The sequence below is a fragment of the Lathyrus oleraceus genome, chromosome 4, assembly GCF_024323335.1.
Source record: "Lathyrus oleraceus cultivar Zhongwan6 chromosome 4, CAAS_Psat_ZW6_1.0, whole genome shotgun sequence".
Classification (NCBI taxonomy): Eukaryota; Viridiplantae; Streptophyta; class Magnoliopsida; order Fabales; family Fabaceae; genus Lathyrus; species Lathyrus oleraceus.
In genome coordinates, this window is record NC_066582.1 from 24769852 (window position 1) to 24841940 (window position 72089).

Below are 72089 nucleotides of genomic sequence, written 5' to 3' on the forward strand. Positions count from 1 at the left end.
AATATGATGCTTGAAAAAAAATAGAGAAAGTTTTGTTGTTACTTGAACTTGACACCCACGACAATCCCATGACAGTGCTCCTTAGTAGAAGACAAATGGGGCACAAAAGGGTAAGAATAAGACATCTATGTAATATATTAAATTCAGTGCATCGAATATTCTAGCAACACATCATCAATTATGACTCTAAAATTGGCCACCTCAACATGTTTTGTATGTGTACAATTTTTTTAATAAAAAACAAAACAATTTAAATTAAATTTTTCATTAGCTTTCTGATTCCATCAAATAGATCATCAATCATGGCCACTTAATTATATTTGGTAGGTCAAATAATTATATTTTGTAACATCTCTTATCTATGTATAGCCGTTTCAATTTTACAAATTTGCCGACTCTAAAATTTTGAGAATATTTTAATGCATCTTATATATTATTTTGATATTATGTGAAAATACAAAAATATCACAGAAGTATATCTGAACGCATCCTGAATACATAGATTTTTTACTTAACGTTAAAATATTTTGGAGATATATTTTCAAATTTATTTTGGAGATACATCTTCAAACTTATTTTGGAGATGCATCTTCCGACGGGATTGAAGCTTAAATCTTTCTCCTTCCTCTTTTTAAAAGAAAACTCAACTTTCTCATACTCTCTCAATTTTTTTTTTCAATAATCAAGTTCAAAATCAAATAATCAAGTTCAATAGATCTTCAATCAACATCAAGTACATCAGACATCATTAAACACTGAAGTAAAGATTAAATTTGTAAGTTTTTGATGTTTTGATAAGTTTTTTGAATTTTTGTGTACATCAATGGTAGTTTATACATACTGTAAAATATTTTTGTTGGTTGAAAATAACGATCAAACCATTATTTTTGGGGTTTGTAAGTCTGAATTGCCGTCATTGACAGACCTGAACAGTTGTAGAAAATTTCAGAGATGCATTTCTTGAATTTTTCAACATTTAGTTTTCTAGTAATCGGAGATGCATCTCCAAAAATTATCTATTTTTTTCTTGCTTATACTAATTGTTTGGTTTACTTACATGTATTATGGTTGATAGACACGATAGACTGAGGCACTAAAGGGTTGTACAACATGCATTAATGCTCAGGGAGAAGAGTCAGGCTTCGGAGGCTCTTGTTCACTATAGTCATGCAGAGGCATCTACTTCTAGGACTCATGTTTCTCCATCTTTTTTCCTTAGGAGACGAGTTTCACCTACGGACGCATCACTCCCTCCATCCTCCATCCTCACAAACGTTAAAGAAAGATTAATCCATCTAGAAGAACGCTTGCATAATGCACCTCCAAAGGGAAAACAATATAGGAAATCGGTTCTAGGAGAAGCCAAACTATCGTCAACGAGTCAGCCACATCATGAAGAGATGCAGCTTTGAAATCTCAAGACCTCCAGAAAATCCGCAAACATCACACTCCTCCTCACAGTCTTGGAGGACATTGGGGTAGTTATATTCATGATGAGGAACAAATAGAGAAACTGCCAGTGAGGAATTCACCAAAGCATCCTATGTGTGTTTGTATCTTAGACAACTAAATATCAAAGTCGGTTGAAAAACCTTTCAAGATAAAATAGTACGATGGGAAGGGAGATCTCGACGAGCATGTACAACTCGTTGATGAAAGGTTGAACTACTTCCACGCTGATGAAGTAACAAAGTGCAAAATATTTACACCCACTCTAACATGATCCGTCACGCTTTGGTTCAAAGCCTTTCTAGACGAAAGCATTGAGTCGTGGACCAATCTGTGTGAGAGATTCATTGCTCATTTCACAACCTAGAAGAGATAATCAATGACAATAACTGTATTGAATGGGATAACACATGGGAAGAAAGAGAGTTTGCGGTCGTACATCGACTGTTTCATGCAAGTAGTTGTGGAAGTAAAATGAGCTAAAGAAAGCCTTAAGTGCTAGGTCTTTTAGAATATCCTCGGGCAGGGTAAATCCTCTAGGGAGAAATTAGGGGGCATGAAGGTATGTAGTGTGAAATAATTGTTAAATAGAGCGCAATCCTTCATTAATCTGGAGGAGAAACTTAACGCCTAATTAGACAACTCGAATGCATCATATGTAGGTTTCGACCGATCATTCAGGAAGGACTCCCATAGACAGAGGGAGGAATCTGACAGAGGAACCCGTGGCCGGTATAATAAGTACACCCTTTTGAACACTTTACGATAGAAAAGGAGTATGCCACCACAAAATTCAGGAAGACCAAGATTAGAACCCCATTCCCTATTAGAGAGTCTTCAAAAACTAACAAGACACAATACTATGGCCACACCACCAACGAATGCATCCATCTAAAGGACGCAATCTAAAGAGAGGTCGGTTAACAAAATATATAGGGAAGGGTCTCCGAAGAACAAGTCTCATTCCAAGGTTGTGGATGCCGAGGCTAATGGTGAGGGGGGCCAACGACAAATATAAATGAGCAAGCAAGGGAAAACACCAACATATTGCGCCCATCACTAGGGGAACACCCCGGGAGAACGTCCCGTCCAAGGGGACCATGAAAAGGAAACTTGCTAAATTAATGATCGTCCATAAGAAAGACAGAAGCTCCTTGAACAGGACACCATATAAACCAATGTTAGGTTTCCGGGATAGGGAGAAGATCAGGGGGACCCCGAATGATATTGTCATATCCAAATTATGTCCCCCATCTTCTTTATTCTTTTTCCAATTATTGGATAATTTCCCACTGCATTGCATCTTTTTAAATCAATTTTCTATAAATTTATAATTCATTTTAGCATATGCAGCTCAATCCATTTACCATCTTGATTTATTGTCTTAAGTCATTGCATTAAGGAATATTTTTTGCATTAGAAGCTTCCACATCTAGGACAAAATAAAAGTCAACAAAAAATGATTTATGATTTATGCATTTAAGTGCAAGACATCCATTTATCCATTTCCAATTTAATCTTTCATTCTAGGCATTGTTATTTTCCACCATTTAGAATTTAAAAGCCAAATTAAAAATAAATAGAAAAAAAAGTCTAATTTTATTAATTTTTTTCCACCATTATTCATCGGATACATCATGAAAGACCAAAAGTTAGTAAACTAATTTGAAACATGTGGTCTTTATCCATATTACAATCCACCAAGACTAAAATTCAATATGAACTTTATCATTTAAATTCAAGCATGGCCATAGACTCAATTTCCATTCAACATTGTCACCATATAACATGAACAAAGTGCCATTTCATCCATCCATTACAATATCATCATCATTATGTTCAAGGATCACCATCATAAGTCAAATTCAAATTCCATGGCTAAACAATTACCATAATCATCATCACTATTCAAATTTGAAAAAGCAAATGAAAAAAATAATTTAAACAGCATCACACTCTATTTTACACTTTCATACAACATCACCATTATCATCTCATTATCTCAATAATATCAACATCATCCATGATTAACAAAAAAATCAAATTCCTTTTCTCAGTTTAGGGGAAAAAACAAAAATGTGCTTATTAACTAACTAATTTTAGCATATTTCAAATATTTATACGAAAATTCATTTTAGTGAGCTTTTTAAACTAGTTTTTTACATGCTTTTGAAACTTGCATGTTCAAAAATATCAGTTTAACTTCCTCTTTGAAATTTGACTTTTTTTTAATAAAAAACACTTATACAAATTTATTTTTATTAAAAAAAACACATACTATTGACCAAATTATTATTGTAACATATAAAAATATTATAACTGTAAAAATGTTATATATATATATATATATATATATATATATATATATATATATATATATATATATATATATATATATATATATATATATATATATATATATATATATATATAATATATATATATATATATATATATATATATATATATATATATATATATATATATACACACACGCGCGCGCGCGCGGGGGGAGAGACCCGGGCCTATAGTTGCCCTTCCTAAATCCAAGTCTAATAATATTCATAAAAATTATTGTATTAAAATATTTAAAAATAGGTTTTCATTAATATTTAAAAGTAGAATTTACCCAGTCAAACTTTAACTTATGAAAAATTTAAACCGCTGTTTTCTCCGGTTAATTAATGAGCTTCATGCGAAGAATAGAAGGACAACTACAAATAATTAATAAGTTTCATGCAAGTTATTTGGCTTATCAATATCCTTTGATTTTTTCATATGGATAAGATGGTTATGGGTCTAACATTTCTCATCGAGACTTAGACATCTCCCAAGACAACAAGAGAAATAGACTTACATGCAGAGAGTGGCTTGTATTTCATATTAAAAAAAGATCACGCAAAGAAAAAATCTTGTTATCTTCTATAAGACTTTTCCAACAATTTTTGGTTGATGGATACACAATGTTGGAGTCTGAAAGATTACAATAAATTCGAGAAAACCAACCATAACTAAGGGTTTCAAAGTACAAAAGTCTAAATGAAGAGGGTGATCAAAGTAAAACACCTGGTTCTTCAACATGAAAGAAAGTTGTATTGCCTTCTACCTATGTAGGTGGCATGAGGTTTATGGATAAATTATTTTATGATGGAATGACTATTTGTAGCAAGATAGGGTTTCCTGATACTGATTTGTTTATAACATCCATTTGCAACCCTAATTGGTCTGAAATACAAAGATTACTAATACCTTTTAATCTGAAACCATAAGATCGTCCTGATGTGATATCACGGGTTTTCAAAATTAAGTTTGATCATCTACTATCAGATTTGATAAAGAAGGGTGTCTTAGACAAATTTCTTACATGTAAGTTCTTATTTCTCATCCTTAATTTTTAATTTTTTTGCTATGACTAAAAGTTACTTATTGATTTATTATAAATTTTTAGATATGTACACCATTAAGTTCCAAAAGAGAGGGTTGTCACATGCACATATATTGTTATTTTTGCATCCTTCTAACAAGTATCCAAGACTTAAATATATTGACAGAATAATTAGTGTTGAAGTTCCCTACCCAATCAAGGACCCTAAGCTATACAATTTGGTTAAAACTCATATGGTTCATGGCCCTTGTGGTTTGGAAAATCTAAGATCACCTTGCATGAAAGATGGAAAGTGCTCCAAGTATTACCCCAAAAAAATTTAGCCAACAACTATAGTTGATCAATATGGATATCCTATTTATAGGAGAAGAGACAATTGACACACAATTGATAAATATGGAATCATCATTCACAGCGGACATGTAGTTCCTCACAACCCAAGTTTATTGTTGAAGTATGAAACACACATCAACATGGAATGGTGCAATCAGAGTACTTATATTAAATACTTATTCAAGTATATCAACAAATGTTCTAATAGAATTTCTGTTGTTATTCAATATTCTGGTGAGAATATAATTGGTGAGAAGAAGAACATTGATGAAATCAAGCAATATCTAGACTATCGTTACATCTCCCCAAGTGAGGCATGTTAAAAGATTTTTTCATATTCTACACATGGTAGGAAGCCAGCCGTAGAGAGATTTTTTTCACATGGAAGGATAGAATTCAGTTTACTACAAAGACTTTAAGCAAATTGGAAATGTTTTACTTAAACCAAGTTTTACCGAATTTATGTTTACAACATGGTTTGAGGCCAAAAAAATCTTTGATGAAGCTAAGTTGTTGACATATGGTGACTTTGTCTCTAGATTTGTTTAGCATAAACGAAATAGGAGTTGGAAGCCTAGGAAAATAGGTTATACTATTGGTCATCTTATTTGGGTTCCTCAAAGCACAAGTGATTATATTATTTACAGATGATGTTGACTATCAAGAAGGGACCTATTAGTTATGATGTCATTAAAAATATTGATGGTTTCCAACATAAGAATTTTATAGAAGCATGTTTTACTATGCGATTTCTACAAGATGATAGATAATTTATTGAGGCTTTAAAAGAGGCGCATGTTTGAGGTTCTGGTGTTTTTTTAAGGAAGTTGTTTGTTACTGTGTTGCTATCATCATTTATGAATAGACTATATCATGTTTGAAGTAACACATGACGGTACTTATATAATGGTATTCTTTACGAGAAGCGTGTTTTGACCAGAAATCCAGGTACATTTCTTATGAATGATTTTTTTTAACTTGTTACTATTATTCATCAAATAATTTTACTTATGGACATTTGCTTTTCATACAATAGGATTAACACTTAGTGATTAGGAAATCAAAGAACTGACACTTATTGCAATAGAAACTCAGTTACAAAAGAACAACAGAAGTTTGAAGGACTTCAAGCAAATGTCGTATCCAAATGACCTTGTACTTTCTTTTATTGGAAATCAACTGGTTTATAAAGAGAGGCAATATGATCCTATTGCTCAGAAACAAATTTTTAATATTTTGTTCTCATCTCTTACCGGTATATTGATCATCCTTTTCATGTATCATAAGAAACAAATTTAATGCAACAACTTTTTATTGCCAACGTCATTATTACTTATGATCATATTTCATTATGATCACACGCCCTTTATCTTTTTCAATTTTTCATAATGCCTTACCGACCTTTCTCTTAATGTCACATTAATTATATTTGTAGGTGAGCAGAAACACATTTATTCTGAAGTCATGGAAGTAGTAGAAAGACAAAATGATGGAGTGTTTTTTTTATATGGCTATGGTGGAACAAGCAGAACTTCTATGTTGAACACTTTGGCTGCATCACTTTATGATAAACACATAATTGTTTTGCCTATTACCTCAAGTGGGATTGCAAGTTTGTTGTTACCAGGTGGAAGAACAACTTATTCTAGGCTTAAGATTCCCATCCTTACTTTGGAATCTTCAATTTGTAACATTGACAAAAAGGATGACCTTGATGACCTTTTAAGGTTGACAAATCTTATTTTACGGGATGAGGTTCCAATGGCTAACAAGTTTTGCTTTGAAGCTATAGATAAATCTTTGAAAGACATTATGAGTGAAATTCCTCAAGCTTATAAGAAACAATTTGGAGGCAAAGTAGTAGTTTTTGGTGGTGATTTTAGACAAATTCTCCCAGTTGTCCCAAGAGGTACTAGATATGATATTATTCATGCAACAATTAATGCTTATTGTATTTGAGATCAATGCAGAGTCCTCAAGCTTACAAAAAACACGCGCCTTCAAAGTGGTGCAAGTACTTCTAATCAAGAGGATATGCTTATTTTCTGAGTGGATATTGTATATTGGAGATGGTACCTTGTCCGGGCCTAATGATGGTTATGTTGACATTTCAATTCTAGACAAGTTTCTAATGTCTAATTTTACAAATTCTATTGAGGCTATTGTTGAGAGTACATATCCCGATCTGATTCATAATTATGATTCCGACTATCTGCAAAGTCGTGTAATTTTGGCTTCAATAATTAAAGTTATCGATGATATTAATCAATACATCATAAAACTTCTTCCATGTATTACACATGTTGTTTCATTGATTTAATCCTACTATTATACTATTCTTTCTATTAATATTTTTATGACATTTGTGTTTTATTTTAAATTAATAGGAGAAGAAAATGAATACTTTAGTAGTGATTCTATTGATATATCTATAGCTACTGACTTTGATGCATTTGAGCACTTGCCTAATCACTCAATCAAATTGAAGATTGATTCCACTATCATGTTGATGCGCAACTTAGATCCGTCTGAAGGATTATGCTATGGTACAAGACTCACTGTAACAAGGTTTACTAATCATGTCATTGAAGCTAAAATCATTTCAGGAAAAATATAGGTAACACCATTTATATTCGTAGAATGTCTTCATCCCCATCACAATCACCATGGCCATTTAAGTTGGTGAGAAGACAATTCCTTATTATTATTTCTTTTGCTGCGCCAATAAACAAATCTCAAGGACAATCATTAGACAATGTTGGATTATACCTACCAAAGAATGTTTTTAGTCATGGTCAACTGTATCTGGCAACATCTCGTGTTAAGACTAAAGAAGGCACAAACTTTTGATTCATGACAAAGACAAAATTACATCATTGAGTACCACTAATGTTGTTTTCAATGATTTTTTTCACAATATATAATAGGTATAACATTCATATTCATTTCTATCATAAATGTTAGCATAAAGATGTATATAATATTTATTACATTATTTGTTATACACTTGATTTTTTTAAATTTGTTTTGACGAAGAATCTTTGAAACCAACTTGAAGACTCATGTGACTTTTTGAAACTTTTATGTTTTTTTTTATAACACAGGTTGAGATTGCACTTCTTTATAAATTAAAATTATGATATTAGTCACATGTATACAACTTTACAATTTCTTTTAGTGAAATGAAATTCACTTGCACATCTTTTGTGCCACTTATTCAATTTCATAGCTCTTGGTTATACTTTCTCTCTTGTATTTACCATTATACGAATATATCGAATTATTTTGTTTTCTTTAATTACATGTTAAATTGAATTATTTGTTCTATTTAATTACATGTTAAATTTACCTATACAAAAGTACAGAGTATTCTACTAGTTATCTCAACAATATCAACATCATCCACGATTAACAAAAATCAAATTCCATTTATAAGAAAGTTTATTTTAGTGAGCTCCTTAAACTAGTAGTGTCTTTAGGACGCTTTTGAAACTTGCATGTCCAAAAATGCCACTTTAACTTTCTCTTTAAAATTCGACTTTTTTTAAAATAAAAACCACTTATACAAATTTATTTTTATTAAAAAAAATACATACTATTAACTAAATTATTATTGTAACAAATAAAAATATTATAACAGTAAAAATGTTTGGAGAGTATATATATATATAGTTGGCCTTCCTAGATCCAAGTCTAATAATATTCATAGAAATTATTGTATTAAAATATATAAAAATAGGTTTTCAAAAATATTTAAAAGTAGAATTCAACTATTACCTAGTCAAAGTTTAACTTATGAAATTTAAACCGCTGTTTTCTCCGGTTCAACTACCGGTCTGGTCATCCTTTTTTTAAAAATAAAACCGGTCTAGTTATCGTCCTCGTTACAAAAATGAAAGAGCTGACGTCAGCTGTTTGTTGATCCGGCAAGTGACGTAATCAGCATACAAAGCATTTACAGTGACGTGTCAAGTGTAATGGACTTATCTAGTCTGGTAGAGAAAACGTACGGCTGTGATCATCCATTCAGATCCAAACACGTTTCAGATGCTGATAACGCAACAAAGCTATTTAACCAAGGGTGCACCGTAAACCGTAATGCAGACAATAATTCCTTCATAAGTCGCCAGAGGAGACCACAACAACACAAATAACAGTACAAACTGAACTCAAAGACTTTCCAACTCAGACAAATCCATTACTCTCTCTCTCTGAGGTAACTAAGTAACGCCGTTAAATCCCCGTCACTTTCCCGCTTTCTGTTTTTTCTTTACTCTTTTTCGTCCTTTTTCTTCAAATTTTCACTTCCACCAAATTATCATATCTCTCTCACTTTTGTTTTTATCTCCAATTTCTTGCTACAGATTGTTTTTTCGAGTTTTCATGATTCTATAACTGTAAGATTTTTTGTCTAATTTGTGTTTAATTTCTTTCTTACCGATGTTCTAGATCTGTTTTTAGTTTTTTTTTTTAATTACTGTATCTGCTAGGGTTTATTTGTCTGTTTGTTTTTTTATTGATTATTATTTTAAGCCTGCAGTAGGTGATAATGGTGACTTTTTTAATTATTATATATATGGTTTTGGAATATGATTGTGAAATTTGTTTTTATAGGGTTTTGCTATTGGAGAGTGTATATGCAGAAACCAACTAAAGACGGAGTTAATATGGGGAAAAGGACTCTGGAGGGTGGAGAAGATGACCAGCCTGAACGAAAGAGGCCTGCCCTTGCTAGGTAATTCTAGCTTTCTGTTCAATTATTACTATGATTCTGTGAATTTGCTTTGTTTAGTCAAGCTTTTTAGTTTTTTGATAGTTAATTGTTAACTTAATTTTTGTATTTTAGTTTCAATTCTATTCAGAGTAGTCAATAACGGTCAATAGGGCGCTATTCCGCTATAGTGAAGCGGAGCAGTGCAAAGGCTGACCACTATGGGAAGAGCCTTAGCGGTGTTAAACACTTTAGCGGCCACAATAGGGTAAATAGCAGGATAGCGGAGGAGAGCAGAGCAGTTCCCGGCCCGGAGCGGTTTCCGGCCCGCTATCCTTTTCCCGCTAAAAACCGAAATTACTCCTTAAGTTTACAATGTTTTAAGGGTAATTTTGAGTTTTTCATTCAAATTTGTGTTGAGACTGAACCTTAACCTTCCTTCATATCAAGATTCATGTGTGCTTGGATTTATGAATCTTTTATGAGTTGAGTTATTTGTTTAATTTTACATTAAATATATGTTTATAATGATTATATGTAATTTGTCCAAAAACTGATCAAATAGAGCGGTCATCCCGCTATACGCAATCCCGCTATCTCACTTTTGGGGTCAGCCACTCCATGCCGCTATCCGGGAATGACTCTGATTCTATTACTATTTTACACTAGTTGCTAATTCAGAGAAAATTATGTTTTGGGAGCGGTGCTATCTTTAATGAAGTTCGCAACCAGTTGCTTCTACTAATTCCCAGTTGGAAGCAGATGAAAGGAATGTCATTGTTATTGCTACTAAATAATCTGTTATATGGTTTGTAATGTTGGTTATATCTATATTCCAAATCTTTACTGCTAATTTGTTTTACTAATCAGCTGGTGTTGGAGAAACCCTTCTTTATCTTTTATGTTGAGGATCATGTGAAATTTTCTTCTTAGTGGTTATGGTTCCATTTTGATTATTGTTATATAATGTACTTAGAAAGATTCATTCTGAAACTTTCAAATTTATCGAAAGATTGTAATAGCTATTTGAATGATTTTAGCATGAACCACGAAGGAGTTCCTGTTTTTTTTTTTGCTCTTTTTTTGATTTTTTTCTTAGTTTACTGTGGCTAACGCAATGTTTTGCAGTGTAATTGTTGAAGCTCTCAAGGTGGACAGTTTGCAGAAGCTTTGCTCATCTTTAGAACCTATTCTACGTAGAGTTGTAAGACAGTTTTCTTTGCCCTGAGTTTTGCTATTTATATTCTTTTTTGACATTTTTTGGTTTGGGGGTGGGGGGGCTGGAGATGTACATATACTATGCAGTTATTTGCTTTTTCACTCTAACTGAAAGCCATTTTGCCACATCATATCCATTCTTAAGTGCCATGTCTCATTGTTGTCTTATGTGCAATTTGATGGACTTACCTGCTTCTTATTTTTATGAAAGCCAATTTTTTAATAAACTAATTAAAGTCACAATAATTTTGCTTGTCAAGTTAGTTTTTTTTTTGTTCACAGCATGACAATATACTGCATATACATTTTGCTTTCAAAGCTTCTTTTAGCTCTCTTTTTTCACTTTCAAACTTGGTGTAACATCATTTGTTAGATGATCTTTGTGGAAACATGAATTTGATATGATTAATCTAAGGAATAACCTTGTAACATGATTTTGTTTTGTTAAACTCATAAGTTTCTGCATTTGATGCTCAAAATCAAATATTCTAATAATACTGATTGAAACAGGTTAGTGAAGAAGTGGAGCGTGCTTTGGCGAAGTTAGGTCCTGCAAGACTTAATGGAACTGGAAGGTCTAAGAAATTTATTACTTACAAGTTGGAAACCAATTTCAGAGTATTTGTAGTTTTCACGACTTCCCTTAAATTATGATTGTGTTATCTCCATTCATTTTTATTGTATTTTCCATAGACTAAGCAAGGTTACCGTTGTTTTTTTTAATTGTGACTGTGTTAACTACGAAAGGACATTATGCCTTTGAGTTTTGAGGCATTTTTTCCGCTTCTGTTAGATTTAGATTCACGGGGTAACTCAACTCTTAAAGCTAACTCAAGAGGGAGGATTGCCCAAGCCTCTTAAGGACTAGTTGGACCATATTTATGGTTGTTGTGGGATCCAAACAATTTATTGTATGTGGTTAGGATTGAGTGAATAAAAACATGGTCTTTGATAGAAATTGTTTTAGAAGGTTTCTGTTGCATTTATTTTTCTAATACTGCTGCCCTGATTTCCCCCTGCAAGCATTGAACTTTTAATGAGCTGATGTAGGTTCTGCATATAGGCATTAATTTGCAAACATTTTACATGTATAATTTTGAAAGGATGAACATTATATTGGAAGAAAATATCCAATGGAGTTTTTAGAATGTAACTTCATAGATGATGTAAGACAAAACTCTTAAAATCAGGAAACAGTATCCTTTCTCCAATTTGGAGCTACCTGCCTAGCTCAAAGTGTACAGTAAGTCACTGACTATTTATTTTAGAAGAAACTAGCGGTAAAGAAGTGAAGTCAATATCCTATCTGCAAAATGTAACTATCACCACTTTAATTGATGCCACCACCAATTGATCAGTCCTATTTAATTTAAAATTAAAATTTAATACATTGGTAAGTCTGGTATTTTCTTCTAACAGGTTAAAATTCCAGGTCTTCGCCTAAAAGGATTGAAGGTCCTGATGGTAGAAACTTGCGGCTTCAGTTCAGGTCCCGACTAGCTCTTCCTTTATTCACAGGAGGAAAAGTGGAAGGGGAGCAGGGAGCTCCAATTCATGTTGTTCTGGTCGATGCCAATAGTAGTAATGTCATAACGTCTGGACCTGAATCCTGTATAAAGCTTGATGTTGTTGTCCTTGAAGGCGATTTTAACAATGAAGATGATGAAGATTGGACCCAAGAAGAATTTGAAAGCCATGTGGTGAAAGAACGGGAAGGAAAGAGACCTTTGTTGACCGGGGACCTGCAAGTGACCCTGAAGGAAGGAGTTGGAACATTGGGGGAACTGACATTTACAGACAATTCAAGCTGGATAAGGAGCCGTAAATTCAGGCTTGGCATGAAGGTTGCAGCAGGTTTTGGCGACTCTATACGCATTCGCGAAGCCAAGACAGTGGCTTTCACTGTTAAAGATCATAGAGGAGAATGTAGGGTTATATTTTTAGTTTTTCTCTAGCTTCAGTGCTCTCTCTGCTTGTAAACTGCAACAATGTCTTTTAAAATTTTATACTTTGTCCTTTTTACAGTATACAAGAAGCATTATCCTCCTTCATTTAATGACGACGTATGGAGATTGGAGAAAATAGGCAAGGATGGGTCATTTCACAAAAAGTTGAATAATGCAGGAATATTCACAGTTGAAGACTTTCTTCGTCTCGTGGTTAAGGATCAGCAGAAATTGAGGAATGTAAGTTTAGATATTGCGGCTTTATCTTGAATTTAGGTCTTTCCACTGGTTTTCTTATAGCATTTAATTGTAGATCCTTGGGAGTGGTATGTCAAACAAGATGTGGGAAGCTCTCTTAGACCATGCAAAGACATGTGTTCTAAGTGGGAAGCTTTATGTTTATTATCCAGAGGATACAAGAAATGTTGGTGTTATTTTTAACCACGTCTATGAGCTGCGTGGCCTTATAACAGGAGAACAATTCTTCTCTGCTGATTCTCTCAGTGATCATCAGAAGGTTAGTCTGCACCCTGCATTTTTTCCATTGATAGGAGTGGATATTTCAGTTATGTGGTTTGATGACTCTCTGATTGATATTTTCTTTCTCCAAAAGTGAAGCATTTGTTTATTGTACATGGCATGCTCCAATCAATATGATTGATATGTAATTGTTTGATGTATGTTTCTTTTTCTTTCTCACACTTGCATGAATACCGATATTCATCACAATTGCCAACCAAAAAGTGCATGCTATCTTGTTTGATGACTCTCTGATTGATACTGTTTTTCTCTAAAAGCCAAGCATGCATTTATGTTCCTGGCATGCTCCAAATAATATAATTGATATGGAAATGTTAGCTGCATGTATTTTTTTTCTCAAACTTGCATGAGCACCATTTTTAAATTTTTTTATAAGCAAGTACCGGTATTGAGCACAACCAAAAAGTGCTTCTTGAAAATACAGTACTGTGACAATTAAGGCTTACCAAGGCTCAAAGTTTGCAGTTTCCTTTGAAGCTCTTTCTTAGGAATAGGGTAAGCTTGTGATGCCTTTATTTTATTTTTTGCAAGTCCAGGTTTACGTAGATTCATTGGTGAAAAAGGCATACGACAATTGGGAGCAGGTTGTAGAGTACGATGGTAAATCACTTGTAGATGCTGAGCAAAACAACAATTCTGTTGAACCTGAAAATGAACTTCATGTTGAGTCAATTGATTTTGATGGTGGTTTAAACCATCAACTGCAAATGCCATCCCTCCCCATGTCTGTTACTTCTGAACACCAGATTAATTCAGGGATGCCAGTTGGAGGTAAGCGTTTCTGTTTCCTTGAATCCCAATTTGATGGATCTTCTTCTCTTTTTTGTTCATCCCTTCTCCTTTTCTTTTGGTGGAGGTGTCACATTGTCTGTTGCCTATGTCTCAAGTTTAATATCCCAATACAGGTTTCTGCTTTCATGCAACTTTGATGATTGTGTATGATGTTCTTACTATACAAAAATGTGTGAAAATACATTTTCCTTTCAGGTTATATCGATAATATGGTGACAAGGTATCCAAGCCAGGCATTGATCGGAAATTCCAGCTCTCGAAGTCAGTTCGAAGGCTCATTATATCTGTCTAATGATCAATTAATAAACAATGATCACCAACCCCTAAGCTCTAGAAATGATCATAGCACAGTTGGGTTGGCTCTTGGTCCTCCTCAATCTTCGACATCAGGTTTCCATGCTGGTAGCTCTTCTATTCAACCATCTGCCCCAAATCCTTTTGATGATTGGTCACACAACAGAGACAAGGGCGCTGATGACTTTTTTTCAGAGGATGAAATCCGCGTAAGAAGTAATGAGATACTAGAGAATGAAGACATGCAGCACTTGCTCCGCCTTTTCAGCATGGGCGGTCACGCTTCCATGAATACTGAGGATGGTTATTCATTCCCACCATTCATGCCATCTCCTATGCCGAGCTTCGATGAGGACCGCTCTCGTCCTGGCAGAGCTGTTGTGGGATGGCTGAAGATCAAGGCAGCAATGAGGTGGGGCTTCTTTATCAGAAAGATAGCAGCTGAGAAGCGGGCTCAGATAGAGGAGTTAGACGAGTAGGTCGTTTGGACAAATGACAGTAGGCTTAGTCGACGGCCTTTAAGATTTTTCTGATGTTCTGCAAATTTACTTGTCTTCTTCAGCAACATCCAAATTGTGCAGTCCATGGTATCATCATATTCTTGATTCATGCCCACGTATCTGATTTTGAAAGATATTTGATGAACTTCCTGTACAGTATGTTCAAGCTTAAGAAAAACCGCGATTGTCATCTGTTTTTGACTTTCTTGTTAATACTCTTATCCATCACCTTATCATTTATGCTGGATTTAGGGATCATATGTTTGCCAAACACCTGTCAGATTTGGGATGATAACTCAGGTCTCTTATAGTGTATATTAATTGCGAGTTTCAAAATTTTCCAGATATGTTATTATGTCATTATCACTGTGGATTGCACCACTACATCTGTCGTGGATTCTGGTTAATAAGATATTTGAAGGTGTTGTTGGTACTAAGCAGATTCTGGACGCGAAGCATTCTTAAATGTGCCACAATACTAATACATGTTTATCATTTTCTCTTGCTCTATTCCTTATTATCAGGTACTAAAGGTTTGGTAATAATAATTGAAATTGAAGACTGAAGTATGAAAATGATCTCATTTCAGACCATGCTTGCCGGTGCTAACCCGTCACCACAACCTCTAGAAATAATGAAATTAAAAGTGACAAAAAATGTGATAAGGAAATAATCTGTTTCTAATATTAAAAAGATTTTACGCATTTGATGAATGGCTACAAATATTGCTATAGTGATGACAGAGATTGTAACTAATTTACGCATCTGGATCTCCAAGTGGACGTGATCTGGATCTCCAAGTGGATGTGGTAGTAGGAACCACAACTCGACCTACTTTGTTAGTTGTAATTCTAACTAAAGTGAATTACACTTTGCTATTGGGTAAAGAATGGATTCATGGAGTTAAGTGTATCCCATCCTCCATGCACCAAAGAATTATGATCTGGAGGCCAAATGGGATCATATCCCATCCTCCATGCACCAAAGAATTATGATCTGGAGGCCAAATGGGATCATAGAGCACATAGAAGTTGACCAAAGCTTCCTTCGTGTAGAAGTGAACACATGTCGGTAAGAGGAGTACATTTTGCTATGTGCACTAGTGCGATTTGACTTTGATTTTAAGGGAGCCGATGTATACTACTCTGTAAGCTACACCTTTTGCATGGCTTTACGAGTACGATTGGGGGATATAAAAAATGGTATGGATCAGACGAAGATGATGTCTGAGTCGAGTACCTTGGCTCGGATTTCGACCTATATAATTGAAAACAAATTAATAGCGGCTGAATCACAAGTCATGACAACCGTCAAAGCCACCGAATTTGAAGTTAATAAAGGAATCGGTCAAGAAACTTCAGAAAGCCGCAAGTTCGACTGTATCTCTGATGACGAGTCTCTGAGGTTTGAGAAAGATCCACTGACCTCGATCAAAAGGATGCAAGCTCAAGATCCTTTGGAGGAAGTAGATTTGGGGGATAGGTTGACTAAAAGGACAACTTACATAAGTGCCAAACTCGGTCCAACCCTAAAAGCAAGAGTACTCGAGATGCTGAAGGAGTTCAAGGATTACTTCGCATGGGATTACCATGAGATGCAACGAATTAGCCAAGATTTGGTAGAATTGAAACTGCCAATTAATCCTAAAACGAGGTCTATAAAGAAAAAATCCCAAGGAGATTTGCGCCAGAGGTCATATCAAATATCAAGGCAGAAATCGAAAGACCGCTGAGAAATAAGTTTATAAGACTACAAGGTACATCGAGTGGTTAGCCAATATTATCCCAATAACTAAAAAGAATGACACTCTCAAGGTTTGTATCGCCTTTAAAGATTTAAATGTTGTCACTTCAAAAGACAAGTAGTCAATTCCGATGGCAAAGATGCTAGTCGACTCGACAACTAGTTTTGAGTATTTAAGTCTTTTAGATGATTATTCAGGTTAAAATTAGACATGACAATAGGGCGGGTTGAAGACGATTTTTATCTCCCATAAACCCAAACCCGAATCCAAAAGCAATCTCCGTTTTCCACCCCAATCCCCATCGAAGACGGAAAAATTCAAACCTATCCCAAATGGGTTCAGGTTAGGTTCGAGTATCCCTGCCCTACCACCATCTATTTAGTGAATTTTTTTAATAAAAATATTTATTTTTCCAAATACAAATAAAAAAATATCAGACACATATTTCAAATATTTTAAATAGTAAATACAAATATTTATAACACAATTTTTTTTTCTTTTTTGATAAGAAATTTTATTTCTTGATATCTACCTTGATTCCAATAAATTTTCTAATCCAACTCCTATAAATATTTTCAAAAAAACAAAAAATAAAATAATAAATACAACAAATAAAATAAAAAATAATACTTTATCCAAGTCAAGTTAAAAATAACTTTGCAACAAAAATCAATTATTAAGATATAAGTCACTTTTACAAATATAATAACAAATTAATACTTCTTTCTAAAATGAAATTGAAAACATTACACATTTTAAATCAATTACTCTAATGATTAACCGACCTTAAAAAGTTGAATACAATTCCCATAGAGTAAACTATATTATGATTACCTTTTAATTTAAATATTAAATAAATATTAAATATAATATGGGTAATGCTAACTTGCGCCAATTACATAAGTTAAGAGATAAATATAGAAATAATATCTTAAAAATTGTATATTGAATTTATTAAAAAGTTATAATTAATAATTTTATTTATTTTTTCAATATAAATTCTCTATTTGTGGGATTCTTAAAGGAGACAAGTTAATATTACTCGTATAATAAAATAATATGTCATTGATTGAAGTTATTCTCTTGTGGATCCCACTTTCAATAACCAAATTCTCCCTCCATCTTGTTCTTTCACTGAAAAATTATACTAGTCTTTTTTTCTCTTCTCTTCTTATTATGAAAGATGAATTAGTGAGGGATCACCATATCTAACTAACTAAGTTGTAGGTGATTGTTACTTACACAGTAACTAACTAAACTGAATTATAACTAACAAAACCCAAAATAACTAACTTCTAACTTCCTCATTGTGTAATACTTCTCTTCAATACAAAACTCAACCCATCTCTCTCTTCTCCGATTGACTCTTTCATATCTCATTTCATTGCATCTTCTTCTCCGTTCAATCACAATGGCATTGAGAAGTGTTGTTGACAACTCATTTTCACCTGCAAATCTTGAAACCCCCGATGACAACTCCACGCCACTGGGATTTGTGCTTTCTCTCACCATCCCTGTAGTGTTGATCGGTGCTGTAATAGGTTACTGGGTGGCCTACCCGCGTTTTATGAACTGGCGGCGTAAACGACAGACTGCTGTCAACGTCGTTCCTGTTAACATCCAGATGCAGTAGAAGGATCATAAAGGTAATTCAATTTTTTATCTTTGTTTTAAGCTTTTGAAATACTTTAAAAATGGAGATTTATCAACACTATTTTTCTTTTCTTTTTTTGAATTTGTAGTTTTTGATGGACGTGGCTGGTTGAAGAAGGAATCAAGGTGGAAATAAGAAAGATGTTAGTTACGTTATAGTTTTAGGTTTGAATTTGGATTGTAAAGATCTCTATTATGTTTGAATATTTCAGCAACTTTACTTCATCTTCTTGAGTTTTTCATTCACTGCTAGTCACATTATAGATTTTATCAAGATGATGCTATTAGGTTTTATGTGAATATGTATGTTTTCCCAAACGATGAATGCTTCTTTTTTGGCTAATTATTTTGCGATGTAATTTTTTCTTGTCACGAGGGAAATTAAACACACTAATTAGTCACATTTCATAGTGAAGTTATCATTTTAAAATTAATTAAATAATTAGAAAAAATGAATATAACCATGATTCATGATATAGCTTAGTGATGTGGAAAGTTAGTTAGGAGCAGTTAACTCATTCACTTATCTTTACCATAGTGTTAAGCCATTTTATTTTGATGTTCCAAGGCACAACCTTCGAATCTTGCACAACAAGAATCACTAAAATTGAGTCTATTTCTAACAAAAAAAAATAATTATTCCAACCAAAGTCAATTGCTATGTTAATGGGACGAATGACACCGTCTAACTTTGCATGAAGAAATGAAGAACCTTCCACTAGATCAGAAAAAAACCATAAAATTAAATATAATAAAATGTTATGTATAGTTAATTGGTTATTCAACTTTATTCAACTTTTTAAGGTAGAGAAGTTATCTCTTTAAAGTTATTCTTTTGTGGGTCCCACTTTCAATAACCAATTTCTTCCTCCATCTTGTTCTTTCACTTGAAAATTTATACTCTTTCTTCTCTTCTTTTCTCTTCTTATTATCAAAGATAAATTAGTGAGAGATCATCACAGCTAACAAACTAAATTCTAGGTGATTGTAACTCATACAATAACTAACTAATAATGCAACTAACTAAACTAAATTATAACTAACTAAATTCAAAGTAACTAACTTCTAGCTTCTTCATTGTGTTGTAATACTTCTCTTTAATATAAAATTCTTTCTTTCTCCCTCTCTCTCTTTTTCGATTGATTCTTTCATCACATCTCATTTCATTGCATCTTCTTCTCCATTCAATTAAGAAAATCATAATGATATTCATAAGTGTTATTGCCAACTCATTTTTACCTGTAAATCTTCAAACCTCTAATGAATGTTGGTGTACAAGATTGAAGATAAAAAAGATGAAAATGGAAAAGAGAGAAAACAAATTTGTAATTAACTTCTAACAGAATTGAAAAATTATTTATGGATGAGTGTCTCTTACAAACTGAAAATTAAGTTTAGTATTTATACAATCAGAACCAAATCAAAGGAAACTTAAATAAATTCTAAATGCAACTAATGTGAATTTGGATTACACTTTAGCACCATCCCTTAATCCACATTCAAGATTAAAATCAACAACACCAATTCCATTCTTCAAATGGATAAAGTGTTAAGTATTGATTATTTTGGTCAGGACATCTGTCAGTTGCTTCTAAATGCTACGACGAACAACTTCAAGCACTCGACTCTGAACTTGATTTCTGAGAAAGTGAAACTTCGTGACAATGTGCTTACTCCTTCCATGCAACACTGAATTCTTGACAAGGCTTATAGCTGATTTATTGTCATTCATCAACTTCACAGGCTTGCTCACCTCGATCTTCAAATCTTGCAACAAGTTCACAATCCAAACAGCTTAACGAGCTGACAAAGCACCTGCAATGTACTCAGCTTCACAGGTTGACAATGCAACCACTGGTTGCTTCTTGGAGCACAAAGAAATAGGGTCTCCCAGATACTTGAAAAAGTATCCAAAAGTACTTCTTCTGTCAATTCTATTTTTCACAAATCCAGGAGGTTATGATACATAAACTTTCTCTCATAAAGGATCATTCATAAATGCATATTTGACATCTAAATACATCAGAGACAAATTTCTATTAGCAACTATATCAATCACCAGTCTAATTATTTCAAGTCTAGCTACAAGTACAAACACCCTAACTAATCTAATCCTGATTTATGTAGAAATTCTTTAGCTACTAACCTTACTTTGTGTTTTCCAATTGATCTATCTGGCTTCAATTTCAACTTGGAAACCCATCTCACACTGATGACTTTCTTGTTCTTTGGAAGTTCAGTCAACTCACAAGTCTGGTTTCTTTCTATAGCCTCAAGTTCTTCTTTCATGACCTTTAACAATACTTTCTTCTTGAGAGCTTCTTCAATACTTACTCGTTCAGAGTCTACCAATATGACACACTGAATGACTTCCCCTTCAAAGTCTATCTCAATATCTTGCAACTTGTCAAACTCTGCAAATCTACTTGGTATTTGTCTGATTCTTTGTGGTCTCTGAACTTGTTCAAAATCTTATTCAAATGATGGGATATTATCAGATGCTGGGATACCTTCAGTCTGTTCCACCTTCAGATGCTTGATTATCACTAGAGTCTAGAACATCATCAGAATCTGGATCAGAGTCAGATTCATCTTCAGACTCTCCTTCAGCATCAGAGTCACCTTCAGACTCTGACTCATCTTTAGACTCAGAATCTCCTTTAGAGGCATATTCTCCTTCAGAGTTTGGAATATCTTCAAAAGTTAATTCAGGTGTTAACATTGCATCATAGTTGGATGAGACTTGTTTCAATCCCACGTTTTTGTTTCCTTCACAATGACATCTCTGCTGAATTCAACTTTGTTGGTGACATGATAGTAGAGTTTATAAAAATAAAATTTAGCTTAAGTTAGAATCCTCTGTCTATTGTCTATTGAACTCAACTTAAGTTATAATTTAGTTTGAGTTTGAACATGTGTCCTTATGCAGTGTGTTTTGAATATGTAATGTGCTTTGAAACTATGTTCTTATGCAGAATTTGTTATGTGTTTTGAACCAATATTGTAATGCATAATATTAGTGGTATACATCACATATTAGTAATGTGTTTTGGTATAAATCAATTGTGCATTGTTTTCTTTGTTTTTATATAATGTGTTTTGGTATAACCCACAAATTATTTTGGTATAATGTGTAAACTGATATAAATCAAACAAATTGTTTCAACTGATATAATATGTTATAAACCAAACAATTAATGCCAACTGGTGTAATGTGTTATAAACCAAATAATTAGTGTCAACTGGTATAATGTGTTTTGTTATTCAACTGAATTTATAAATAATTTAAATTGATATAAACCATTCAAACTGATATTAACTGATATAAACTATTCAATTTATAAAAATTAACTGATACGCTAATGCCATTCAAACTGATAGCCACTGATACAAACATTAACGGGTTCAAGTGTTACAAGTTGATACAAACAGATGCAACCTAACACAAAATGATTAACAAGTATAATTACACGTTCTTATAACATCCTAAATACCAACACAAAGAAAACAACACAAAACATAATATTCCAAAAAAAAATCAGTTCACCATCATCTTCATTTGAATTTGAAGTTCCTTCAACTCTGGCTTATGTTCCTCATTTGTAGTCCTAAGGCTTTCAATCTCCATTTTGCTGCATCATTTTCTTTTGCTAACTTTTACAACCTACATTTTTGTTTCATCATAAATTGGTCTTTCTCATCTACCACATCCTCGTAGAGCCAATCGAAAAATCCACACACAATTTGCGTAGAGTCATGCTAAGCAAATGGTTTATATCGGTTGACACTACGAAGAACAAAAATTTCAAAAGATTTCTTACCTTAAAATGTGGATAACCACAAAATTATTTTCCAAAATTCGTAACAGTTGATGTCCTGCAAAGAACAACCATGTCTCCATAACGACAAAGGGGGTTCCATCGCAAATTGGAGCTTGTGTATACATTGAAATCAAAACTTATAGAGCTCTTCTGTTTCAATAGGTCTGAACAACGCCCAAAATTTATGGTTGATGGAACCTTCAATTTCGATGAACAATTTCAGATGAGAATCAACCAATTCGTAATCCCTAATTTGATTTAAGGTTAAAACAAACTTGAAAGATACAATGCTTAGGGTGGAAACGAAAAAGATAAGTGTTAATTGCCAACGCAGCTGCCACATGTACAGAAATAAACGTAGTTTGAGCAAAATAGACAGAAAGAACTTTTGTGTCGTTGTTTGAAGAATTAAAAGATCAATTTAACCTCTTTAAAAATTAAGAGATCAAAATGGACTAAAAAAATTAAAGGAGGAAAAAGAGTATTTTTCCTTAAAAAATTATCCTCTTTTCTTTCAGCTCTTCAACTAAGAAATTATCCTCTTTTCTTTCAGCTCTTCAACTAAGAAATCTACTCCAACTTCTCCACACTTGATATTCATTATACTCGTAATGTCTAAAAAATTATCAATTTCATCAAAATTAAATTAAACATTGGAAAGAGTCAATATAAATATGTGTTTTAAACTCTTTAAAATTAATGCAAGAGTCTATCAAGTCTTTGCTCATACACTTATCTGAAAATGGATGTTACAAAATCAACTCCCTTTCCCAAGGAAACTAATTTCAACCTTTGATTATGTCTTGATGTGGTTGTTTTGTAGTGGATTTATGACATCATCTCAGATTGATTGTGATTCAATCGTGAAACTTGCATAGAATAGCTCTCATTAGATGAAGCTTTGGAAGGGAACTTCTTCCATTATAAAAATAGTCACGGTCACCAAAACAACAGCTGCAGTTGCAAACAGGGCAGAAGGGGTGGTCATGGTGAAGGTCTAAAACAATTTTCTTATATGTAATAAATTTATGAAAAGAAATTATAGTAATGACTTTTTTATAGCGATAGAAAGCTAAAATTTCATTAATGGGAATACACATAGTTTTACTTTAAAGCCAAGAATATAATAGTGTATTTAGTGTGCTTATAGGATAGAGACATCACAAGATAAGAAATTAAATAATAATAATAATAATAATAATAATAATAATAATAATAATAATAATAATAATAATAATAATAATAATAATAATAATTATTATTATTATTATTATTATTATTATTATTATTATATATCACAATATAGTTCATGAAAAACAATTAATAAATTATCCAAATTATTTTGTGAAACAATTAAATGTATTTGCTTAAATTAATCTTGAATTGATTTTAATAAAATTAATAAAAATGATATTAAAACTAGAAATTAATTAAATCATTTTAAATCATTTTATAAAAAATGTTAAATAAAAAAATATTAATTTTTAAAAATTACACTGATTTATCTTTTTCTTGTAAAAACTATTTTCTAATTTGAAGATATAATTATATATAATTTCTTACTTTAAGTTTTGAAAATTAATAAGGATATTGTGAGTTACAATGAATTTTCATAACTTAAAACGAGAGATTATCATCACGGTCTTCAACTATGTTATTGTATTAAGTGACAATGATGAAGAATACTTCAATATTAAAATCACTTCCATAAGAAGAAAAGGAGTAACAAGTTCTTAAGTCACTTCTGCACAGGAAAAAAAAAAGAAAGAGAGGAGAGTTAGTTTATTGTTACTTGGTTCTGCTCTGGTATTTACAGTAATGGAATAAAAGAAGGGCCAAAAGGAAATAACATCACACAAAAACGATTATAAATGTATTTTTAATAATATTTTGTTAAAATGAAATTTTATTGTGCATTTTGTTATTTTTAGATTAGAAACAAATGCATTAGAAGATCAGGTTGAAAAACATTTGGATATGCAATAAAACTTAGAATTTGATGTTAAAAAACTAAAAACATCACTAAATATATAAAGAACGTAGAAGAAGACTAAAAATTTTCAACAAATATTGTGTTTTCAAAATGATCTAGTAGAGAAAGTGCATTAAATGCATTTTCATCGTTGGAACGTTTTGTCGCCTTCTTCTTACACGTGTGCTGATGCGACCAATTAGGGCATGGAGTGGCTTCTAATGACCTTGAGTACACTCGAATTTGCATCTATCCCCGATAAAAAAAATCTAGTCGTTGATTTCACAACTCCTTTCTTTAGATGATCTGGGTTGTCCAACCGCTATCGCCTATAAATAGGAGTTGTGCGTTTTGGAAACTTTTTGACATCATTGTCATTTGAGTTTGTTTGTATTCGTTGTCTTAGTAAACACCTTTTTTTCTTCTTTTCTGAGAGCATTAATCAGGACGGTTGCAATTTCTAAATCAAAATCTCTACTTTTTTCATTCACTCCGCTTCATCAATTTCACATACCTAGTTACCACCCAGAACTCAAGTTTTTTTCTTCAACATTTTATGTTTTCTAGCCAGGATGAGTGATAGTACAGTTAACTTAGTGAGCGATTCTGATAGTAAAATTTCGTTTGCTTCGAGAATGGGGACATCCCCTGATTCTTATCTCCCTCCTCTTGATCATGATCGCTTAGAACCAGAAGTCATACCATTATTTGACGATTCTGACTCAGAAAGGGTATCAAGGGGTTCCCTATAGGAAGAAGCTTTTTCGCCCGACTCACTAGAAACCCTTTTATCAAATTTTGGCATAGAGATGAATCATGCCAAGGTCCTTATGCCCTTCTCATCTTAACCAATGAGGAAATACAAGCCAACTGGCGGATGAGAGAGCGCACTAAAAGTTTCATCCGGCTTACCTGAGAACCAACAACCGTGAACCCGTGACACTGAGGTTAAAGCTCACTTGGATATTTGATGTCGGCCAGATACATTATTCTGGATCATGCGGACAAACATTTTAAGATCGATCATTTTTCCCGGAAAGGATTGACTCAAGTGGAGTTGGTTGATGCAATGAAGTGTGGTTGGATGGATGCCGAGGTAATAGACCCCCCTGTCTATTACGAATACTGAGGCAATAATAGAGGTTGTTTGCATCGTGGTCGGCGATCCTCAAATTGGTTTGTTCTTCCAATGGACTTTGAGAAGAGGATATGCAACACTTTCAACGACTACATGAATCTATTTTATGAATTCTTGTTCACGAGGATATGATTGAGGTTGCCTTTCTTCGACTTCATAATGGTTGTCCTGAAACATTAAAAAGTTTCTCCTTCCCATATCCATCTGAGATCTTGGGCTTTCCTATTGGTATTATATTATCGAGACAAGTGTCGTAATCAAGGAATCTATAAGTATGAAATATAATCTAAGAAGTGGTGAATTAGATTATCCGATATTATTGAAATTTTCTCAATTATTATTGTTAGCAATGATGTTCTAAAATTTTCAGAAATGATGTAAAAGTAAAGATGCTGAAAAATAAATGCAGAAAGTAAAGAACACCAAGATATATCTTGGTTCCCCTTTCCAAACAAGGATACTTCAGTCCCCTCACACCTTGTGAGAGATTTTACTATCAGATACATTACAGTCGATCAACTTGACTCTCTTAACTATCTAACACAATCACAAAAGCACACCACCTTTGATTTTACAACATAGAAGAGAAAGCACACCATTTTCACTTGAATACAATGATCACTAACACTTAGTGAATAATACCGAATTTTGAGTAAATGATGAAGATTTTGTCCTTGTATCAATTATGAGAATTGATATTCCCTTTCAAGTAAATAATTCACAATATATAAGACTTAAGTGCTCAGAACTTGATAATGAAACTTTAATGATGGTGTAAAAGTCTATGCAGAAAGTTTAACTAAGTTTTTGGCTCAAGGCACTTAGATGAAAATTAAGAAATATATGTATTTGAATTGTTAGAAAGAGGTGTAATTTGAAAATCTGAATCCACAGTTATTTATACTAGAATTATACATTTTTGAAAGAGTATAATATCATGAATCATTACCATGATTGATAGATGAAGTTTGGAATTCGTTAAAAACATATTGAAAATGAAAAAGTGTCATTGCTTCAGTGGTATCCGGTTAACACGTTATCGTAACCGATTACAGCTGAAGCTGAAAAACTATTTTTCAAAAATAATTTGTGGATGTAATCAGTTACAGCTAATATATTTTACAAAAATACTGAATTTTTCATTCATGTAAACGATTAACACATTAGTGTAATCGGTTACAGCTGTTTGAAAATCTAAAAATCAGCTTGTAACCACATGTTTTCAAATAGGTTTATTTCAAAACATGCTTTTCAAATAAGTTTATAAGCTGAAAAACTATCTTCTTATATAGAGAAGTCAATACGGCTAGAAGGCCCATTAGGATTTCCAATATAAAATCCACATCACATCCAATAAAATCACGTCTAATCTGATAAAAAAATACAATCCAAATATGATTTGTTCTCAAATAGATCATGCAAAATCTAAAACAAAAGAAATCTTTCAAAAAACAACGCACCAGTAGATAACGGAGTCAAGATGTCTCAACAACTTACGTGACATCTTGCATAACAATTTTGCTGATAAAAATAAGTTAATCCATATGTAATAACAAACTCCTCATTTTCCTTTTTTAGACAAAATAAGAAATTAGGCACTTCTAGCATGGTACTAATCAAATAAGGTCAAAAGCAAAACAAACTAGCAAAACGCAATCCACACCAAAAATTAACAGTACCAAAACAAACCAAGTATAAAAAACATAAGTGTTTTCTCCCTCTATTTGTCTCAAAAAGGTCAATGTCAAAACAAGAGACCAACACTAAGCAGCAGTCGAAAACAGGACGAGGGTACATAACCAAAATAATAAATACTCAATAAACCAAATTGAAAAGCCTAAAATCCCCCCAAAACAAAAACAAAACAACCGAGTAAGAGAGTTGATCGGAAAAATAGCAAGTGTATTATTTTGCAAATGTAGTAATAATATGGACGTTTCCCAAATATCGATCTTGAGGACTGCACAATAATATGAGTTTTAATTGTGATTCAATTAAACAAAAACAAGTAGTTTGAAGGTTTGGAGTAAGTCTCTCTTTAATTGAATTAGATAGAATACAAAATATAACTTTTACACAATTGATAAAATTATGCCAAGGATGGTGTATGATTATCTCCTATAATGATCTTGAATGTATATCTCCTCAAACAATTCAAAAATGCAATTACCAAATCTTAAAATTGTTTCCTCCTAAAACCTTAAAGGGAAACCTTTGGTCATTCATTCTAATCTCTAAGTCCTTAGGGGATTATAATGAAACCAAACATTTTGAAATAACAAGATATAACCAGTAACCATGGGGTATCTCTAGTCCTAGGTGATATCTACTACAATTTCATTGTGCAAAAACCTTAACAATTACAATCCCACAACTTGCTAACCTTATAACAATCCTTATTTTTCTAATAACGAAAGCGTTAAAAACATTACACAATGAAATTGAATAACAAACATAATATTGAGGGAATTACAAATTCATAGTCATTACACGATCAAATCAGGGAACCCCCCTGACATTGGGGGGTTTAGTCACTCATATTATTAAAATAAGATACAACATTTAATTTAGACATTACAAGAATAGGAAGATTTTGTTGATCTTCAATCGCATCCGCTCTTGAAGGACCTCCGTTCTCCGCAACTCTTGATCGTTCCAATCTCAATCGTACCAATTCTTTGTCGTGCAAAAATGTCCTCTTCTCTGTCTCCAAAAAGTACCCTAAATAGTCACTAATCAATTATTTGATGAAGCAAATACCCAAAATGCCCTCCAGGATCAGCATTTCCAAAAATCTGGTAAAATTAGAAGATTAGGCGTTCAAGCCAACACTAGTCGTGTCAGGCAACACGACCGGCCGTGTTGGCTCACTGTTGCCAGCTCTCCAACACGCCCATGCCAGGACTGCTGACACAAGCACCCGTGTCAGCTCCCTGTTTTAACTTCTTGGCCTCCTCTTTCTTCCTTCCCCTGACACGGACCGTGTCACGCAACACGGGTGGCCGTGTCAGGGCTATTGTAGCTTTAAAATTCTTCTTCCCATGAGCCCGGAACGCCCGGTTCCCTTGGCGAGTCTTTGGATATTCTTGCGTGCACCTGAAAACCAACCAAACAACCAAAAACAAGCATCAAATGGAGTACATTGACGAAAACCAAAGATAATAACCAAAACAGAATGGAAATGCAAACATCTAATTTACTTAACAAAATAACACAAACAGGTAAAATAAGGTGTTACCGACTTCGTGAATTAATGTCGAATGAGTGTCATAGAACAAGTAGAATTGGAGACCGATCACAATCCCAAACTTATCTCATTGTTTGTCCTCAAGTGATGCTCGGGACAACAGGACGGTCACCCCCAAATTTTTCCAATTCACTTCCCGCAATACTACTGTGATCTTTCGCGACCCCATTTTCACTTTTCGTTCACTGTTCTACTCTTCCCCGACTTCCGACACACTTTCACCAATTACCAGTGTCAGAAATGCTTATCCTCACAGGATTAGGAAGGGCCATGATAAATTGACTAGAACTCATCAAAGCATATTAATCAGCGATTTGGGATACCATACCTTGCTGAACTAGAGCGTTAATGTCCAGCTTATTCTTACTTGACACTGGTGTCTCATTTAGTGCAGCAGGGTCATAACCAAAATGGTGGGCTAACTGTGTGATTATTCCCCCAATAGAGATTTCCTCTGAGCAGCTTTGCCCACTCTACCGAGGTAGTCAGCTGCAACGCTCATAGCAACCATGTTTGCCATGGAAAACAGAAAGAATAGCTCCATATGGGTAGCCACAACTGTACTATCACCCCTACCGAATAGTGTGAAACTCAGTACCTTTGGAGCGTAGCGGAAGCAGGGGTTCTGAATGCCAGATGATTTAGCCCCCTTTGCCACATAATCGATTCGACCCGTGATGGCCAACCAAATTTTTTTAGTATCAAAGCTATCCGGAACGGCTTCGGGGCCATACAGGGGTAAGCGGAGGATCTCATCTAACTGCTCAACCGTCAACTCATGGTCAACGTTATATAACTTGAAATGCATAGTGCCACCATAGTACATCGTGGTACCTGTCCATCCCTTCTTCAGCTTAAACTCAATAGTGCTAAAAAAATTCTAAAGTAATGCGCTCAAATGTAGGCGTCTCATAGTGCACAAATTCAAGCATGCCTAACACATGAAACATTTTATCCAATTCCTCAGACAGACCCAATTGAGCTAGAGTGTCAGAGTATAAATACCTCGTTGATGTTATCTTACGCTTGGCGTGAGACGAGTAACGCCTCTCATGCTCCGGGTTTTGAAAAATGATGTCATGAGAATTCGGATGGCGAATGGTCCTTTTTCGAGGCCTTGACGACTCAGCCTCCGTTTGCTTTTGCTTAGCAATTCGTCTAGGCAGCATACTTTATTTTTGCTCAAATATTTTTGTAGGGACCAACTATGCCGCCTAGATGAATTGCTAAGGGAAAGCAAACGGAGACTGAGCCGTCAAGGCTTCGAAAAAGGACTATTCGTCATCCAAATTCTCACGACATCATTTTCGACAACCCGGAGCATGAGAGGCGTTACTTGTCTCACGTTAAGCGTAAGATAACACGAACGAGGTATTTATGCTCTGACACTAGCTCAATTGGGTTTGTCTGAGGAATTGGATATAATGTTTCATGTGCTAGGCATGCTTGAATTTGTGCATTGTGAGGCGCCTACATTTGAGCGCATTACTTTAGAATTTTTTAGCACTATTGAGTTTAAGCTGAAGAAGTGATGGACAGGTACCACGATGTACTATGATGACACTATGCATTTCAGGTTATATAACATTGACCATGAGTTGACGATTGAGCAGCTAGGTTAGGTCCTCCGCTTACCCCTGTATGGCCCCGGAGCCGTTCCGGATAGCTTTGATGCTAAAACTTTTTGGTTGGCCATCACGGGTCGAACCGATTATGTGGCAAATGGGACTAAAGCATTTGGCATTCAGAACCCCCATTTCCGCTATACTCAGAAGGTATTGGCTTTCACACTATTCAGTAGGGGTGATAGTACCGGTGTGGCTACTCAGAGGGAGTTGTTCTTTTTGTTTGCCATGGCAAACAAGGTTGCTGTAAGCGTTGCAACATTTACAGCTAACTACCTCGATATAGTGGGCAGAACTGCTCAAGGGGAATCTCCATTGGGGGAATAATCACACAGATAACCCACCATTTTGGTTATGACCCTGTTGCACTAAATGAGACACCAATGTCAGGTAAGAATAAGTTGGACAAGAACGCTCTAGTTCAGCAAGGTATGATATCCCAAATCTCTGATTATTATGCTTTAATGAGTTCTAGCTAGTTTATCATGGCCCTTCCTGACCATGCGAGGATAAGCATTTCCAACACTGCTAATTGGTTATATGAGAGTGTCTTCCACGACGATATGGACGAGCACAATGCTGACCCTTTTGTTGCAGGTGACCAGCACGACGAAGATGCGCGAGAGAAAGAGCAGTTTGTCCCTCCACAAGAGGACACCACGTATACAGGTGTTGGGTCGTCATCTATAACACCGGACCAATGGTCGTGGAAACAGACTGAGATCGGTGATCTCCGAGCGGAGCAAGCACACCAAGGAATAGAGCAAGCTCGTTAAGGGACTGTTATGGATGAGATATATGCGCTGATGCAACAGTTAATGTTGCAATTTCCTCAGCCGCAGTGAGGTTGTGTGAGTCCCCCCTCTATCATGGATTAAACATTGCGGACAATGTTTAGTTCAAGTGAGGGGTTTATTACTTTCAGCATTATTTTTATGTCATTGTTTATTTAATTAGTTGTGTGGTATTTTGTGTGTTATAGATAGAGGGTATTTGTGCCGGATGAATGATGAGGCTTGAAGCGATGGGATGAAAGACATACCCATTTACTTGCTCTCCCGGAAACCCCCGAAAATTGATACTACTTAAGTGAATAATCGGACATGATTTTCTGTCACTAGACTACACATGAATACTCTATACCTGAAGCGAAGACGAAGCTACATCACATTAAGAGGTATCTTGGAAACATGTATGTTATACCAAACACGGTGAGAATCACAAATAAGCCAAACACTTATCACCATGAGAGTTATTCATGTATGTTTCTGTCACTCTGAGTTTGCGTAAGTAGATATTAGAATTTCATAACACACATGTACACACTAAGGCACTTCTTTGTTTTAACCCCGAGTCTTTCCAGCCAACCAATCAATATTACCCTTCGTTTACCCAATTCGAGACATATTCCCTTTTTGTTTGTTAAAATAACTGTAAGCCCAAACACTACCTTACCTTGCTCGGATAAGTGTTGTTGATTGTTGATATGTGGAAAATTCTAAGTTTGGGGTTGAGATACCGGTAAGAACTAGATAAATGCGGTTGAAAATAGTTGTGAAACTTCAAGAAAAAAAAGAATGAAAAAAAATTGAGAAGTAAAATAAAGCACTTATCTAGAAAAATTTAGGTTGGCAAAAAGTGTGCTCAAAGGAGCGCATGAAAAAAAAAGAAAAAAAGAGCCAATGAATCCTAACAAGAACAGTGTCCAAAAACCTCTTAGTTGAACGATTGAACACAATGATGAGGATGACAACACGGACTCTGAGCCTAAATCACTGGTTTCCCCCTTTGTTTGTTTTCCCCCACCTTGCACCTAAGCCCCATTACAACCTGAAAAGCCCTCAGATAGTGTATGTGGTATGTTTTTGAAATAAAGATATATGTTATTCAAACTTATGAGTGGACTCTGCATGCTCTGACTTTTAAGTGAAAACACTTTGACCCTGAGAGATTTGGTAAGAGTGTGAAAAGCTACAGGTGAAAAGATGATTCGATATGAAAGTGTGGCGGAACGTCAGAAGTCGGGGAAGAGTAGAACAGTGAACGAAAAGTGAAAAGGGAGTCGCGAAAGATCACGGTAGTATTGCAGGAAGTGAATTGGAAGAATTTGGGCGTGACTGTCCTGCTGTCCCGAGCATCACTTCAGAACAAGCAATGAGATAAGTTTGGGGTTGTGATCGATCTCCAATTCTACTTGTTCTCTGACACTCATTCGACATTAATTCACGAAGTCGGTAACACCTTATTTTACCTGTTTGTGTTATTTTGTTAAATAAATTAGATGTTTGCATTTCCATTCTGTTTTGGTTATTATTATTGGTTTTCGTCAATGTAATCCATTTTATGCTTTCCTTTTGGTATTATTATTGGTTTTCGTCAATGTACTCCATTTTATGCTTCCTTTTGGTAGTTTGGTTGGTTTTCAGGTGCAAGCAAGAATACCCAAAGATTCGTCAAGGGAACCAGGCGCTCCGGGCTCATGGGAAGAAGATTTTTGAAGTTACTGTAGCCCTGACACGGTCACCCGTGTTGCCTGACATGGCTCGTGTCAAGGGAAGGATGAAAGAGGAGGCCAAGAAGTTAAAACAGGGAGCTGACACGGCCTGTGTCAGTAGTTCTGGCATGGGCGTGTTGGAGAGCTGGCAACAGTAAGCCAACACGGCTGACCGTGTTGCCTGACACGACCAGTGTTGGCTAGGACGCCTCATCTTCTAATTTTACCGGATTTTTGGAATTGTTGATCCCAGAGGGCATTTTGGGTATTTGCTTCATCAAATAATTGATCAGTGACTATTTAGGGTACTTTTTGGAGACAGAGAAGGGGACCTTTTTGCACGACAAAGAATTGGTACGATTGAGATTGGAACAATCAAGAGTTGCGGAGAACGGAGGTCCTTCAATAGCGGATGCGATTGAAGATCAACAAAATCTTCTTATTCTTGTAATGTCTAAATTAAATGTTGTATCTTATTTTAATAATATGAGTGGCTAAACCCCCCAATGCCAGGGGGTGTCCCTGATTTGATCGTGTAATGACTATGAATTTGTAATTCCCTCAATATTATATTTGTTATTCAATTTCATTGTGCAATGTTTTTAACGCTTTCGTTATCAGAAAAATAAGGATTGTTATATGGTTAACGAGTTGCGGGATTGCAATTGTTAAGGTTTTTGCACAATGAAACTGTAGTAGATATCACCTAGGACTAGGGATACCTTATGGTTACTGGTTATATCTTGTTATTTCAAAAGGTTTGGTTTCATTATAATCCCCTAAGGACTTAAAGATTAGAATGAATGAGCAAAGGTTTCCCTCTAAGATTTTAGGAGGAAACAATTTTAAGATCTGGTAATTGCATTTTTGAACTGTTTGAGGAGATATACATTCAAGGTCATTACAGGTGATAATCATACATCATCCTTGGCATAATTTTATCAATTGTGTAAAAGTTATATTTTGTATTCTATCTAATTCAATTAGAGAGCCACTTACTCCAAACCTTCAAACTACTTGTTTTTGTTTAATTGAATCACAATTTAAACTCATATTACTGCGCAGTCATCGAGATCGATATTTGGGAAACATCCTTATTATTTGATGTAGCAAATACCCAAAATGCCATCCGGGATCAGTAATTCCAAAAATCCGGTAAAATTATAAGATGAGGCATCCAAACCAACACTGGTCGTGTCAGGCAACACGGCTGACCATGTTGGCTCACTACTGCCAGCTCTCCAACACGCCCATGCCATGACTGCTGACACGGGCACCCGTGTCAGCTCCCTGTTTTAACTTTTTGGCCTCTTCTTTCTTCCTTCCCCTGACACGGGTGGTCGTGGTGTCAAGCAATACGGGTGACCGTGTTAGGGCTACTGTAGCTTCAGTATTCTTCTTCACGTGAGTCCGGAACGCCCGATTCCCTTGGCGAGTCTTTGGGTATTCTTGCGTGCATCTGAAAACCAACCAAACTACCAAAAGGAAGCATTAAATGGAGTACATTGACGAAAACCAAAGATAATAACCAAAACAGAATGGAAATGCAAACATCTAATTTACTTAACAAAATAACACAAACATGTAAAATAAGGTGTTACCAACTTCGTGAATTAATGTCGAATGAGTGTCAGAGAACAAGTAGAATTGGAGACCAATCAAGAGTCATTGTCAATGGCATCTTTATTAACAACGTCATCTTCTTCATTTTCGGAGTTGGACACATCATCAGAGCTATACTTAGATACTTTATGAGATTGATCAAAAGGAGTTGCAACCTTGGCTGAGAAAAGAAAGAAAAGAATTGATAATCAAATAGTCGTTAGTGGAACAATATTTACTACTTTGATACAAGCTATGAGCTTGCAACCTATTAGGTCCAAGATTGACGTTTGAATAAATTCACTCTATAAGAGATCTTATCCTGCAATGATTTCCAGAAAAGACTATCACTTTAGACGGAGCAAGAATCTCTTAGTTAAGAGACAATGAGTGATTATGAATACAAGTAAAGGAACCAATGGGCATACAAGAAAAAAACTAGAGAGAATAAACTGAGCCGACATATCATTCTCTAAGGAGAGAGACGTATCACCAAGGAAGTGTAAAAACTACAGAAACAATGATTGCACTCGAATAAAGAACCCTCTTCTCCACTTAAAGTCCCACTCGACACCACCACCATTCGTCTAAAGACTCATATTCCCTGCTTTTTCATCTTCCTCGAGAGATATTTGGATATTTCGGAAAAGAGATTCTTTAAGGGTACATGACCAATTTAAGGATCACTTAAAAAAAATAAGTAGATAAGAGCCAACCTTTCTAAAAAAATCCCCTCCACAAACCAATTGTGTCGGGCCTGATATACAGAGCCTAAACTAGAGACTTGTTAAGAGTCTCACTCGGATAATATATGACTTGAACATGTGTTTATAAGTGGGGACACTCATCACTCTACGAACCGGTTTAAACCGGTTTTGTATGGTTGAGTTAGGCTCAACTACATTTCTTAATATGATATCAGAGCCTCGTTTAAGATCGGTGAACCACATATTATGTTTTCCGCTATCGGATCATCCACCATTTATTTTCACGCTCCAGTTGTCTAGTCCTGAGCGTGAGGGTGTGTGTTAAGAGTCTCACATCAGATAATATATGACATGAACATGTGTTTATAAGTGGGGACAACCCTCACTCTACGAACCGGTTTAAACCGATTTTGTAGGGTTTAGTTAGGCCCAACCACATTTCTTAATATAATATATAACCCACCGGATCTTAACATGTGTTTATAAGTGGGGGCAGTCCTCACTCTACCAACCAATTTTGTAGGGTTGAGTTAGGCTCAACCATCTTTTTTAACATGGTATCAAAGTCTGATTTAAGATCCGGTGGACCACCTATTATTGTTTCCGTTATCGGGTCACCCACCATTTATTTTCATGCTCCAGTTGTCTAATCATGAGCGTGAGGAAGTGTGTTAAGAGTCCCACATTGGATAATATATGTACTGAACATGTATTTATAAATAAGAGCAGTCTTCACTCTACCAGCCAATTTAAACCGATTTTGTAGGATTGAGTTAGATTCAACCACATTTCTTAACACAATTTATTCAAATGGCTCTTAGTCTTTTGTATTTCAACATGGTATCAAGAGTTGTTAAGAGTCTCACATCAGATAATATATGATTTGAACATGTGTTTACTATAAGTGGGGGCAGTCCTAACTCTACCGACCGATTTTGTAGGGTTGAGTTAGGTTCAATCACATTTCTTAACAAAACTAAATGATTCTTGACTTTATAAGCCAAGTGCTTTTAAGATTTACTTTTCACCGAATATCTCAATCCATTCAAGCTCACATTGCCAAATTTAACTTATTGTTAAGTGTGAAAGACTTCTAAACTCACTAACGACAAATTCACAATTTGCATTAACAATAAATTAAATTGAAATTTATATCTATGTTAATCTTGATTTTATTAATTTAAAATCAATATCGGTCAATTTCAATTTTGATATAGAGAGGGGTGGCAAACATGCATGTCCGTCCCGTTTAGACCTACCCAACAGAAGTCCACAAAAATGGGACAAGGTGAGGCCGACATTATTTAGGGTGCATACTAAAAACCTTGACCCGCCCCGCAACAAAATATGGGTGAGGTAATGTGGGACTGCACTGAACATTTTCAACCTAAAAATTAAAAAACTTAAGTCCGAAAAAAAATAGGACGGACTGACATACTAGAGGATGCGGACACAAAATCTTAGTCTACCTCAAAAAAAAAATGCAAGAAAAATAGAAATGTCCAACGGACCGGATCCGTTTTGCCAACCTATTTATGAGGGAACTTTAGTATCTATCTAGAAGCAGCCTTTGGATATAATCGAATGAAATCTAACAAATGAAAAAGTAAATATAATTACAGCTAGCTGGCTGCTTGCTGCCTCTTAACAAAGGAATAGGGTCAATCGTGGCGACGTTGACATGAACCTCATCCACTTAAAGTAAAAAGATATGCATTCATACAATCATACAAAACATGCAACATTACTTTAATATTTACATGATGATAAAAGTGATCGCGTAGTCATGCAACTCTCTCCCTAAATCCAATGTTAAACCGCGTACTCTTCCAATTGCAACATACCCTCTTCACCAGTTTTACCTTTATCTCTATACTTTCTTAATTAATTAAATACGACAAAGTTTGTTGGTTGAGCTCTCATTTGAGCTTTTGACAGCTAAATTTCTTTATACCATTCAATTCAATACAACTACCTACAGCTTGCTATTACTAGTACTATATCACAAACTGACCTTTCTATCCTTTTCCCTTCTTAGCAACTTGCTTCAAATCACACGTTCTTCATTTACTACTACTATATATACACCAACTCTTCAATCTTCACAACATATCTATCCAACTTTACCACTTACTATTTTATTTATTCACAACATCATGGCTTGCAACAAATTACTACTGCTGCTTATTCCTCTCCTTTTCATTCATGTTGCTGCTAACTTCAACCAAGATTTTCAAATTACATGGGGAGATGGTCGTGCCAAAATACTCAACAACGCCAATCTTCTAACTCTCTCCCTCGACAAAGCCTCCGGCTCTGGCTTTCAATCCAAAAATGAATATTTATTTGGCAAAATTGATATGCAGCTTAAACTTGTTCCAGGAAACTCTGCTGGCACTGTCACGGCCTATTATGTAAATATACATACATGAAAAAATATATATATTGTGTTTGATTTAATGCTTAGAGATCATTACTGATTTGAAACTTTTTATGTTTGATAAATTCAGCTATCATCAAAAGGAGGTGCATGGGATGAGATAGACTTTGAATTCTTGGGAAATTTGAGTGGTGATCCTTACATAGTTCACACCAATGTGTTTAGCCAAGGAAAAGGCAATAGAGAGCAACAATTTCATCTATGGTTTGACCCAACCGCAGATTTTCACATGTATTCGATTCTATGGAATCCACAACGTATTGTGTAAGCATTCATCCAAATCAATTATACTCATATATACTATTACTTTTTGTTCTTTAGTAAATTGTTAGTATAGTGAAGTTATTAAACTTTTGATGAACTAATTTCAGGTTTTCTGTGGACGGGACACCAATAAGGGAGTTCAAGAATTTGGAAAGAATAGGAGTTCCATTTCCTAAGAATCAAGCAATGAGGATATACTCAAGCCTTTGGAATGCTGATGATTGGGCAACAAGAGGTGGACTTATAAAAACAGATTGGTCCAAAGCTCCATTCAGTGCTTCATACAGAAACTTCAATGCAAATAATGCTTGTATATGGAGCAGTGGAAAATCATCATGCAAATCTTCTTCTCCTCCATCTGCTGCATCATGGCTATCACAAGAGCTTGACTCAACTGGTTTGCAGAGGATGAGATGGGTGCAGAAGAACTATATGATTTACAATTATTGCACAGATAAAAAGAGATTTCCACAAGGCCTTCCAGTTGAATGCACTCACTCCTAGTCCTATTCTCTAGGACACTCTCTGCCTCATTTATCATTCTCTTATGTAGTATATCATCTTTCTTTTTTTTATGCCTATATTTGTTTCTAATTCTATTTATTTATTTAGTTACCATGTAAAATATCATATCAAGTCGTAGCTAGATAACCTTTTGTAACTTAGATGAATATCATATTACGATAGCAACTTATTCCATTAATCTCATGTCAAATTTTCACATCATTTTTCCATTGATATGCCTTAATTGATTATTTTTATAGATCAATCTAAGCTTATACTAATTAATATTTAAAAACCATTCATGTGTAAAAATAATGTAAAATAGTTAGCACTTAGCATGCAACAATGCTCATACATACTCAAAATTTTGTATAAACTACGAAATATCTTCTTGAAGTTAATGTTAAAAGAATATGTGTAAATTGGAAACTGACGAACGAAGATGTCACGTACCGCTAAATCATAATCCAACCTTTCTTGAATCGAGTTTATCTCCATGCAAAGTGACTTTCCAGCAATCAACTTGGATTACAAATACAGAACCCTTCTTTGGAACAACTGCAAGGTAACAATTCAAAGTATTTGGTGAACACAAGTATGAAAAAAATACATTATAGAATAAAGAGATACCAAAACAAGTTTGCAAAACTACTTATAATTCGTTAACTATCACATTTGCACAACAATCACCGGTAAAATTTAAGATAAGCCTAGACAATCAACTCTAATCTATGAAGCATGGACACCTCAAACACGACACCGACACCGACACAAAAACAACGGCAATAATTTGAAAAATGAATAAATTAAAGGTAATTACAAGTCTCGGTGTAGGTGTCGGTGTCCGACACGAACACGCCATTTTTCAGAGGTGTCGGTGCTACATCTAATACTTGAGAAATACAGGAATAACAGCTCTGGTAATGCTACAACAGTTTCTATTTTTATATTATATCGTGAAAGGATTACCTCGAAATTTGTTTTCTTCCGTAACTATACCGAAAGCTTCGGCAGTTTCATGAATCATGATGCCACCAATTCCAGTAAAATGAGCTGCTTTACCGTCCACAACTGGAATATTTAATATTTGTTATTCAGGAATCTCAAAAGCCCAACGCTTTTTCTAAATTGAAAAGACAATGCATGTGGAGCCTTCTATAAGGAGTTCAGATATAAAAAAAAAATTCAATGAGATAACAATAAACTAAAACACCAATCATCATAGAAATGCATTTTAAAAAACTTGATTCACTTAAATGCCTAGAAACATTTTACACGTTCTAGCAATTTTAAAAAATTTCATATGCAAGGACTGTGAAAAAGGTTATGCGTGCCAGTGGGGATGGAAAGGAAGAATTCAACTGGGAAATCTTCCCAGAGAAGAAGACAACCAATCAGAAGCTCATCTATGCAATTGGACTTATTGTGAAACAAAATGATTGTGTGAAACAATTCTACTAAAAATTACTACTCTTCATAAAAATACCGAAAATAATCTTTGATGGTTGGAGTACAGCAACAAAATTCACTGCAATACAACTTTCTTTCTTTCAATGCATGTGAAATAATTACATATCACAACCGTATAAAGGACAAATGGTTTAGCATTTTCTATAGTAGGTGTTCACAACTCAACCAAAAGTAAAAACAAAAATAGAGTGTACTCGAACTTAAAATAATAGCACCATGTAGATCTGCGCCAAGGAGACATTGAGCCAATTGATTTCTCCTGTAACATTAAATAGGTTTATTGTCATAAAAACCATCAGAAAAGAAGAGTGCAGTAAAACATGCAGATAAGAAACTGGGGAATTCATCAATAGCAAGTATACTAGAAGAGTACCCGGTGGTTTTAAGCAGTAGTGCTATATAATCTTTCCACATTACATGCATTGCTTGAAAATGACAAATCTGCAATTAGAATGAACAGGGAGAAGGGAACTATAAGAATACCATGGTAGAAAAAACTAAAAACTAGAATAAAGCAAAATGTATAATACTTTACTCGTTCCTAGCATAAATCTAAGGATTCCACAATGAAAGACGAAATGAAAAATTCCTTACAATATACACTACCACAAATTGTGGGGCTATAGCAGTAACGGTAAGTATCAATAGATTGCGATGAAGTGAAGTTTAGAGGCCTTAATGTTACTTATGGAAGTCTCGAGGAAGATCCAATGATCCATGTTTTTTATGTTGTTTTATTGACATGTGTTTTTTAGAACGTTTTGAATGACTTTGCAAAACCCGGGATTGAGAAGATGAAGAAAGTGGGTGTATTTGTACATAATTATCAAGAAGGATCCAGTTGTCAATTTTCATGTTTCTAGATCCTTCAATGTACTTTACGGCTGCATCTCCCTTCTGAAGAAGTTCATGCAATATTCCATGAACTGAACCTCCTCTTTCTGCAGAAAACTGAAGAATATAAGCCATACGTCAATTCAAAGCAAAGAGGAAAGACGAAGAAAGTTCCATATTTATATAGTTATGGTAAAAAAAAACATCATTCGAAATCAAAGATAAAGAAACTATAACATTTTGATTTGAATGGGAGCTAAAATCTTTGTATTGCATCTTTCCATGGTCATAAATAGGTTAAAAGATTGAGATCCAATAATTACTCTTTCTATAGTATCAATTATTTTTTTGAGTTCAGACTTTAGAGATGATTAACTACTGACTCTATCAAATTACATTATAGAAAAGAAGTTGATCATAAAATGCTTGAAATAAAATACCTCCCCATTAGTTGTGAGGAGATTTTCATTTAAAGTCACAGAAAGTTGAGCATATTCTGAGCCATCTTCAATGTCTGCATATCAATAGTCATTCCATTATCTCACATAAATTGAAGTTATAACTTAAATATATAATTAACGTAAGAACTTCAAAAATCAAGATGAAGAAACTAAAGAAGAAAGAATCTTATTGTTTCATAGGCTGAACAATCCTTGCAAAATGGAACGGCCAAAAAGACTGAAAATCCCTAAGAAAGTAAAATAAAAATGTATTAGCTTAAAGTAAAACTCTAAAACTAACAATAAAAAATAAAATCTTACATACTGACCAGAAAAATGCAATAGGTTTTATCTTATTACATAAACACTTGCATGATTGTTTAAAAGATCTTATGAAAAATAACTTATGACATGCCAACGAACTGTTTTCAGCTTATTTTCATAGGTGTTTATGCATAAATTGTTGTCATCAGCCACTTTCAGCTTATCCTCTCTTCAATTATAGAAACAGATTATACATAAGCACTTGTATGCATATTATATTGATAAGTGTTTGATTAAGGTGTTTATCCAACAAGAAAAATATGAATTACCTTTGTTGAGTGTATCGGATGACGGATGACATAAATGCAGGGACGAAACATTAGACACAGAAGGTGCAAGAATGGGTGATTTCCTATCTTCATTTATAGGCTTTTTCTTTTCAAATAGGATATGTTCGGTATGAATTCTTCTTTCCAAGGCCTCCAATGTGCGTTCCCTTGAATCTGTAGCCATTGATAATTACCTTCATAAAATATGAATAAGGAAAATTGTGCATGATGGAAAAGACCAAAAAATAATAGCTCATTAGAAAACTGGTAGTATCAATTGATTAATCGGTTCTTCTCAGTAAGCAGCACTGCATGCTTACAGAAACTACTGTGAGCTTATAGATACATACTAGATACTATACAATTATGCAAACAAGTTATAGTAATAAAAAGAAATGCAAATTTTCCAAAGAAAAAACAAATATAGAATTTAGTATGATACTCGTCAGAGATAGAGCCAGAGAGAGTCTCATGTTGGCATGCAAACTGCAGCCTGAGTTTGGTGTTGTGTTTCCAATTTTTCAAACTCTCTCGGTGCTTAGGGTTTAAGCTTTAGGGTTTAGGATTCAAGCATTGCAGGAGGATTTTCAAATGCTACTGCTAGAAAATCAAATAAGTTTTGAAGAGGGGAATGGAGCATTATAAATTGAATACTAGAAAATAAAATGCTAATTCAAACATGAATACTATAAAATCGGGTCAAGATTTATCAAATTTGCTAACTTCATCAACTTTGTTGCCTATCAAAAAAAATAGGAAGCTCAAGCAAGCTATTAAGCATTACACTGAAAACAACACCAACACAGACAGGTCGACACCGATAATAATTTGAAAAAAATGAATAAATTAAACGTAATCGCATGTGTCGGTGTCAATTTCACACATGCTACAGAGCAAGCAAGTGGTAGAACAATTTGAAGAAGAAAACAAAAATACAAAAAAAACCGAATATCATGCTTTGAATAAATCAGAGAACTCAAAAGGAGCATAAACAAGGAACAAATTCAGATTAGAGAGTAGGAGAGGTTAGTTAGGGTTTTCCAATCAAAATTAGAGGGTTTGGTTTACACTCAATTTAATATCAAAGTCAGAACAAGTAGCAAATAAATTCAAAAATGAGGAAGGAAATTAGGATTATCCTTCAATCAAAATTTTGGGGATTTTAATTTAAAGCTCAAACGAAGAAGAAGGTATACCCTCGAGTAAGAAGGGGTTGGACGATATTGAGAAAGGAGGGTTACGGCTGTGAGAATCTCCGGCTCCAAAAAGCTGCCTTGGTCACGGCTGAAAACGCACAACAAAGGTTGATCACTACTGCGGCCAAGATGCGGCGGCGAGTTGCTCTTTCCGACGGGGGGAACAAGATCCGATCACCCAACCGGACCCGACAAAAATACAAATTAAATTTTTTGGCTTTTTTGATCGCATAATTAGATGATGTTTAATTTTTTTTTTTTTGGTAATCATTAATGTTAACAAATTCACAGATAAAAAATTTGTATTAAAAAAAATAGTAAAATAATTAAGAGATTAATTATTATGCACGGTCAGTATAAAAAAATTTATACTATTAATATATCATAATCATATAATTACAATTGATAAATAATTTTTTAAAAAATATTTTTACATTTAATTCTTAACTTATATTCCAAATCATAAGTTAGTATTAATTTTTAATCCTCTATTTTGAAAAATAATTTTATTTTGTCCTTGAATTTTATTTCTCTTTAGTTCCATCTTCAAATGCATTTAAATTTAAATAATTTGTTTTCAAAATAATTAAATCTATTTACTATAAATTTTATGATAATGTATACTAATTTTATAAATAAACATGTGCGTATGTACGAAACTTATTATTCGATGGGATATGTTTTTGAACGCGTATTTTTTCTTGTAGTCGTAATAAATATAAGATGTTGAAATAAAGATAAAACTTAAAAATAATAGTAATAGAAATGAAATACGAATTTGGTTATCCATATTGTTGCTTCAAATTTGACTCGATTGAAGATGGAGACAAAGTCAAAACATGAAAAAACAAATTAAAAAAGTCAACAAATTGAAGGTTTGTTTGAGGTATCCTTAGTCGGACTAAGTTAACTAATTTTATATAATTTGACTTAGTTACTATTTTGATATAACTAATACGACTACAAAAATGATTCAATGATTTTGTAAAATATTTTTTTACTGCATTAATATCATATAAGATTATACACCCTTTTCAAAGATTTTTTGGTACGGATCATTTATTTGACGCCTTGATTCATCTTTTGATTCCTTAATTTTATTTAATATTTCACTTTAGTCCCCAAATTAAAAAAATGTTACATTATAATCCCTTAAAACTCTTCCATTAGTATAATTGGACATTTTCGTTAAATTTTATAGAAAAACGTTAAGTATTTCCTATGTGTCAATCTAATTGTCATTATGTTTATTTAAGGTGATTTTTTTATTTATTTTAAAATTTATGTTTTATTTATTACATTCATAAATCCCTTTCTTTCCCCTTCCCCCCAAACCAAAACCCTAGCTCTCACAACACCTTTTTCATTTCTCTTTTTCTCTCGATTCAATTTTCCATCAAACCAATACCACATTAACTCTCTCTCGAAACCTTTTCTTATACGTCGCTTCAAACAACTCTTTCTTTTTCTCAATGTTCATCTCTTCTTCCTCACCATAACTATCATGCTCTCTCGATTTCACTTGGATTCACACTCAGGCCATTTTTTTAAGTATGATAACTAAAGAACATCAATAGCAACAAAACAAATCAAGATTCAAAATCAAAATCTAAAAGGGGAGGGAAGATACTGATGGATATGTAGTGATGGATCTGATGTGGCGTGTTGTTGTGTTGTTGGTGGAAAAGTAGCGTCAAATGTAGAAAGTGGTTTTGCGTAGTGGTTGATGGGTGTTTGAAGAGGCGTGGCGGTTTCCGGTGAAAGTAGCGGTCGAGTTTTTTTCTCAGATGATTTGACATCGCAAATAACTAATGTCGAAACTCTCGCGGCTTGTCGAATCTCTATTTCTTTCTACTTATGTTTTTTTTTCAAATTTCTTTGCTTCTTAAGTTTTTTGAGCCATTGATATAATCGTGGTTGTTATATTATTGTTATTGTATCAGGTTCATTAATGAAGTTCATGAATATTATTGTATAGTATTGTTAATGATTGTTGTTGTTATGAGATGTATCAATGATGTATGTCAGGGAAATTGATGATCCACTTAGTGATAAATTTTGTTTGGTTTTAATATTTGTTGAATATGCTAATGTTAATGAGAAAAAGAATTTTTCAAACCTCCAAGTGGTTTTCATTAGTACTTTCTCAATTAGACATTTTTGCGTATGGTTGGTGTTCTTAGTTATACTTGCATGAATGCTGAAATTTTACCGAAGAAGAATTATATTATTAATTAAATGAGAAGAATTGTCATCTTTTAAGCATTATTAACAAACCCGCGAGTTTAAATAAAATATTAATTTTTAAATAAATTTGCTGACTCAATATCCTAATCCATGTTGATAAAAGTTAACAGTTTTTTTGAAAAATTAATAAAAGAGATCAATAATACTAACAAAATAGTTTTAAGGAACAAAAATGTATCCTTTTTTTAATTAAAGGATACAAGCAAAACTTTAAATTAAAAAAAAACTTACTAATTAGGCCTTTATTTGACCGGACATAGTAGGATTTTAGTAAGCAAGCTAGTGTTTGACATAGCCATAGAAAATAAATGATCCAATATAGCATTGAAGTAATAAAGTGTATGTTATAATATGTATTACATTTGATGAAGCATACTCACAAGCTATCATCATCGTGCAAACTTGAATAATATAAGGTTGTTGAATTGTAATTCTTTGTGTCGAAACATGTTGCTCAATAAAGTAAGGAAGTGTCGAACCACCTAGTGTGTTGAGTTGTGTTAATGTGTCGAAGTGTCGAAGCATGTTGCTTCACACAGGATTTCGACTTATGCATATTTTAGTAGTGTTAGCTATTTTGAGCTTTTATAGTTTCGAGTTTTGCCTTGAGGTCCAAGTTAAACTAAATCTATAAATAGAGGGAGTAACTCTTATTTTTGTAATGAAGTGAATAAAGTATTCATAACATTGTAATTCACAGTATTTTGTAGTTACAAAGTGAATAAGAAGTTTTCTACAGTTTTTGGGCAGCGAGAAACTCTACAGAATTTTATTACTTTTCTCCTTCATCGTTATTTACACTCTTTCTTTCTCCATTGTTCTTTTCTTTTATTGTCATTGTGTGGATGATAATAATCTTGTTCAACAAGATTGATTAAAATTCTTCATAGGTTTTGGGGGATTTCCAACATCTGGTATTTAGAGCTCCAGTTAATCGACTTGTGGGAAGGAAATCACCATGGCAACGAATCATCCAAACGGTTATTTTCCAGGAAATCTTCTGATTCTCAAGAACAACAATCATTAGAATTTATGCAAGAAGGTAAATGTTATCTTATGTTATCAAGATCTTTGGGATCTTGTGAAGGAATGCGTAACAACGCTTGCAAAAGCCGTGACAGATCAAGAAAAGGTTGCACATAAAGAATTAAAGAAAAAAGATTATAAAGCTCTCTTTATAATCCATCAATGTGTTAATGCAGATAACTTTAAAAAGGTTAGTGATGCAGAGTCAGCGAAAGAAGCATGGGAAATTCTGGAGAAATCGTTTGGAGGCGCAGAGAAGGTGAAAGAGGTGAGGTTACAAACTCACAAAAGAACGTATGAATTACTTTAGATGGAAGACAATGAAAGCATAACTGGTTCTTTCATCAAGTTTACGAAACTGGTGAATCAAATGAAGTTATGTGGAGAAGTGTTGACATCAAGATCTATTGTTGGAAAGATCTTGAGGTCGTTGGCTCCAAAGTTCGACCACGTGGTAGTAGCCATAGAAGAGTCGAAAGATTTGTCAAAATTGACAAAGGAAGAGCTTCAAGGGACACTTGAATCTCATGAACAAAGAATGATTAATAGAGTTGCAGGAAAGTCGAACAGTGACATGGCTTTGTAGGCTCAATCAACAAAAAAAAGAAGAGGCAGAGGAAGCTTGAATGTCAACAAAGGCAGAGGAGCCTACAACAATTCAACTGGTCAATATCAGCAAGAATGAAACTGGTCGAATCAGAGAAAACCCTAGAACCAAGGCAACCAAAGAGGTGGTGTTGCAGGTAGAGGAAGAGGTGGTGGTCAAAAGCCAGACAAAAGTCACATTCAGTGTTACAATTGTCAGAAGTATGGTCATTATTCTAGTGATTGTCCTGAAAAGAAAAAGAATCAAGAAACTTATGCAAAGCTGGCGAAAGATGAAGAAGAAGAGACGTTGCTGATGGTTACAACAAGAGATGAAGAGAGATTAAAGTACCAGTGGTACTTGGACTCAGGATGCTCATCACACATGTCTGGAAGGAAAGATTGGTTTGTCAACATAAAGCCCCCAATGAAGAACATGGTGAAATTTGCAAATGACAACACTCTAGAAGCTAAAGGTGTTGGTGACGTTCTGATTATGAGAAAAGATGGCAAGAGGTCAGTAATTTCAAATGTGTTTTACATACCAGGAATGAAGAGCAATTTGCTCATCATATGCAGTCAGTCAAAAAGAACTACAAGGTGTCAATCAAAGACAAAATGATGAGAGTTCTCGACTCAAATAGAAGGTTGATCTTGAAGGCTCCAATGTCTTAGAATATAACCTTCAAGATTGAACTAAATGTGATAGAGCATAAGTGCCTTGCAACAGCGGCCAACAGAGATGAATGGATATGGCATTATAGACTTGGCTATCTAAATTTCAAAGACATCAGATATTTGAATAGAAGAAATATGGTTTCAGGATTACCAAAAATCGACATTCCAAACGAAGTATGTGAAGAATGTGCGCAAGTGGCGCAGCATAAGAACAACTTCAGTAAGGATGTCGGAAACAGGTCGAAGGCAATTCTTGAAGTCATATACTCTGATGTATGTGGTCCTCTCCAGGTGGATTTGATTGGAGGTAACAAATACTTTATTACATTCATATATGATTTCAGTAGAAAATTGTGGTCTTACCTGATCTAGAAGAAAAGTGAAGTGATCGAGGTATTTGCCAAGTTTAAATTTATGGTCGAAAGACAGAACGGTCGAAAGATCAAGATTTTGAGAACTGATGGTGGTGGAGAATATGCGTCGAAAGACTTCGATGCATTATGTGTGAAAGAAGGGATTATGCATGAGGTAGTGCCACCCTACATTCCACAGCAGAAAAAATGGAGTCGTAGAAGGGAAGAATATAACCATTATGAATATGGTTAGAAGTATGTTGAAAGGCAAGTATCTACCCAAAGAATTATAGGAAGAAGTTGTGTCGACTGCGACATATATTCTGAATAAATGTCCAACGAAGAATCAAGAGGGAATCACGCCATAAGAATGTTGGTATGGTGTCAAGCCTGGCTTGAGTCATCTGAGGGTGTTTGGATCTATAGCATATAGACATGTGCCAGATCAGTTCAGAAGAAAACTTGATGACAAGTTGAGTCGGATGATCCCGATAGGATATCATTCGACTGGAGGATACAAGTTGTTCGACCTAGTGAATAAGCAAGTAGTGATCATAGATAAGCTTAAGGAGTGGGATTTTACTGAGAATGTCAAGAAAGATTCAGTGAGAATCTTTTGTGATGAACCAGATAGTGAAGTCAAAAGAGAAGTTCGACAGAAAGAAGTCAGAGGTGAAGCAGGCCCAAGCAGACCTCAAAGAACAAGACACATGCCTACAAGGTTGCAAGAATGTGTGATCACATAAGATGATATGGTCAATGAAGAAGGTGAGTTGGTACACTATGCTTTCTATTCAAATGTCGAACCAGTCAATGCAACTGAGGCATTGAAAGATTCAAAGTGGATGAAAACAATGGACGAAGAACTAAAGTCAATCAAAGTCAATAAAACTTGGTCACTTATCAAATTTCCCCAAGATAATAAGGCAATCGATGTGAAGTGGGTATACAAGGTGAAGTTGAATCCTAGAGGAGAAGTGACTCGACACAAGGTGGAGCTTATGGTGAAAGGATTTCTTTAGATAGAAGGAACCGACTTCGATGAAGTTTTTGCACCTGTAGCTAGGATCGAAGCAATCAGGTTGGTTGTTGGTCTAGCAAACATAAACAACTGGCAGATGTGTCAGATGGATGTGAAATGTGCATTCCTTAATGGCCCCTTAGAAGAAGAAGTTTATGTTGCACAACCAGTTGGTTTGGTGAAACATGGAAAAGAAAGAAAGGTGTATAAGCTGCATAAAGACATATACGAACTTAAACAAGCTCCAAGAGCTTGGAACAAGAAGATATATGGCTTTCTAAGGGAGAAAGAATTTGTGAAGTGAACATGGAGTATATGTAAGAAGAAGTAAGAATGAATTGCTTATATTATGTCTCTATGTTGATGACTTGTTGATAATAGGTAGCTGCAAGAAGGAGATCGAAGACTTCAAAGGTGATCTCAACAAGGAATTCGAAATGTCAAATTTGGGTGACATTTCATATTTCCTTGGCATTGAATTCTATGAGAGTGGTAGAGGTTTGATGATGCACCAAAGAAGGTATGCAGGAGAAATACTCAAGAGATTTGAGATACAAGATTGCAATCCAACTTCAACTCCAGCTAAGCCCAGATTACAACTGTCGAAAGATTCAGATAAAGATGATGTCGACCCAACCCAATATAGAAGACTTATTGGGTCACTTAGATACCTTTGTCACACAAGGCCTGACTTAGCATACAATGTAGGTATGATGAGTAGGTTTATGAAGAAGCCAAAGGTATCACATATAGCAGTGGCGAAGAGGATACTAAGGTATCTGAAAGGAACTCTCGACTATGACATTTTGTTTCCTACAGCTGATGAAGGAAAAGAATGCAAACTATTGTGATACACCGACTTAAGTTGGTGTAGTGATATTGAGGATCAAAAATCCCTAACTGACTATGTGTTTATGCTAGGTGGTGCACCAGTTGCTTGGAGTTCGAGAAAAGAGCCAGTGGTGGCATTATCATCGTGCGAAGCAGAATATATAGTTGCTTCTCTTTATGCATGTTGAATAACGTGGATGGTGAATCTGGTCGAAGAGATAACAGCGAAGAGTCATGGAGCAATTACCATGAAGATCGACAACATGTTAGTTATCGATTTGGAAAAGAATCTGATAGCACATGGTTGAAGCAAACACATCGAGATGAGATTCCATTATCTTCGAGAGCGGGTAGCAGATGGGAAGATGAATGTGGAACACTACAGAACTGGGAATCAGATTGTAGACATCATGACAAAGGGAGTCCAAGTCAAAGTGTTCAGAAAGTTAAGAGTTATGATGAATGTAGATAGCTTAAACACAATGAATTAGGTGGTGTGTTGAATTATAATTCCTTGTGTCGAAACAGATTGCTCAACAGAGTAAGGAAATGTTGAACCACCTAGTGTGTTGAGTTGTATTAGTGTGTCGAAGTTTCGAAGTATGTTGCTTCACACAGGATTTCGTCTTATGCCTATTTTAGTAGTGTTAGCTATTTTGGGCTTTTATAGTTTTGGGCTTTGACTTGAGGTCCAAGTTAACCTAAATCTATAAATAGAGGTGAAGCTATCAAAATTAGGCTTGACTCTTTTTAGCGACTACGAAATGCTCCAAGAAGCAAATTCCACAACAGAGTCGCCAGCTGAAGCTAACGGAAATATACCCGAACGTATCGCATGCTCGAACATACAACAGAGTCTCCATCAAACTTTATTTATTCCAGAAGGAAAGGGAAAACATCGATAAAACCCGGGGGAAAGAGATATACTGGGGTAAGGAAGTCGGTTATGGAAGGGGAAGGTATTAGCACCCCAAACATCCATGGTACTCAATGGGAACCGTTTTGATTGTTCTCGCTCGAATAGGTGTTATATCAAAAGATTACTCGCAAAAGAATGAGAAAAGGAAAGAAATAGATAGAGTGCTCGGTGAGGATTGGGGCCCTCATGCCTACGTATCCTCATGGTGAAATGAGGAATTCAGAGCTTCGTAGATCAAAGAACTAGAGGCGGGAGATGAAAAGAAGTGTGATTGAGGTATGGTATGAACCAAAGAATAATGTTGTTTGAACTCCAAAAGAGAGGTGAGATATGAACCCAAGAGTAAACTGGTGTGAACCAACAAGTGAGGGCCTACAACACTGTATTGGAATAACCGAAAAAGAAGGATTGCCTGTATACGACTGCAAAGTAAGTAAGGATATGTTCGTTTACGCAACGAGAGGACTTATAAGACAAAAAAATTGACTATTGGTTCACAAAGATATAAGATGGAGCTCAAATGTATATTTTATTTGGCTCAACGGATATGGTATATCACACGAAGTGAAGGAAGGTAGTATATGAATGTATCATGGAGATGATTTGGATGAAGTGACCAAAGTCACAGAATTGAATGTTTGGTAATAAGTGACTGAGGAAGTATTGTTTGAAATCCAAAGGTGAAAGTGTATTGGAATCCATAAGAGAAATGGGATTTGTACCATAGAGGGAAACACCTTTAACCGATATGTGGACCAGCAGGTCGCCACTATAGGGTGTTTAGCCAAAAAAGGAAGTAATTAAATGTTTGAGGTTGTAGCCCAAACAACTCTAGGTAGGAAGACATACTACATTAGATGTCTTAAAAGGATGTATATGGAATTCCAAAGAAATTGTGTTTCGATGTCAAAGGAATAATATGTCACTGGATGGACGATTTATGCTCGAAGGTAGATAATGGATAATGAAAGATATGAGTGATGCCCTAAGGAAGAAGATGGATGATTAGAAGTATGCTCGCCAAGGATTTGCATCCTTATTCCTTCGTATTCTTATTGTGCAATGAGAAAGTCAGAGCAATCGTAGTTCGGAACCACGAGAACAGAAAGGAAGAGACATACAGTGATGAAAAGTGTAATTTGTACCAACAGAATGGTATCAAAAGGTTAACTGCCATGAAACGAGGGGAGAGAGATATTTATCTAAGCGACGAGGGCTCACAAGACAAACACCAATTCAAGGAATGATTGTAGTACTGTGTAGTACAAGGAATATTGTATCACTGGATTGGGAACAAATAGTTGAGATCAAGAAGGAATAATATCTTAGATCCAAGAAGGAGATAAACTCTTAATTGAATAGAAAAGTGGCGTCTTAGCCAAAAAGAATGAATTAAATGTTTGGGTACGAGCCAAACAACTCTCGATTGATTAGGTGGACTGTCGCTAAGACATCCCAAAATGATAGACAAGGAGTCCAAGGAGAAGTATGATTGATCTCAAAAAGATGGTATTGATTGAATGAGTGAAGAAAGATTGATTGATAAATAGGGTAGCAATAGATAAGGTAGGTTGATAAATAGGATTGCTCGCAAGGAATCTGGATTCTCTTGCCTACGTATCCTTATAGTGCAATAAGGAAATTAGAGCTTTCGTAGTTCATCCCAGTAGGGCTGAAAGCAAGAATGATTGAAGGCAAAAGGAGGTGATTGAATGATTTAATAGAATGAATAGAATGAGTAGACTTGATAGTTGTAGGATGAGAATCACATTAAAGTCTATGAGCAAAGGTGGATATAATAAGCAATGAGTCAAACGTCTTGCACCCAAAGATATCCAAAATGAGTGTAGGAAAGCTCCAGTCTCATTCCTTCTTTACTACTTAAGGCTCGTGTCGTGTAACTCTCGTCTTAACTTTCAATTGGAGAGAGAAGAATCTTTGTTGTTTCTTGTGTTGGCGAAGACCTTAACAATCGTTCGATTCGAATTGCACTAAAGTCTATGAATGGAGGTGGATACGATGAGCGTTGGGTCATCCGTCCCATTCCCAAAGATATCCAGAATGAGGGTAGGAATTCTCCAGTCCCACTCCTTCTCTATTACTTAAGGCTCATGACGTTCAACTTGATTCATGATTGATAAGTTGTTGATGTAGTTCTTGCTTGTTGCATTGTTTTGTAGTGAGAGAGATTTGTCAATCGTATGATTAGAATTGTGCTAAAGTCTATGAATATAGGTGAATACGATGAGCGCTGGGTCATTCATCCCATACCCAAAGATACTCAGAATGGGGGTAGGAATTCTCCAGTCTCACTCCTTCTCTATTACTTAAGGCTCATGCCACACAATTCCAACTCTGATTTAACAAGCTTTGGCAGTTTCCACCTTTGAAGCATTTGTATAATCCGCTACTTGGTATGGCTGAGGATGCCTTGATTGAGAATCTGACTTGAGGCTTCGAGCTCCACAACTTAAAGAAAAAGTCTTATTAATGACCAAGGGTTTTTGGTCATTCAAATTAGATTGTGGGATTATACAAGTTCAAAGGATTTAATTAATCAAAATTGCTTTTGATCAACTTGAATTATGGGTTCGATTTGATTTAAGAAAATTAGGTAACACCTAATCTAATGGTTAGAAATGAATTAGACTATCCTAATGGATCATGTCATGGTTAGTCAAAACTTCGGTTAAATGTCTATGTTAAAATTCCTAAGGGAACATGTTATTGTTAAGACTTTGGGATTAAAATTCTAAGTTAAATTCTATTCCTAAAGAAGCATATTATTGTATGGGTAGAAATGTCCAAAATTACCCCTAAAGGGAAAAATGGTCTTTTGTCAATTTTAATGGTTATTGAATCTAAAGTTCTAATTATGAAAATTCTAATTAAACTCAATTAAAATCTAAACTATTCTATAGCAAAAAATGCTATTAGGTTCTAAATTGTTCAAATATCTAAAAAGGTTAATACTCCTAGAAATTACTATTCCAACCTAACAATATTCCTAATATTTTGGAAATCCTAATTAACTCCTAATTAGTCTAATTAACCTAAATTTTAACAACCAAAATTATCTAATTAACAATACCAAATAACAAACAAAGACAAATAAAATAGGAGGGCCTTTGCAAAACAGGGGGTGTAATCCAGTTTGTATGCATGCGGGAAAAAGGGAGCAAGATAGGGTCCAACAGCATGGGCTTCAGTTGCCAAAGCCTAATGCTGAACAAAGTTCTTTTTTTTTTGCCAGGGGGTGCAACAGAAAAATTGGAGTGAGAGGGGACTTCATTGGGCTTGGAGTGCGACAAACTCAAACAGAAATAAGCCCAAAGATTGGGAGTTGGCTTGGAAAAAATCAGCAAAAATTTGAATGTACATGCGCGCTCTTTTCCATGGCAGCCCAGACCGCCGACGCCGGAGCTCCACCGCGGGTCACTACACCAAAAATCGCTTCCGGCGGCGGCCACCAAAATGGACATCGAACCCACCTCCACCTTCGTCTCTATCTCCTGAACAAGAATCTAAACTCCAAACCCCTAATTTCTGGTCCAAATCCAAGACTGAGACCAAATCCTCAAGAATCCCTAAAAACTCAGATCTAAAATACACCTCCACGAACAAGATTCAGAGCTCCTCATGATAGGGGTTTACAACAACATGACGCAAGGTTCAACATAGCAACCAAAATGCAATGAAATTAGGGAAAATTGACCTACCTCCAAAGTTGAGACTTGCTCCGGCGAGTGTTGATCGAAGAAGATGAAGACGGAAAATCACTTGTAAAAACAGGTAAGATATTGCCTTTGCTTTTGATTTGCTTGTTTTACAATTATTCTTCTTCAAAAATATTGTTGTGTGATGAGGTTGAGCTCACTCTTCTTGAAGCTTCAATGTGAAGCTTCAATGGAGTTTTGGAAATTGAGCTTTGAGTGTGAGAGGGAGAGGATTCAGAAATGATTACAGAGAATTGAAGATGATGAGTGCAAAAAGTGTAGAGAGCTTTAAATGATGATGAAAATGTAAATTTATAGTGATTAGGATTGGGATTAATATGGCTTGGAGTTAGTTATTGACAGGTTTGGAGCCAGCTTAGGAGTTAGTTGGGGTGGACTCAGTGCGTTTAGTTGGTTAACTCACTGAGTTGGTTTGTTATGGTCTTGAAAAATTGTTATTGGTCGGTTAACTTAATGGAATGTTCAAGTGATTGTTTATGACTGGATATTGTAGGTTAAAACTTGAATGAAATTAGGTTTTAATGTTGGTTAATGACCAACTATCTATTTGGATTAGGGGTGGGTGACTTGCAACTGTGGGTTAATGTAGAGTATGGTTAGGTTGTGCAAACTGTGATTTTGGTTATGTTTGTGCAGGTTTAAGTGTTTGTGAATTTTGATGCACTTGTTTTGCTGCAGGTTTACTGTGTTCACAATGTATGTGGTTGAAGCTTGATAAGGTATTGAACTTGTTATTTGAAGTTTCGTCGAGTGCTCACGATTTTTCTGGTATTTATGCAGGTGTGCCTCGGTCTTGAATTGCAAGCCTTGGGTATCTTCAATGATGGGAGTTCATGTTTCAATCCAAAAGTCCCATTCTCATAGCAGTTCAAAAATTCGTGCAAAACAAGTTATGAGTCGACTCAAATAGAGTTTTTCCTATGGTTGAGTCGACCTGGGAGTTGACCTGTCCGGACACGCGACGAAATGGTTCAAAGAAAATAAGACTTAAGTTGATGAAAGAGGAAGGATGATTCAACTCACCCAAGTTTCCCAGAATTGAGTCGACATGGGAGTCAACCTATTCGGACCCGAAGCAACCTGGTTCAAATGAAACTGAGAGATGAGTCAACGCAAGGAGTGAGTGAGTCGACTCACTCAAGTTTCCCAGAATTAGGTTGACCTGAGACTTGACCAGTTCGGACCCAAAGGTTTTACGTCGAGTCATGAGTCGACTCACAGAGTTGAAACCTCCAAAAAAGAGTTTTTTCAATGTATTACACCTCCTTTTGCACCTCTTTTGTATGTAATGGGTATTTTAGGGATGAAAATGAATGGAATTGACCAATTGAATGAAAATGAACTGACTTAATACATGAACATGGATTGGATTTTGGGTTTCTATGATCATGACGAATGGAACTTGTGAGGCCAAGGACTTGGGTTATGGATGGACCAAGCACAGGAGACTGAGTGCAACACACAGAGTGAAAAATCACATGAGCTTAGGGTTTTGATGAATTCCAACTCCAAAAGTCAACCAAGCAAGACACTTGAACATCCCTTATCAGAGTTTCAAACCTAGCACAAAGTCCCACCAACAATATTCTCAAACCATGGGCCCACATATAGGGTTTAGAAGCCCAGTTCATGCACGGAGGCCGAGCAACAAGATTCCTCAAGACCAAGAATTAAGGTTGCAGCCCATAGGATGAGCCATACAGAAATTTCCAATCCAATCCTGCTTTGTTATCCTGAAACCTTGAATCTATGATGTTTGTTAGTCAATATTAACCATGAAAGAATGGTGATGAATATGCATGAGACATGAATGAGGTTAGATGAGTCTCGGGTTATGGGTTAGATGAAAAGCAAAAGTGGGGAGGGAAAATTTTGGGGTACGACAAGAGGGAGTAACCCTTATTTTTGTAATGAAGTGAATAGAGTATTCATAACATTGTAATTCAGAGTATTTTGCAGTTGCAAAGTGAATAAGAAGTTTTCCACAGTTTGTGGGTAGAGAGAAACTCTGCAGAATTTTATTACTCTTCTCCTTCATCATTCTTTACACTCTTTCTTTCTCCATTGTTCTTTTTTTTATTGTCATTGTGTGGGTGATAACAATCTTGTTCATCAAGATTGATTAAAATTCTTCATAGATTTTGGGGGATTTCCAACAAAGTTGACCTATGACCATCCTACTATAATGGAGGTGACACCATGCTGAATTTTGTCAATACTTTTGAATTGGAAAGACTTACTGAAAGATATACTTTATGTTAGAAAAAAAGTTCAACAACAATAAATATAGAAAGACAGGTTGATGTGACATGTAAACAGGAAATTTTACTAAAGAAAATTTTAACGACGGACAAAATTTCATATATATATATATATATATATATATATATATATATATATATATATATATATATATATGATTTGATTATCTCTAAAAATTAAAGAGTGTCGTATTATTTTAATAATTTTATACGAGATTAATACATATTTTAAAGTGATAGAAAATTTAAAATTATAAAAATGTCGATACCATTTTAATAGATTTAAATGTAATTTATTTTTTATTTTTTATTTTTATTACACCTTTGCTCCTTATTTATTGCAATTTTGTCATTTTATTTACTATTTTGTTATCCAATACTTTAATGATTTGAGTTCTATCTTTTTAAAAGTAAATACATGAGATGTATCTGATTCAAATTCCTTCCTTTATATCTTATGTTTTTCCACAATAATCAACTGAATCGATTTAAGGAAATTTTATTTCATTTGTATTTGGGAGAACCTGTAGAGTATCAAAACAATAATGAAGAGTTTTTGGTTGGTTTTCATATTAAAAAAGTAAGGTGTTCAACAAGTTGACTCAAACTTATGGTGCTTTTTATGCGGGAGTAAGTTTTGAAAAGAGTAAGATATGTTCAATGAATTGGGGAAGTGTGTGTCTACCAAAAGAAGAAGAAGGATTAGGTACGAAAACTTTAGAATTGTTTAATTTGGTCTTATTAAGCAAATGGAGGTGTATTTGTGAGTCAAACAATATTTAGTCATAATTAATTTGGTCTAAGTATGGGATTCTATAAGAGAAATTAATGAATTTGGAAAATAGTGAAATGGGAAGATCAGGTTTTTGTGGGGGAGACATATATTACTTAATGGGAAATTTGATGATGATGAAATTAATTGGTCTGTTAAGTCAACAATTTGGAAATTGGAGAAAGTAAACTTGTTTTCTATGATCAAGTGATAAAGAATGAAAAGTGAAAAATATGGTAGTTTGGAGCAACAATAAATTGCAATGGAATTTAAGATCGAATAGCAATTTGGGATTGATCGTTTAAACAATAAGGTATATACTTTATCAAATTTTAGCGTGTTTCGGTGGAGATTGCTTCATAAAAAGTTGCCACCAATAGGGTTGGATAAATGTTTACCAACCAATGGTAATCGTCTGAACCCAAACATTTATTTTGCATTCGGTCGGGATTAAATGGTTATTATGTTGGATAGGTTTGTTCATTTGAATATATTAGGTTCAAGGCAATTCGGTTAGAATGGTTATTTTGGATCCGTCATATTTTATCATTTTAATTATTATTTATATTATTAGTTAAGATAAGATTGGACTCGCATATAATATCAAAATCTAAAATTTTGTTATTCTTCGCTTACTCTCACAGAAATTCTAATTTCATTCTCCAGGAGCAGTCTATCAATCAAATAATAAATTTTATTTTTTATAATTGCAACCAAAGATGAAAATAAGTCTTAAATAGTTGTTAAATTTTTCAAACTCGATACTTGACGAGCGTCAATAATAAAATGTCGAAGTTGAAATTACAAATTAATCCTCTCTTTCTCATTGAAATCCATAGGATAATATTTTTCAAATAGAGTGTAAATAGTATTGAAGTTAAAAGTCTTGTATTGTTCTTGAGAGCCAAAGCACCACTTAGAGTTAACAAACCAATCGCCCGCTCACTAAATTTGCTATTCAACTCTTGTAATTGTTTGTCAATGGCAGTGAAAAATATTTCAACTCTAAAATAATGCTCAATGGTTATCTGGTTCTCTTCAAGACGAGAGCATTTGAATCTTGTTATTGAATGAACGTCATCAAGATCGTGAATCTCAATATTATATTTTTCACAAAAAACTTCACACAAGTAAACAATTTATCCTAACCATCTTCTCTTAATTCTTGAATAAGAGATTTTGTTGTACAAACCAAATGTATAACATTAACTACATCCTGAGATTGTTGTTGTAAGACATGGCAAAGCATATTTGTGACACATATAATTTCTTTCAGCATATGCAACATGAAAATAAAATCAAATGATTTCAAGTAATTGTAAGCACTCTCAGCATCTCCACATAAAACATAATTTGATCCTTCCTTTGCAAATTTTTTTTGAAACAATACAAGTTACTCCATGCATATTTATCAAGCTACTAATAGAAGAGAAGTGTGATACCAAATGAGTATCTCCAACTCGTCTCAAAGTACCAATTTGATTTCCACCTTTACCAGTTACAATCTCACAGATCTCTAATAAATGTTCAATTTCATCTAATAGGGAAGCATGTAACTCATCATTGTGCTTTGTAGAAGAACAAACAATATTCACAATAAGAGTTAACTTATTAAAGAATTGATTAATTGGTTTAACTTCTCTTGATGCAATAACTAGGGCAAGTTGCAATCAATGAGAAAAATAATGAACATAATATGCATAAGGACAATCCTTCATAAATAATGCTTGTAAACCGTTCCATTCTCCTCTCATATTGCTAGAACCATCATACATTTGACCATGAATGTTAGAGACATCAAGGTTATGTAGAGAAAGTTTATCACATACTTTTTGCTTAAGGTTTAAAGGTGTAGTGCCATTAACGCGTGCAAGGCCATAACGTCTCTCTTTTATAAAATCATATTTATCAACAAATCTCAAAACAAGAGACATTTGCTCTTTTTTAGATTCATCACGAGCTTCATCTACAACTATACAAAATTTGAATCGCCAGTTTCTTCAAGGATATGCTTTTTCACTCTACTTGATAGAATATGCAAGATCTCGTTTTAAATTTTATGTGAAGTATACTTACTATTAGATTGATCATTTTCCAACACAACTTTTGCAACTTCATGATTGAACATGCCAAGAGTTTTATCAATTGAATAAAATTACCTCGACTTAATGATTCATTACTTTCATCTATACCTATAAAAGCACAAGCTTAAAAAGTTAACCAATGAAATGTGTCAATTAAAGTGTTGAGACATAGTCAATTCTTCATAATTTCAATCGAACTTTGAGTTTGAATAATATTCCTAATGTTCCCATCTTGATTCAACAAGTCTTGACAAGTTTCCATAACATTGTTAAATGGTGAGGAAAGATCATTTCCCGTGTATTTAAGAAAGGCACAATGCTTTCCATTTCTAACTTTCTTCCAACCTCTAAAACTTATAGAAATGTAGACATCTGAACCAGGACGTCCACTTGTTCTTTTGATAAAAAGATAACATGGTAAGAAATAAGCAACATCTTTTGAAGGTGAATATTCTAACCATGAAGGGAAAAGGCTAAACCAAGCGTGTTAAAATCTTCTTTGATGGTCTTCTTTACCAGACTATGGATATTGCTCTAAATGCATTTGATATGGACCTCATTTTAAATAAGCTTGTTCATATTTCATCCATTTTATTTAATGGATATTCCCACATTGGAGAACATTTTCCAGGATCATGTTCTAAAGAATTCTCAATATCATCAGGGTAAACTAACATTTTCTTCCGTTCTTGGATTCTGAAGAACTCTTTGAGATCTAAACATAGAAGTTAAATTTTTGCCATCTCTTTCTTTCCTCTTGAAAAATGAATCAATTTTTTAACTCTTCATTATCACTTTTGTGCTGTAAAATCAATTGAAAAATTTAACAAAAAAATATACTTTAGTTGAGTATTATTCAACTAAAATTTCAGCACAACACAACAAAATCCCAAAGTTCTTTAAATTGACCATACAACTTACAAAAGAAAAGCAATCCCAAAAATCCCTAAATTCACAATTCAATTTTACATAATATTCTTTAAATTAACACAATATTATCAATTTGATTGTATTATTAATTTTTGAAATGAAATAAGAAACCTAATATTCTATTCTATGAAACATAAGATTCTATGAAACATTATACAGGGGCTAACTTCTGAATTTCTGATTGGGAGGGCTACCACTTTTGCTCGAGCTGGTAGTATGGACACTTTCGAAGCCATCTTAGTCTTGCTTGTCTATGGTTTAGCATGGGTCCCTAACATTGATAACTTTGTTGATGTTAACGCCATTAGGATCTTCTTGATTGGGAATCCTATTCCAACTTTGTTGGGTGACACATATTTCTCTCTACATCTAAGGAATTCTAAGGATGGTGGAATCGTTGTGTGTTGCATCCCTCTTCTGTACAAGTGGTTTATTTCGCACTTGCCTTAGACATCAGTCTTCTTGGAGAACAAGCAATGTCTACGGTGGTCTCAGAGACTCATGTATCTCACTAATGATGATATTACTTGGTATGATTCTGCATTTGATGGATTGGAGATTATTGATAGTTGTGGTGAATTCTCTAATGCGCCTCTTATTGGTACACAAGGAGGAATCAACTACAACCCTGTTTTGGCTCGTCGTCAACTTGGGTTCCCCTTGAAGGATAAACCTAATAACATTCAGATAGAAGGTCTGTTCTATCAAGAGGGTAAAGATCCCCAAAATTTGGAGAGTAGAATGGTGCATGCTTGGCATAATGTTCATAGGAAGGGAAAAGTAGAGCTTGGACCGTACAATTATGTAGCTTTGGAGCTTTACACTAGTTGGGTGAAGAAGAAAGCTTTAGAGCTTAAGATGTTGTACACCTGCGAAAGACCTATGTTTATGGTTGTGGATGAGCCATCAACTCTCCATAACCAAGATGTAGAGGAGTTGGAAGACGCACTAGCTAAGATGAAGCAAAAGAGGGACCTTTGGGAAAAACAGTTCCATGCTTTAAATCGAAAGCAAGTGGAGTTGCAGCTTGAGTTGAAACACAAGGATGAACTCATAGAGATTCTTGAAGAGCGTGCAGTAAAGAGAGAGAGAGATAGAGGATTTATTTTCCTCTAGTATTCCTCAGCCTTCCAGTGCTTGGAAGAAGATTGTCGATCAACTCGTCATTGAGAAAGCTCATATGAAGTCCGCTTGTGAGTCAAATATCAGACGCATCCGAAGGAAGTGTACACCCTTGGAAAGTTCATGTGATTAAGTTGCTATGGATCCTTAGGATGATACTTTCCTTTTCTCTAGTATTTGTATCTTTGTTTCTGAAATTGTACTCAGTGTAATCCTTCTAAATTTTATGAATGAAAAAGTGATTTTTATGGTCAATTTAAATTGTTATTATTATTTATTATTAATAAAATATTTGCAAGTAAGACTTTGTATGTTCCTTGAAAATTAAAATAAAAAACATTGCATTCATGCATCATTTGCATCACAAGTTTCTTGCCTTCTAGCCCGTCGGTTAGACGTCTCATTGTTCTTCATATTTGTATCAGACTAGATGACTCATCAATATAATACTCGCGCTAATTGTCAATGAAGAAATGATCATTTGGAACAAGAGAATCGTGGGCTCAAGGAAGAAGTTGCTAGACTCACCTCTCTTATGGAGTCCTTCATTGCTTCTCAAAGTTAAGTGACTCCAACTCCTGCAACTCCTCAACAAATGACTGTCATCTCAGAGGCCGTCTCAATGCTAGTGTCTGTGGTTCCTGCCAGCCAGCCTGCACCAACTGTGCCTCCGAATTTTGTGCCTAAAGGTTATGCTCCTACTGTTGCTCCTATGACGACATCTCGCTCGGTCATGTCAACTCCTTCTCCTATGGTGCATGCTTTGCCTCGTGTGGAGGAAATCATTTACCATTTTGAGCCGTCTGAGGGCCCTGATGTGTATGAGAAAATGGATGAGATGAAAGACCAATTTCAAGAGCTGAAAAGGGAATTGAAGACCCTGAGGGGTAAGGATTTGTTTGGGAAGAATGTTGTTGAACTTTGCTTAGTGCCCAACGTGAAAATCCGTGTTAAATTCAAGGTCCCCGACTTTCAGAAGTATAAAGGTAATACTTGTCCTTTGAGCCATCTTGTTATGTACGCCCGCAAGATGTCAACCCAGACAGATAATGATCAATTGCTCATCCACTATTTTCAAGACAGTTTGACCGGTGTCGTGCTCCGTTGGTACATGGGTTAGACAGTGGCAACATCCATACTTTCAATGACTTAGGTGAGGCCTTAGTGAAGCAGTACAAGTACAACATAGATAATGCGCCATATTGTGACCAATTGTGCTAGCATGAGACAAGCAATTTCATTGGCATCATCGACATGCTTCTTATAAGCATCTCTTTCTGCCTTAGGTGCAGAACTAGGAGGTTCCTCTTCAGGAACAAGTGTCTCCAAGACATACAACTTTTTATCATGTTTGAGGACAATCCTCAGGTTTCGGTGCCAATCCAGAAAATTTGTCCCAGACAATTTTTCCTTATCAAGGATTGATCGCAGGATGTTGTTAGAGGTGTTTGCTGTCATGGTAATCTACATAAGGATTAATGAAAATATAAGTATCATTGACATATTTAATTAGGCCTTTAATTAAATATGCTCCCACTATTTTACTCAAAGCAAATGACCCTCATCATCTGATTCGGAAAATCCCGTTGGAAGATTTTCTAGTGGGTCGAGATCCATATTTCACTTCGTTCTAAGTCCGCGTAGGTGGATTACACAAAACTAGGTTATTTAGGTAGGAACTCCTTCCAATTGTATCTCATATAACTCTCGAAAATTTCAGTTAGGTGAATAACTCCTTATTCCAATCCATCATATGGATCATTCCCAACTCTTGCTTCTAAACATATATAATCTTATTATAATTTGTTTAGTTAAGTTTGACCCATTGTTTTAACAGTTGGATATTACAATTATCCCATCGCACCTTACTAATATAGAACATGCACCTCGCGTAGGCGAAACCTACATTATCCATTACTAGTCTTGATGAGTGTTAAAACTTGGAAAGCATAAACTTAATATTTAATTTGAGGGAATTGCAATTTTTCTGATCTCACCGGCTTATTTATCATATAAATCGCCTCTCACATGCATCAACATACATCCACATGCATCAATATACATTCACATGCATCAACATACATACAAACAAAATGAAACAGTTATGGCCCCTAGCGCAATTGTTCTCCCAAGCCAATGAGAGAACCTAAGTTAACCTAACAACGATCTAAAGCTTCTCCAAGCAAGATCTCCAAGGTTGTCCTCCTTTGGCACTGACTTCTTTGCTTTCTTCATAACATTACATTACATAAAGAAACTCGTTTTACATACGAGGGAGTGAGATGAGAAAAGAAGTTACATTTGGGAGATTAAGAGAGAGGCACGGCACGCAGGTCGTATTTTAAAACCCAAATCAGAATAAAGGAAAACTAAGGCCATAACTGATCACCACAAGACAATAATAAACACTTTATTATTATTATTATTAATTCCTTTAATTAATTAAAATCAAATTAAATTTCGACGACCGATCACACTACGCAGAGTTAGCGTCCAGCGGACAGGGGTCAAGGGGGCAGCGCCCCTGGCCGAAATTTTTAATGAACAATTCATTTAAAATCGACGTCGCTTTTCGCATGAACACTTGATACTTTAAAGCACTGAGTTAGTGAATTTTGCCTTGCGTTAACCGGTTAACCATATGTGTTAACCGGTTAACACTATTTGAAATCTGTTAAAAATTGTTTTCTGCCTTGCGTTAACCGGTTAACCAAATGCGTTAACCAGTTAACACTGTTTGAAAATCTTTTGGAAAACTGTTTTCCGTCTTGCGTTAAGCGGTTAACCAAAAGCGTTAACCGGTTAACACTGTTTGAAAAACTCAAAAATTTTATTTCGTATTGCGTTAACCGGTTAACCATACGCGTTAACCGGTTAACACTGTTCCAAAAAGTGTTTAGAAAGCACAACTCTTGTACAGTCATAACCCCAATCGCATAACTCTCTGACAACACAACCCTTGTGTCGTCACTAACCCTGATGCACCAATTTCAGACTGTCAAACACATCTCGATTGTTAATTCAGTATGATTGATCAACACGTCATTGCTTCACCATACTAATATCGGATCAAGAAGCAAACGACCATTGATCGCTCAAAGGAAAATAATCATTGAGTGTTTGAATGAATGAAACGAGAACACTATATCATATATAATGTATTTTGTATCAGGATTACATATATCATATATATATAACTTGATCGATCTCAATTTAATCTTTGATTCATTCTGTCTTTAATCATATTATTACAGAACAAAAACAGTTATCAGATTCATAGTTTCGTAAGTGGCTCTGGTACCACTGAAGGAGAATTGTCATCCAAGGCGCAGTGGAATTTAAAATTTTCTACATTTAGTGATCCTTACGAATGGACATGATCAGTGATAGAATCGTTACCTCTTGTGGCGATTCAAACCTTTGGTCCAGATCTCTTGTAACGATCAAAACCTTGGATACAAATCCACTGAGCGATCACGAACATTGAACGATGACAACGTCTCTACTCAGTCCACACGAACGGGTTCCTTCAATTTCAGTGCTAGCTGGTACAAATGAAGGCTTTGAGTGAGAGAGAGAGAGAGGGAAACGAAATTCCAAGTCTTTACTTGAGTTTCAGTCTGTTTGGAGTTTTTAATGCTTCTACCCAAGGGGTTCTATTTATAGAACCACTTGTGTGGGCTTCAAGCTAAAAAGCCCACTTAAATGTATTTTGGCCCATATCTCATAATATGCCAAAATCACTTAAGTATTTGGTACCTTACCATATTTCGTATTCCACTTAAGTGCACCGTGTAACACCCCGATAAAAATAAGATAATTATTTAATTTAAGTTAATATTATATTTATTAATTTAATTAAATAATTGGAATTATTGGATTATTATTATTATTATTATTGGAATAATAATTATTGGAAAATATATATAAGTTGGAAATAAGAAAAAGAGTCCCATTTGGTAAAGAAAGGGTTTTACGTGAAAAACAGAGAAGCGGCTGAAAAGAGGAAAAGGGCAAAGAGACGGAGCAAGAGGAAGAAGGTTGGAGAAGAGAAAAGCTTGAAGCTTAAAGATTCGCCGGATTAACTCAGGTAAGGGGGGTTTATCGTCGTTTAATGGGTATTATGGGTTAACATGTAATGGGTAGTGATAAACCGTTGAATTGACCCTAATTGGGATGTTGAATGCTGAAGAATTGTGTTGGATAAGTTGTGTTAAAGCCGTAATTGAATCTGTATTTGTGTGAGTTGTGATTTCCCGAACATATAGCTTTTTACGGAATCGGAATCGGAGGTCCGGAAGTCCTCCAACGGCGGAAAATGCGGAGAATTCTGCATTCTACTTCGTGTTAGCGCAGGAACAGCTTTCTGTCTTGCGTTAACCGGTTAACCCAGGGTGTTAACCGGTTAACACTGTTAGGAATTGTGAGGTATTGCTGTTTTGCTTGCGTTAACCGGTTAACCCAGGGCGTTAACCGGTTAACACTGTTGTGAGTTGTGAAAATATTGCTGTTCTGTCTGCGTTAACCGGTTAACCCAGGGCGTTAACCGGTTAACACTGTTGAGTTTTGCCAGAAAGCGTGTTCTGTGTTGCGTTAACCGGTTAACCCAGGACGTTAACCGGTTAACACTGTTGGAAATTGGAAAAATTAATATTTGAATAATGTGTGCATAATTGGTGTTTGGCCTATATTGGCGTATGATGTAATAGGGATTAATTCCCGCTGTTTTGAGCAGTATAGGTATTAGTGGAGTGTGCTAATACTGTGATTAATTATTTGACATGATATGATGTTTTGATACGTGTGTTGATGAATGTATGATGGTATGCATAATGCTGTGAATGTACATGTTATGTATGCAATTGTGAATGGACTGTTTATGGCTTAGAGTGTGAGCATATGTCCATTGTGGATTATTGTTGATGATTTTGCATTGCTAGGTGATTTAGCATGCATATTGTGGTCTTTATGGTGGTAGCTAATTCCCATAGTGAGGAATTAGTGAGTTAGTCATTATGGACTGTTGTTGATGTTTGCATGCTAGGTGAATTAGCGTGCATAGCATGGTCCTTGGGGTGGTAGCTAATTCCCGTGGTGAGGAATTAGTGAGTGAGTCACTAGGTCTCAAATGAGTGGGACTAGTGGGCTTGGTAGCCGTATCTGGATTTGATCGGTGAGGTGAACTATATGTTCACGAATAGTCGGTACCGCATGCATGGAGTCTCATTGCATAATGTATGTATGACGTATAATATGAATGGATGTATTCCAATATTATACGTGTGTTTGTGTTGGCATTGGGTATGAGTATGAATTGTGTTGGTATTGAGTATGCCATTTGAGTTGATGTGCCGTTACCGAATGTGTGATATGATTAGGGTGATTAATGTGTTATTTACTTAGCATTACATGATATTTTATAATGCTTATTATATCGATTGAGGAACTCACCCTTACAACTATTTTTCAGGTAACGAGCAGTGATTGAGTAGAAGCTAGTGCTTGGAGTCTAGTGTAGTCTCCTTAGTGGGTCATGCTCTGATAGATGTAACATCGGGACGGGATGTTTTACCTTGTTGAATAATTTTACATGTAATGTGTTACATGTTTTGCATGATTGATTTGATTTCTATCCGCTGCGTATTGTGCAAATGCTTTATGTTTTGAATTAATAAAAGAGCATGACAGTTATTTGGTGAATGGTGTGAAATGATTGTGTGACACCCTTAATTGCATAATTACTCTGATTGATATATTGCTATTTTAATTAAATATTTGGGTATTTTAGAAGGGTGTTACATTAGTGGTATCAGAGCATAGTCGGTCGAGTCGAGTCGTAATTATTCCGTTCCCCTGTACGTGATAGGTGTTGTATAACCCTATCAGTACTTATTGTTTTATCTTGTTAGATCCTCAGAATAGAGATGGCTGGAAGAAGTAGAGACGATGCTGTGATTGCTGAGGCTCTGGGTATGCTAGCTGGAGTACTTGGGGGAAATCCGAATGTTGTGGGAATGGGAGCTGCTCGTCAACTGAGTGAGTTCCAGAAGAACAATCCTCCAATGTTCAAGGGAGCATACGATCCAGATGGTGCTCAGAAGTGGTTGAAGGAGATCGAGAGGATCTTCCGAGTGACTGAGTGTGCCGATAACCATAAGGTCAGGTTCGGTACGCATATGCTGTCAGAGGAAGCAGATGATTGATGGGTTGCTACCCGCACTGAGTTGGAAGTTGCCGGGAGTGCTGAGGTCACTTGGGCGGTGTTCAGAGAGAGATTTCTGAGGAAGTACCTTCCAGAGGATGTCAGAGGAAGGAGAGAGATAGAGTTCTTAGAATTGAAGCAGGGCAATCGGTCTGTTACTGAGTATGCTGCTAAGTTCACAGAGCTGTCGAAGTATTACATTCCCTATGATAAGGCTACTGGAGAATTTTCAAAATGCGTGAGGTTTGAGAACGGGTTACGTCCCGAGATCAAGCAGGCTATTGGGTATCAGCGGATTAGAGTGTTTTCTAATTTGGTCGACTGTTGCAGAATGTTTGAACAGGATACCAAGGCCAGAGCGGAAAGCTATCAGCAGAGGGTTGATAGGAAAGACAAGAATCAGAATGATCGTGGGAAACCGTATGCAGCTGGCAAAGGTTTCCAGAGACAGAGTGGGATGAGGAGACCTAGTGGGGGAGACTCCAGTGTCCCTGCTAAGTGTTATAGATGTGGTCAGGCTGGACATCGTTCCTATGAGTGTACCAGTGCTGAGAAGAAGTGTTTCAAGTGTGGCAAAGGTGGTCACTTGGCTGCAGAGTGCCGGTTGAAGACTGCGACTTGTTTCAACTGTGGAGAGGTGGGTCATATCAGTCCACAGTGTCCTAAGCCGAAGAAAGAGAATCAGTCGGAAGGCAAGGTCTTTGCTTTATCGGGTTCTGAGACTTCTGCAGATGATCGTTTGATCCGAGGTACGTGTTATATTAATGGCTTTTCCCTTGTAGCTATTATTGACACTGGTGCGACTCATTTCCTTTATATCTTTGGATTGTGCTGTGAAACTTAAATTAGAGATATCTGAATGCATGGAAGTATGGTGATTGATACTCCTGCGAAGGGTTCAGTGACTACTACTTCAGTTTGTTTAAAATGTCCTTTGAGTATTTTTGGTAGAGACTTTGGGATGGACCTAGTGTGTCTTCCACTTGTGCAGATTGATGTTATTCTGGGTATGAACTGGGTGGTGTTTAACCGAGTCTATATCAATTGTTTTGATAAAACTGTGATCTTTCCTGAGATTGAGGGAGGAAAGAGTTTGTTTCTGTCAGCAAGGCGGGTGAATGAGGCAGTAGCAGATGGGGCAGAGTTGTTTATGCTGTTAGCGACTTTGGAGGCTAAAGATAAACTGGTGAATTGCGATCTAGCCGTGGTGTGTGATTTTCCTGATGTGTTTCCTGAAGAAGTGAACAAATTACCGCCAGAGCGTGAAGTTGAGTTCACGATTAATTTGGTACCTGGTACTAGGCCGGTGTCGATGACTCCGTACCGTATGTCTGCTGTTGAGTTAACTGAATTGAAGAGTCAGTTGGAAGATCTGTTGGATAAGAAATTTATTCGTCCAAGTGTGTCACCGTGGGATGCACCGGTGTGGTTGGTTAGAAGAAGTTAGTTTCCTGGTCATGTGATTTCAAGAGGTGGCGTTGCTGTTGATCCTTCTAAGATAGAAGCGGTATCTCAGTGGGAAGCTCCGAAGTCTGTTGCTGAGATTTGAAGTTTCCTTGGTTTGGCTGGTTATTATAGGAAGTTCATTGAGGGATTTTCTAAGTTGGCGTTACCGTTGACGATGTTGACTAGAAAGGGGCAAGCGTTTGTTTGGAACTCAAAATGTGAAGAAGGTTTCCAAGAGTTAAAGAGAAGGTTGACTACTGCTCCTATTCTGATATTACCGAGTTCGTCGGAATCAATTGAGGTTTACTGTGATGCTTCATTGTTGGGTTTGGGCGGCGTGTTGATGCAGAATAAGCAGGTTATAGCTTATGCTTCGAGACAACTGAGGGTTCATGAGAGGAACTATCCGACACACGATTTAGAGTTGGCAGCCGTGGTATTTGTTCTGAAGTTATGGAGGCATTACTTGTACGGGTCAAGATTTGAGGTTTTTCAGTGACCATAAAAGTTTAAGGTATTTGTTTGATCAGAAAGAGCTGAATATGAGACAGAGGAGATGGTTAGAGTTTCTGGAGGATTATGACTTTGGTTTGAATTACCATCCGGGTAAAGCAAACGTAGTGGCTGATGCATTGAGTCGGAAATCATTGCATATGTCTATGTTAATGGTTAAGGAATTGGATTTAATTGAGCAGTTTAGAGACTTGAGTTTGGTGTGTGAGAGTACTCACAATAGTGTTAAATTGGGAATGTTGAAGTTAACGAGTGGTATTCTGGATGAGATTAGAGAGGGTCAGAAATCCGATGTGCTTTTGGTTGATAAGTTGACTCTAGTGAATCAAGGTCAAGGTGGTGAATTCAGAATTGATGAGAATGGTGTTTTGAAATTTGGTAATCGGGTGTGTATTCCGGATGTTATCAAACTTAAGAAGAGTATTCTTGAGGAAGGACATCGTAGTGGCCTGAGTATTCATCCTGGAGCTACGAAGATGTATCATGATTTGAAAAGGTTATTTTGGTGGCCGGGAATGAAAAGAGAAATTGCGAGTTTTGTTTATTCTTGTTTGACTTGTTAGAAGTCAAAGATTGAGCATCAGAAGCCGTCTGGGCTAATGCAACCGTTGGCTATTCCAGAGTGGAAGTGGGATAGTATCAGTATGGATTTTGTTTCTGGTTACCGAGGACAATTAAGAATTTTGAAGCTATTTGGGTGATTGTTGACAGATTGACAAAATCGGCTCATTTCATTCCGATCAGAATGGAGTATCCGTTAGAGAGATTAGCTGAGTTGTATATTGAGAAAATTGTCAGTTTGCATGGTATTCCGTCGAGTATTGTTTCGGACAGAGATCCTAGATTTACCTCGAAGTTCTGGGAAGGTTTGCAGAGGGCTTTGGGAACTAAGCTGAGATTGAGTTCTGCATATCATCCACAGACTGATGGTCAGACTGAGAGGACGATTCAGTCACTGGAGGATCTTTTGAGGGCTTGCGTTTTGGAAAAGGGAGGTGCTTGGGATTGTTATTTACCTTTGATTGAGTTTACCTACAACAATAGTTTTCATTCGAGCATTGGTATGGCACCGTTTGAAGCTTTGTATGGTAGGAGATGTCAGACGCCTTTATGTTGGTATGAGTCCGGTGAGAGTGCTGTGGTTGGACCGGAGATTGTTCAACAAACTACGGAAAAGATTAAGATGATTCAGGAGAAGATGAGGATTGCTCAGAGTCGTCAGAAGAGTTATTACGACAAGAGGAGGAAGTCACTTGAGTTTCAAGAGGGAGATCATGTGTTTCTTCGTGTTACTCCGATAACTGGGGTTGGTCGAGCTTTGAAGTCGAAGAAGTTGACACCTCGATTTATTGGTCCTTATCAGATTTTGGAGAGGATAGGGGAGGTAGCCTATCGTATCGTTTTACCGCCGTCACTTGCGAATTTGCATGAGGTTTTTCATGTGTCTCAGTTGAGGAGGTACATTTCTGATCCGTCGCATGTGGTCAAAGTAGATGATGTACAGGTGAGAGATAACCTGACTGTTGAAATATCACCTATGAGGATCGAGGATCGAGGGTTGAAGCAGTTGCGGGGTAAAGAGATTGCTTTGGTAAAGGTAGCTTGGGGAGGACCAGCAGGTGGCAATGTGACTTGGGAACTTGAGAGTCAGATGAAGGAGTCTTATTCGGAGTTATTCGCTTGAGGTATGTTTTCGAGGACGAAAACTCTTTTAGTGGGGGAGAGTTGTAACACCCCGATAAAAATAAGATAATTATTTAATTTAAGTTAATATTATATTTATTAATTTAATTAAATAATTGGAATTATTGGATTATTATTATTATTATTATTGGAATAATAATTATTGGAAAATATATATAAGTTGGAAATAAGAAAAAGAGTCCCATTTGGTAAAGAAAGGGTTTTACGTGAAAAACAGAGAAGCGGCTGAAAAGAGGAAAAGGGCAAAGAGACGGAGCAAGAGGAAGAAGGTTGGAGAAGAGAAAAGCTTGAAGCTTAAAGATTCGCCGGATTAACTCAGGTAAGGGGGGTTTATCGTCGTTTAATGGGTATTATGGGTTAACATGTAATGGGTAGTGATAAACCGTTGAATTGACCCTAATTGGGATGTTGAATGCTGAAGAATTGTGTTGGATAAGTTGTGTTAAAGCCGTAATTGAATCTGTATTTGTGTGAGTTGTGATTTCCCGAACGTATAGCTTTTTACGGAATCGGAATCGGAGGTCCGGAAGTCCTCCAACGGCGGAAAATGTGGAGAATTCTGCATTCTGCTTCGTGTTAGCGCAGGAACAGCTTTCTGTCTTGCGTTAACCGGTTAACCCAGGGTGTTAACCGGTTAACACTGTTAGGAATTGTGAGGTATTGCTGTTTTGCTTGCGTTAACCGGTTAACCCAGGGCGTTAACCGGTTAACACTGTTGTGAGTTGTGAAAATATTGCTGTTCTGTC

The 72089-nt window shown here is 35.4% G+C and overlaps 4 protein-coding genes and 1 long non-coding RNA gene across 15 annotated transcripts; 4 read left to right on the forward strand and 1 right to left on the reverse strand.

Moving 5' to 3' along the window:
- The first annotated feature begins 6631 nt into the window (after positions 1 to 6631).
- LOC127135820 (uncharacterized) lies at positions 6632 to 7784 on the forward strand. Its single transcript, XM_051062454.1, has 3 exons — positions 6632 to 7076; positions 7138 to 7338; positions 7555 to 7784. The coding sequence occupies exons 1-3, from the start codon at positions 6632 to 6634 to the stop codon at positions 7782 to 7784; spliced, it is 876 nt and encodes a 291-aa protein (XP_050918411.1).
- Positions 7785 to 9332: 1548 nt separating this feature from the next.
- Positions 9333 to 15534, forward strand: LOC127138535 (calmodulin-binding protein 60 B). 2 transcript variants are annotated; one of them, XM_051065004.1, is made up of 9 exons: positions 9333 to 9383; positions 9782 to 9902; positions 11007 to 11082; positions 11607 to 11671; positions 12529 to 13022; positions 13122 to 13282; positions 13356 to 13559; positions 14119 to 14353; positions 14570 to 15534. In XM_051065004.1, exons 2-9 carry the CDS (start codon positions 9805 to 9807, stop codon positions 15145 to 15147), a joined length of 1911 nt encoding a protein of 636 aa, XP_050920961.1. In that variant the 5' UTR covers positions 9333 to 9383; positions 9782 to 9804; the 3' UTR covers positions 15148 to 15534. The 2 variants fall into 2 exon arrangements, with proteins under 2 accessions (XP_050920961.1, XP_050920960.1); XM_051065003.1 differs by lacking the exon at positions 9333 to 9383 and adding an exon at positions 9395 to 9564.
- A 2567-nt stretch (positions 15535 to 18101) lies between these two features.
- Positions 18102 to 18817, forward strand: LOC127135114 (uncharacterized). Its single transcript, XR_007808425.1, has 2 exons — positions 18102 to 18558; positions 18655 to 18817. It is a non-coding gene; the product is annotated as an uncharacterized LOC127135114 (long non-coding RNA).
- A 9115-nt stretch (positions 18818 to 27932) lies between these two features.
- LOC127138537 (ribonuclease MRP protein subunit POP4) lies at positions 27933 to 43156 on the reverse strand. Of its 10 annotated transcripts, none has more exons than XR_007808799.1 (10): positions 42913 to 43156; positions 41717 to 41890; positions 41124 to 41371; positions 40444 to 40800; positions 40223 to 40290; positions 40065 to 40108; positions 39349 to 39450; positions 38833 to 38937; positions 34464 to 34645; positions 33697 to 34337 (listed from the first exon to the last, which is right to left on the reverse strand). XR_007808799.1 is itself a non-coding variant. In XM_051065007.1 (8 exons), exons 4-8 carry the CDS (start codon positions 40702 to 40704, stop codon positions 38840 to 38842), a joined length of 369 nt encoding a protein of 122 aa, XP_050920964.1. In that variant the 5' UTR covers positions 40705 to 40790; positions 41124 to 41371; positions 41717 to 41890; positions 42913 to 43152; the 3' UTR covers positions 38667 to 38839. The 10 variants fall into 10 exon arrangements, 1 of the variants encoding a protein (XP_050920964.1); XR_007808800.1 differs by having other exon boundaries at positions 33698 to 34321; positions 34468 to 34645; XR_007808797.1 differs by having other exon boundaries at positions 33698 to 34337; positions 34468 to 34645.
- Positions 36909 to 38578, forward strand: LOC127138536 (probable xyloglucan endotransglucosylase/hydrolase protein 23). The gene is made up of 3 exons (XM_051065006.1): positions 36909 to 37585; positions 37682 to 37875; positions 37983 to 38578. The coding sequence occupies exons 1-3, from the start codon at positions 37328 to 37330 to the stop codon at positions 38377 to 38379; spliced, it is 849 nt and encodes a 282-aa protein (XP_050920963.1). The 5' UTR covers positions 36909 to 37327; the 3' UTR covers positions 38380 to 38578.
- Positions 43157 to 72089: the final 28933 nt, after the last annotated feature.

Bases quoted from the DNA above. Each gene is read 5' to 3' on its own strand.
- LOC127138535 (XM_051065004.1), top strand. From the start codon at position 9,805: ATGCAGAAACCAACTAAAGACGGAGTTAATATGGGGAAAAGGACTCTG. The intron at 11,083-11,606 runs GTAAGACAGTTT...TGATTGAAACAG, and splicing joins AACCTATTCTACGTAGAGTT to GTTAGTGAAGAAGTGGAGCG. The intron at 11,672-12,528 runs GTCTAAGAAATT...TTAAAATTCCAG, and splicing joins AGACTTAATGGAACTGGAAG to GTCTTCGCCTAAAAGGATTG.
- LOC127138536 (XM_051065006.1), top strand. From the start codon at position 37,328: ATGGCTTGCAACAAATTACTACTGCTGCTTATTCCTCTCCTTTTCATT. The intron at 37,586-37,681 runs GTAAATATACAT...TGATAAATTCAG, and splicing joins GCACTGTCACGGCCTATTAT to CTATCATCAAAAGGAGGTGC. The intron at 37,876-37,982 runs GTAAGCATTCAT...AACTAATTTCAG, and splicing joins TGGAATCCACAACGTATTGT to GTTTTCTGTGGACGGGACAC.
- LOC127135820 (XM_051062454.1), top strand. From the start codon at position 6,632: ATGGAAGTAGTAGAAAGACAAAATGATGGAGTGTTTTTTTTATATGGC. The intron at 7,077-7,137 runs GTACTAGATATG...AGATCAATGCAG, and splicing joins TCTCCCAGTTGTCCCAAGAG to AGTCCTCAAGCTTACAAAAA. The intron at 7,339-7,554 runs GTACATATCCCG...TTAAATTAATAG, and splicing joins TATTGAGGCTATTGTTGAGA to GAGAAGAAAATGAATACTTT.
- LOC127138537 (XM_051065007.1), bottom strand. From the start codon at position 40,704: ATGAAAATTGACAACTGGATCCTTCTTGATAATTAT. The intron at 40,109-40,222 runs GTACTCTTCTAG...TTAATGTTACAG, and splicing joins CTACTGCTTAAAACCACCGG to GAGAAATCAATTGGCTCAAT. The intron at 39,451-40,043 runs GTACACTCTATT...TAAATATTCCAG, and splicing joins TGCTATTATTTTAAGTTCGA to TTGTGGACGGTAAAGCAGCT.